Raw genomic sequence first — 71535 nt, 5'->3', positions numbered from 1 at the left:
AGGAGGAGGAATGCTGATGAACCAGGAGACCATGATCGACAGTACCCGCAAGATAGTAAGTATACATTTGACTGCTTGCCAATGATGAACATGAGGATCATGCATGAATTGCACAACTTTGTTGACTGAGTATGATAACTCGGGGCGAGTGACAAGGAGGTACTGCAAAGCACTTACAACAAATCTGTACATTATAGGATCAGAGAAAACTTATGAAGAAGATTGTTGAAGACGAATAGAGGAAATCATGGGAGTTGGTTGGGGATTGGAATCTAGCATGTTGGTCTTGCGAAGAAGCTCACGAATATATTGAGTTTGAGAGAGGTGCATGTTCCCAGTTGAAGTACGAGAAACTTGAATACCCAGAAAATGATGAAGAGGACCCAGGTCTTTTAGTGCAAAAAGGATTTAAGACTAGCAATGAGACCAGTTACTGCAGTCTCTGAAGAACCCATAATAAGAATATCGTCTACATAGATTAGAACGTAAAGAGTGTCATTGGAGGCAAACTTAACAAAGAGAGAACTATCACTTATAGTTGAACGAAAACCAAGATGTTTTAAGGTATTACTTAACTTAAGAAACCACGAACGAGGAGCTTGCTTCAGGCCATAAATTGCTTTGTGAAGGTGACAGACAAGATGCGGATCCGTGGACGTAAAGCCAAGAGGTTGTTGCATGTAAACACATTCAGTGAGGTCACCATTAAGAAACACAGTATTGATATCAATTTGACGAACGAACCAACGAGAGGCAACAACATGAGCAAGAACCAAACGAATGGTAGTGTGACGAACGACAGGGCTGAAAGTCTCTGAATAGTCAAGTCCTTCTGTTTGGTTGAATCCTTTGGCCACAAGTCTTGCTTTGCATCATTGTAGAGATCCATTTGCATTAAGCTTAGTTTTATAGATCCACTTGCAACCAACTAGTGGTTCTCCTGGAGGAAGAGAGGTTAAAGTCCAAGTTTTATTTGAGAGTAAAGCATTATATTCTTCGGTCATGGCAGTAAACCAAATGGGAGAAGCAATAACAGTTTTGACAGAAATAGGAAGGGAAGGAATAGCGTTTAGAGATGTATGATAAGCTTTGGGTTTAAAAACACCAACTTTTGCACGGGTAATCATAGGATGAGTGTTAGCAGGAGGGGTAGGAGTGGGAGAGGGAGGAATGAGGGTATCACAGTGACTTTGAGTTGATGAAAGATTGGAGGGAGAGGCAGTATCTAAAACAGAGGTGGAAGAGGGTTGATTACATTGTTGCATAACAGTGATAGAAGGAACAATATCAGTGGTTACCTGGGAGGTGCAGGAGTCAATCTTATACTGATTGGGATGAGCAGAGTATGGAAACGTTGTTTCATTGAACACCACATGACATGAAATAATGGTTTTACCTTCAGGAGTAAGACAGATATAACCTACATGTTGAATACTATATCCAAGAAACAAACAACATGCATAACGAAACACAAATTTGTGTTGATTGTAAGGTCTTAAACTAGGATAACAAGCACAACCAAAGATCTTAAATTTTGTATAATCCGGTTGACGTTGAAACAATTGATGATATGGATTATTACCTTTTAAAACATATGTGGGAAGAACGTTAATAATATGAACTATGAACGGAGGTGATAAACGCTTCATCCCAGAAACGAAGCGGGAGAGGGGCAACCTCAAGCAACGTCAAACCCATATCAACAATGTGATGGTGTTTGCGTTCAACAGAGCCATTTTTTTCATGAGTATAGGGACAAGTAAGACGATGTTGTATCCCATGGTGATGCAAAAAAGGAGTGAGAGAAAGATACTCTCTGGCATTGTCTGTTTGAAGAGCACAAATTGTGTACCCCGTTTGTTTTTCAACAAGACCTTTAAAGGTTTTAAAAATATTGATGACTTGAGACTTTTTATGCATGACATAAATCCAAGTAAATTTAGTGTAGGCATCTAAAAAGAAACATAATAGGGAGCACCATTGGAAGCCATGAAAGGGGAAGGTCCCCAGATATCAGTGTAAATCAGTTCAAGAGGCTTAGTACAAGTATGCACAGAAGTTAGAAAGGTAATTGATGACTTTTTCAACGAATACAAGCAGAGCAAAATTGAATATTATCAGAAACACGTATATTACAGTGTGACATAATTTGTTTGAGAACTTTAAAATTGCAATGGCCAAAACGTTCATGCCATGTGTTTACATTGATTTTATCAGCAGTGAAAGATAGAGAATTTACAGAACACTGAGAAACAGATAGCAAAGTAGGAAATATATACAAGCCATTTTTAAGAATGTCCTGAAGCATAACTCTTTTCGTAACCTGATGAATAACATAACATGTGTTAGAATGAAATTCAAAGAAAACGTTATTATCAATACATAATTTAGAAACGCTGATAAGATTCTTAGTGATTTCAGGAACATGAAGAAGATCTTTTAAAACAAGATTGTTATTGGAAGTAGAAGAACGAATATGAGCAGAACCAATAGTAGAGATTTTCAAACCTGTGTCATTACCCATCTTTACTGTGTCAGTGCCGTCATAAGAATTCTTGCTAGTGTAAGTAGAGGAGTTGTTCGTGATATGGTGTGTGGCTCCACTGTCTGGGTACCACAGAGGGTCGTCAACAGAAGAAAGAATACCTAACAGAGAAGGAGCACTGGAATCGGTGTCTTGCAGTTGAGTGAAATTTGCGTGAGCCTTAGTGGAAGAGTGTTGATCATACCTTTGCCAGCAAAAAACTCAATAGTATGCCCGATTTTCTTGCATATTTGACAAGTGGGTTGGGGTTTAAGAATAATGCCATGAGTCATGTTGGTGAGGTCGGTAGTTGGAAGACCCTTGAAGAGAACCTGAACGAGACCATTGAAGAGAACCTGAACGATAAGAGTCATGGTTTCCACGAAAACTATTGAACTTGTTCTTAACCTTATCAGTTCTTGAAGATACTGGATTCCATGAGACAAGAATAGCTACAGGAGAAGCAAGAGGATCAAGAAGATGGTGTTTGTCAAGACATTCTACTTGCGCCAATAAAAGAGCTTCTATTTCATTGAAAATGTCTCAGACATGATGGAAGCCACAAAAGAAAAATTTTGTGCTCTTGATACATGTTGCAGTGAAGAGAGGGCCATGCAAAGAGAAAAAGAAAGAATACTTCTTTATTAGAGAAAAAGAAAGAATACTTCTTTATTAGGTAACTCAAAAGTAACCGTTGCTGTGGTGAGAGAGTAAAATATATACGGATAAAAGAGTCCTTACATAAAAGTAATCTTGCTTAACGGTAACATAAGTAAAATAACAGTAATGCACTAACCCTACAGTTATATATAATTTTTGATTTAATAGTTTTTTAAAAAAATATATAACAAAAGATAAATTTATAATAAAATGATATAAAAATTATTAAAATAATATTATTATTATTGATTGTTAAGTGCGTTTTAAAAAATGGTTGGAAAGTATCAGGACCCTTATATAAATACTTATAAATTTATAAGACCCTTTTAGGAGCCCACCACTATAACTCTCATCCAAAATTGGTTTAAATTGCGTGTACGTTGGTTTTGTTTGTTCAATTCTTTATGGAAAATAAACTGTAAGAAAAAGATACAATCGAGTTTTTATATTAACTCATTTTAATTTATGTGTTTTATTTTTAGAAAATAAATATTTCTTCATAAAAGTTTATAATTTTGAGAAACTCAGTTTTATGTTATAAAGGAAAGTTATACAGATAAGCCATAATAAAGTCCTTCGTTTTGAACATTGATGTGCAGTTTTCAAGTGTGAATTATTTGGTATTTTATATTTTATTTCTGAAACTTCCTTCAAGAAAAATTATATTCTAAAATAACATAATTAACCCTACCTCAATTTAAAGGCAAAATACTCAAATGCATCAATCTGTATAAGTATTAAAAGGATTCGTTCCTGTATTTTTTTTTTATTTTTTTTTAAATTGATTTTCATCTTCATCCAAACTTTAGACCTTATGAATACTTATAGTAAGGAAATTATTAAATTGAGTTATTGTAAATTTTTTTATGTGGCAAATAAAATTTCAATGTGGACCAGGATATTTTCATGCTGAAAAATCATTTGTTACTTAAAAAAAAAAGACTTATTCCAATAATTTCCTTACTACAAACGTTCATGAAGAATAAAGTTTGGACTTGAGATAAAAACCAATTTCGTGATTTTGTTGTTATTTGTTGTTGTTCTCTTTCAATCCAAAGCAATTATCTAAAACAAACATTTTCTCTTATTTGTCGACCTTCTTTTTCATGTCATTTTTAACTATCTACCACCAACATTTTGGAAATGAAGGGCACTCACCAATTCATGGCACCCTCAGCGTGGCGCTACGCATCATACTGATGGGAAATTCAATACAATAAAAATAATATCTCAACAAGAGCAATAAGCAACGCATAATAATTTCCCCAACTTGCAAGAATATGTGAGGAGCAATAACAAATAATGACAGCAACACAAAATACACTTCAAGAAGACACGAAAATTTTAAGGTGGAAAACCTTCTCAATGTGAGAAGTAAAAACCACGGGCACAAGTCAGTCAATCAAGCTCCACTATGATCAAATTTATGGTTACAAGAGAGTCTCAAATCACAATACAAATTGTGCTTAATAACCAACCAAATAGCAATACAATAGAGAATAAGAAACCTGAAAAATTCACAAAACTGGAGTTACCATACGCGGCCTATATATCCCTGTTCCAATGACTTTTGAACAATCCTAACGGTCTAATTGAAGCACCACGAAGTATGAACCTTCTGAAAAAATTTCAGCTCAATCCAACGGTGGACGAAACAATCTGAAAAGTTTCGTCCTCAATAGAAACGCTGAGAATGCTGCTGCAGTGTGAGATGAATTTCTCTCTGCTCAAACAACTTCTGCAAGATCCGAACGGTCTGATTGAATTCACACAAAGTATGAACCTGATGACAAAATTTCAGCCCGATTCAATGGTGAACAAAGCGTTGGTGGTGGCCGGAAGTTGCTGAGTGAAATTTTCTATCTTTTCTCTTTTCTCTTTCTTTTTCTATCTGTCTATTCTGTTGACTGCTGTCTCTCTGTTCGAAAAAACGTTAAAGATTAATATTTGACTGGACCTCCACATAGGAAGTGAGTCTAACCCAACACATACATGCAACCTAAACTTTACGTGTCCTAACACACATCGACTTAGGTTTAAAAGAAAATGTTTTACTTGAACTAGACCCATGTGCACTAAGCGCACCCCTAGGTCCATAACTACCCCTGGTTTGCCGCCTAGGCCTTATGTACGAAGGGTTACACTAAACATACAAAAATGACTAATACATACATTCGAGGCCCAATCACATGGTCCACCAACATGGCCCAAAAGCCGAGCTGATCTGTATGGCAGGTGCTGAAGGCTGACCTTAAAGTGCTGAGCTCTGAGTGCTCTGGTCTAGTACACTAATGTTTTAATATGATCAGTCTTCCTCTATCTCAAGATTTACATGATGACACGTATATATATTATTTTCTTTTATTTATGATTAAATATTATCAGTTTTTATTAAACAAAAATAAAATTACACAATATACTGATCCCAGTAGTTTTTGTTTTAAATAATTGAAGTCGGTCTTATATAATTTAAATTATTTTTTCTTAAAAAGAAATTTCACGGCTTTTAAAAATTTAAAAGAAATTATGCATGCATTATTGCCAATTTCAGTGGATTAATCTGTTGATGAATGAAGTAGAAAATACGATAGGGGGATAAAATTGACCTAACTGTGTACAATTCAAGAGCTTTTAATAAAACTCTTTTTCATACAGCAATCAATGAAACACCACCAAAATCTCACTCATTGCTTGCCCCCATGCCCATTATATGGGTCAAACAAAGGGAAAAATAAAAAATTATTTTGAAGTTATATGAATATTATGATCTTATTATTACCATAGCTACTCCAGGAGCCACATTTAAAGTGAGTTGCTCACTTTATTTCTTTCAATAAATTTGGACAATTTGTTCACGCAACCTCTTTAATTTGAGGCATATTATGTTGCAAATATTATATGTGTACCGGTCGATATCGGAAGAAACAGTGTCGATAAGATGATCGATCGAGTCAAATACCACAAAGGTACATAATAAATAAACATGTAATAATAATTATGATGACGTTGAATGTGTCAACTTACACTCCAAAATATATGAAAAATATCTCCAACATAATAGATAAACTAATTAAATTGAAAGATATACATTCCTAGCATTAAGGAATCATTACGCATGTCAGTTGACAACCGATATTCGACCCATAAGTGTCAAGACCCATAAATCAAATCACTATAAATAGAGTCCTCTGTGAAGGTGATGTGAGTTGATTTTAGGATTGTTCATTTTATGGTGTGACACTTTACTTAAATTGAGTTTTTTAAACAAGAATATGGTGAGAACTCTAAGAAGATCCCCACTGGACACGAACTTAACCAAGTGGTTAAGTAAGTGTGAAGGTCCACTTCACAAAAGGAAAAGGAAAAGACAATTATAAGATGAGAATGATGCTAGAATGTTCGGAATTAAAGAACAAGGAAAGGAAACCAAATAGAATTTTCGAATGGAAACAAGGGAAACCAAACAAGAACATGATACAAAGAGTAATAATGGAATGACAATGGAAGAATAAACGAAGGAATGAGAAAGCTTATGTGATGGATTTGAGAAATGGAGCACGCCACTTGGAGTGTGATTGGCCTCCAAGATAAGTGATGATAGCTACCACTTGAGAGCTCTCAATACTCACAAGATAAGACCTAAATTCTAAGAGGAATTCAAACCTCACTAACACCTTACACAATTGTGCAAAGTAACTCTTCTTCTATTAATTTCAACTTGTAAAATATACCAGGTAGGCCTCCTATTTATAGGTCAAGGAGCCTTAGAGAACAAGCTAAATGGGTAGGATAGGAAAAGGGAAAAAATGGGCAACCTTAGGGTTTGACTAAGTCAAATCCGCATCCTAGGCTTGTCCTTCTAGAAACTAGGTCAAAATGCCTTCCAAAAGGGCTAGAAACAAGCTAAAATGCTACCCACACCCCCTATTATGCTAAAGGCACATTCTTCTAGCCTATCTTTGCTATTTGGACTCCTAAAGTGAACCCAAATTATTTACAACATGTTTTATTCTTAAGTAGACCAGCAGGAAGAACTTGAGATGCTCTAGTCTTTGTCCATTTCTCCCTCTGGTAAGGTCTTCACTTGAATGTTGAGATGACCTTTCATAGTGTGCATCCTTGATCATCTTCTTGTTGTCTTGGTTTGTATCAGAAGGAGTAAGGTACGTTTTTACATTATGCTAGAATACACCTAAACTAGAACACTGACTTGAGCGTCAGAGTGCAATTTGTAGGTACCCCGCTCGACCGAGCATCAACATTGAAGGAAGGAGGCTTGAAGGAATTTTGAGATCATCGATACGTCAACAATTGAATATCCAGTCACAAGTACTATCTGGGTCCCTCAGCCTACACATGTACAATATGAAAATGAGAAAGAAATTAGGCCAGTCCTGTATTTACAATTGTGACTTCCATAGTATAATGTACCATTTTTTACCACACACTTCTCATTATCTCATGACGGTTGACACAACTACCTCCATGACATTACTAACACAGTGCTAGAAGCACACCATTTTAACACATTGTTCTTAATTGGTTAAAATTTATCAAAAAATTATAAAATCATAAGAGATGGTCATTAAATAAGTTGTGAAATCCACTAAATTTACTGATTTTAAAAATTTATCTAATATCCCTAAAAATCTCACATATAAAATTATTACCTATAAACCTCACTCTGAATCCACACAATTATGCGCATAATAATCTCAATATCATATCAACTAGTATGACATGGTTAATTCATATGACTTGAAAGACCAAATTATTTTTCAAATCGCAGAAAAAACCATATGAACCTCTTTCGACTCTCAACACCAGATAATCCTCATCTATGTGATTCCAATATATCAGGAGAATTAGAATACATCCTTATAAACAAATCCCTAATCAATGCACATCTTAAACAATCTCAATATGGTATTTTATTTCCTGAAAATACTACCTCTTGATTATGATTCATAATTCACATCTCACAATATTTAAATTCACACCATTAAATCATGTCAAAGCTTAGAAATTCAAAACACACCAAAAATTTATCCAACAAATCACATAAACATCCTATTAAAGAAAATTTTCAATTAGAAATATATATATATATATATATAAAATAAAATTTCATTCAAATAACATTAAAAACAACAGAACATGAATAACCCAACCTTTTAAAAATAAAAAAAAAATAAGTTTTTTTACTCTAACTTAAGCAAAAAAAATCTCAGTTGAGTGAGAATGCATCTCGCTCGAGCGAGAATGCGCCTCGCTCAAACGAAAATACTCTTTCTTGAACAAGATTAAACTCGAGTGCACCCCAATATTCACCCTATTTTGCTCAAGCGAAAATGGGTCTCGACTGAGCGAAATTCCTTCTCGCTTGAGCGAAAATGAACCCAAGAGCACCCCATTTTTTACTGTATTCTCGTTTGAGTGAGAATTATCTTGCCTGAGTGAGAATTATCTCGTCTGAGCAAGAATTATCTCGCCTGAGCGAGATATGTAGAAAACAGTTTCTAATATTTGCTATATTTTTTATTTTCACCAAAAAATTTACATTCAAATGTTATGTTATCAAACATACCAAACCAAAGTAATAATCTCTGCTATAGTTGGATAATTACTCTAATATAGCTACTCTTTAAATCTATAATACCATATATATCCAACATTTCTAAATTAAAATCATTCACCATAATCAACCAACTAATAATTAGAATCTCTTACACATCAATTATATCATAATACAATTCACTCATTCATATTAACAATTCAACACTTTTCATCCCAAAGACAACATATTCAACACTTATTCTCATAAAAACAACATATACTATACATAATTCACAAAATCATCTACTTTACTCAAAACAAACAATCCTGCAAGAAAATTGTAACTAGTGACTACGTTACCCCCACATCTAGATCTTCAAGCCTAGGGTTATATGAAAAACTTAAACTAGTCTCCCTTACCTAAGCTGGAGCAGATGCTCATTAAGAGTTCCAACTTCAATAAGACCCAAGGACAACATAACCTGCACCACATAGTTTTGATAAAAAAAATTCTAACTATATCACTAGGACTCTGAGCGAACAGGAACTAATCTTGAAGATGAAAGCACCACATGCAAGGACCTAAACAGAGACCAACCTAACAAATTCAAATTGTGTCTCAAAGAGAAGAGCAAAAATGAACTTACTATATTATATATTCTGATCAGACAATCTTGTCGTCTTTGCTTCCAGGAGTCCAATGATGGACTATGATTGTCAATCTGATAAATGAGGAGAACAAAGAAAAAGAGAAGTTTTAGAGAAATGATAGTTCTTTTAAGATGAAATCTGAATAACGAAATCTTCTATTTTTATTTTTTTTTCATTTTAATAATAAAATATTTATGTACCATTTAAAATCTATCACTTCTACTCTAAGGTTATTTTCTAAATCCTTACAATTTCCAATTAAAAAAATATTTTAAAACAAAAATTGTGATAGACTATAAGTTGGCAACAGTGACAATGGGCTAAAAGAAGGAAGATCCAAAGTAATATTTTAGTTTTCTACCCTTATATTTCAAAAGATACCAAAATCACTCTTTTTTATGGACATATTTTGTTTAGTTTTGAACTATAGAATTTGAAGACTTTATAGATTCCAGAATCCGAAAATTAACATTTATGATTTTGTGCATTTTGAATTATATAAATTAAAATACAAAATTTTATTTTTGTATTTGGGATTGTATAATGTATAATATAATATAAATTTATATTATGAATTGTAAAATTATATTTGAGATTATTTTAGTTTAAAGAAAGCATCATATCTTGCTTATAAAGTAAGTATTTACTTTTTTTTATCGACAAGAAAAAATAAATTAATATGAACCACTTTAGGGGTGGCTCAACCCTTATACATAATCATAGCACAACAGTTCCTCAAAACCCCTTCTAACCTACCTAATCCTTATAACCTTAAAACAAAAGAACACCCCAGTCAAAGGAATAAACCTTGCATAAGCTCACTTAATTGAAAACATACAAGCCATAGGATCAATGCACCACTCATAATAAGTAAAACAAGCATAAACAGATTTAGATGTTACCCAAGACCAAACCTTTAATTGAGCCAAGGTAAACATTTCTGAATGATCTATCACTCCACCTTGGAAAATATGCTTATTCCTGTGCTTCCAGATTTCATTTACTACTGCAATCCAGATGCTACTCCAAACAACTTTAACCTGGGCAGATGCATTTAACACATTAAACTGCAATAAGTGGGAAACTGGATCAACATGATCAACGGACGTAGTCCCCAACCATGTAAAACACTGTTTCCAAACAAGTCCAGCAATCCTGCAATAAAAAAACAAATGATTTGTCGACTTCACTTCCATCCTGCAAAAGCTACAGAGGTTGCTATCAACCGAAACCCCACGCCTTTCCAAATTAACTTTTGTAGCAACCGAATTAGACAACACCCTCCAAGCAGAAAACTGGGTTGTAGGCAAAGCATAAGACTTCCAAAGGGATACAAACAGACTCTCTCCCTCAAAGGGGCCTCTTAATTTAGCATAGGCAGACTTTACCGAAAACCCACTATCCTTACCTACCTTCCAAACCCGGCTATCTTCAATACTCAAGACCGAGGCCTTTCCATGCACCTCTTGTAACAACTGGGCTTCCTAACTATTTTCCCACTAAAAAAGACCTCTTCTCCAGACTAACTTCCACTCCCAACTATCGTTAACTCACTCCCCACAAGACTCTAGATTACCTTCTTTATTACCACATAAGGAATACAGTCTTGGGAATTTACTTTTCAAATCTTCGTTGCCCGCCCAAACATCTTTCCAAAACAAGATATACTTCCCGTTTCCCACTTTCCACTCACAAAAATTCTCAAAGGTTCTATCCCATTCCTCCATCCCCCAAACCCCCTTCAAATCCCTCCACCAGATGGAGTCCTTAGCATTACTCCTTTGATCTTGCAAGATTCTCCAACCTCCTTATTTAGAGTCAAGAATTTCCTTCCACAAACCACCATTCTCAGTCTCCAGACGCCAAGTCCACTTTCCCAATAGAGCCACATTGAAAAGCCTTAAGTTCAAAATACCAAGACTGCCAACTTCTCTAGGCTCACAAGCCTTTTTCCACGAAACCCACGCTATTTTCCTTCCATCTGAACCTCAACCCCACAAAAACTTTCTTTGAATTTTTTCAATCTCCTTTAGCACAGCAGAAGGAAACATATACATAGATAAATAAAAAAACGGGATAACAGAGAGAACCGACTTAATGAGACAAACTCTCCCGGCCAACAAAAGAAATCTACCTCTCCATTTTCCCAACCTACTCTTAACTTTTTCCAACACTACGTCCCAAAACGAAACTCGCTTGTGGCTCCCCCCCACAAGAAACCCCAAGTACTTAAAAGGGGTTTTCATGACTTCGCAATTAACGATAGCAGCAAACTACTGAGTCACAATGTGGTCAACCCCCACCCCTCCAATTCTACTCTTCAAAAAATTGACCTTCAAAGCAGAGGCTAATTCAAAACAGTGTAGAATGACTTTCAAATTGCAAAAAAATTTAAAGTTAGCTTCACAAAGAAACAAAGTATCATCCGCATATTGAAGCATATTTACCTTAACCTTTTGTACCCCAACCTCCAGACTCTCCACCAAATTCTTCTCTACAGCTTTCCTTACAACACCTACCAAACCTTCTGCCACAATAAGAAACAAAAAAGGCGCGAGAGGGTCGCCTTAATGTAACCCCCTCTTAGGGTAAAACTCCGAAGTAGGGCTCCCATTTACAAGCACTGACACAGAGGAAGATTCCAAACATGATTTAATCTATCTGATCCATTTTTAGTAGAAACCTAACCTTCCAAGCATATAATATAAAAAATCCCAACTTACAAAGTCATACGCCTTTTCGTAGTCTACTTTAAAGTAAACACAACTCTTCTTCCTCCACTTCACCTCCTTTAAAACCTCATTAGCTACGAGGACACTATCCAATAGGCCCCTTCCTTCCAGGAAAACAGATTGCCTAATATCAATCAGCTTAGTCATCACCTTCTTCAGTCTAAGAGACAAAACCTTTGAGATGATTTTATATAAACAACCTACCAGAGAGATAGGTTTGAAGTCACTTAGCTGTTGCGGGTTGTCAACCTTGGGCACCAAACAGATGAAAGACGCATTTGACCCTCTGGGCCAACTGCCTCTATCTGCAAACTCGTTCACAGCCTTCAGAACATCCTCTTTTAAAATCTCCCAACAGAACTTTAAAAAGCCGAAGTTAAATCCGTCAGAACTAGGGCTCTTCGAACTTTCACAACTCCATACAACAAATTTAACTTCTTCTTCAGATATATTTTCAACCAACATTTTATTCTCCTCCCCAGAAAAAGTAAGTATTTACTTATATATTATAAAATGATGTTTTCATTTCTAGTCATTGTGAGATCTTCAACATATATTGAATTTTCAAATTTTAATGAAAGACATATTAGAAAAAAATTTAATTAAATTTTTTGAAACTAATGTTAATCTATTTTTAATATTAATGTGAAATTATTTTTTTTTTAGTCTAGATGAACTGCATCTAATATGTAATATCTTTTCAAACGTATTCATAATAAAAGTTAATCAATTCTAGATTATATTAATTAAAAAGTCTACACAGTTATATTAAAAAGTCAACAAAAATAATATATTAAAAAATTTAATAAATGAAAATATTTACATTTATATATATAATACGGTAAAATTCAATTAACAAGTCAATTATAAAAAATAAAATTTACTATTTAGAAAATAAATATAACTTGATGGAAGAGGGCCAAGCACAACCTCATATAAAAAGACAAGAGCCAAGACGTGAGCATCCAAAGCCAAACCAAGAGCGTCTAGGCCAAAGGAAGGAGCGTCTAGGCCAAAGTGAAGAGCGTCTAGCATAAGGTGGAGAGCGTCTAGGACCTCTTACTAGGTCCATGACCAAGCTACGAATGGGAGCCTTGGGTAAAGCCTCGGATGGGAGAGAAAGCAACATGTATATGCTACATGAAGGCCCATTAAGGGCATCTTAGTATTAAGTGTAGTGTAAATAGCATAAACTTGTTTCCATGTGATTTACCCTAGATTTGCTCACGTTCTAGAATGTTTCTTCACATGGCCGGCCATGTGCTCCATGTGATGTAATTTGCATTTCATTTTGATTAGCATTAGGGTTGCATTATGGTCCTCCTTAGCCTATAAAAGGAGGAGCCTACACCTTGTATTTTTAAGATTGAATAGAGTATTGTTATGCTGCCAATTTAGTGTCATACATTACTCCTTGCCTAGCTTCTAGGTTTTAATCTTCATTTCACCACCTTCAAAGGGGCTGGCCGAACCTCCCCATTTTCACACTCTTCATGCACCTTCAAGGTCACCACACCTCTTAGGAGGACCTTGTTCATCTCTTCCATTAAGCTTCCGCACCATCTTCCACAAACATCCAAGAAGAGCTCATAGGAAATCCATCATAACTTGAAGGTAATAAATATAAATAAATAAATATAATATACTATTGAGTTTCGTTAGAGTTAATTTTCGACTTTAAATTGTGAACTGAATTAAGTTGTGTAATTTAAAGAAAAAGGATTAAATACAATCTCACGAAAGTTGATTTCTCGTGATTTTTAGATTCAATTTTTAAATTTGGTAGATTCAAATTTTAGCGCACCTAATCTAAAGGAATATGTCACACAACACAACACTATTTTAATTTTTGGGTGTTTCTTCCTGTACCCATCTTCTTATTCCTGCACCCCCATAAATTTTCAAAATTTCAAAATTATCCTTTTATTTCACAATACAGTTTCCATGGTAATGTGTGGGTTGTAGGTGAGATCGTGGACATTACTGCAGCAAAGGTTGTTGATGGAGGTTCAATGGAGTTGTTGCTGTGTTGAGAAAGTTTCATTGGTGGTTTGCGGTAAAAGAATGAGGAGTGTTGTACTGTTTTGGATTGGATATGGTGACGTGGGTGTTTTCAGAAATTGGGTTCTGGGGATGAGTTTCGAAATTGGTATTTCAGAATGGGAGAATGAATTTCAGAATTGGAAATCTCTAACACATTCTGAAATGAGATGCTATGAAATGGAAAGTTTTTTTTTTCAGAATGAGATTTCTGGAAGCAAAAAAAATTTATGAAATGGGGTTTCTAAAAGTGAAAAAGTTAATTCCAAAATGGTACTCCATACTGCAAAATTGTTTTTCAGAATAGGGATTCCATAAGAGAGAAAAAAATATTCCATAATACCTTTTTCGAAACACGTATTTTGACTTCCAAAAAGGCCAAATCTGGAAGGCAAAATATGTATTCCATAAAAGGTATTCCATAATGGTTTTTTCTCTTCCAAAATGCATATTCTAGGAAACAACTTTTTAATATTTTGTTGGAATTTTCTGTTAGGTAACATGTTATTTTGTAGGAGTATGGAGAATATCGTAGGGTTTTACCCAGGGTTATATGATGAACTTGATGTGTGGGAGGGACTAGATGATGTTGATATTGAGCCATCAATATCTTGTAAAGCATTATTAGACAATGAATGCAAGCCACATGAATATAGTGATTTGCTTACCACATATGTGGTAAAGGTGAAGGTTGAAAAATATGTTTAGATTGTGTATTATTTAGTAAATTAAATATCAAGTTGTGACAACTTTTTGTAGATGAGCTTTTGAGGTGGGCCAGAAAAGTTGTGTATGATTTTGGCTTTGTTATTGTTATATCGAGGTAAAATATTTCAAATAGACAACGCGGAAAGAAGACGTACATATTATTGGATTATGATAGAGGAGGTAAATACAGGCGATATAATAATGACTTACAAGTGACTGGGAGTGAAAGTAAAAAATGTGATTGTCCTTTTAGATTACGAGGGAAACTTGTAAAAGGTGGTGAAAGATGGATGTTGAAATGGTATGAGAGGCTTAACAACTTTCTGCTGTCTCATGGCTATGAAATAGGAATGATTGACAAGACTCTCTTCATCAAAAAGTCAAATTCTGAAATTATCCTTGTGCAAATCTATGTTGATGACATCATCTTTGGTGCTACACAAGATAGTTTGTGTGAAGAATTTGTGGTTGCTATGAAAGGTGAGTTTGAAATGTCTATGATGGGAGAATTGTCTTTCTTTCTTGGATTGCAGGTTAAGCAAACAAAGGATGATATCTTTCTATGCCAATCAAAGTATTGTAAAGAGATTCTCAAGAAATTTGAAATGGAGAGTTGCAAAGAAGCAAGCACTCCTATGCCATCAAGCTGCTACATGGATGTAGATGCTGCTGGAAAAGGGGTAGATCAAACCAAATACAGAGGTTTGATTAGCTCTTTGTTATATCTAACAGCAAGTAGACCGGACATTATGTTTGCGGTGTGTCTTTGTGCAAGATATCAAGCAAATCCTAAGGAGTCACACTTCAAAGCTGCAAAAAGAATTCTGAAATATCTCAAAGGAACATCAACTGTTGGGTTATGGTATCCTTCTCACTCTCCCATTCATTTAATTGGTTATTCAGATTCTGACTTTGCAGGTTGCAAGTTAGATAGGAAGAGCACAAGTGGCACTTGCCACCTTCTTGGTTCAAGCCTTATCTTATGGCATAGCAAGAAACAAGCATGTGTAGCTCTCTCTACTGTTGAGGTTGAGTACATAGCTGCTGGAAGCTGTTGTGCACAGATTTTGTGGCTCAAACAACAACTTGCAGACTTTGGATTGCAAATCAGCAAGGTTCCTTTGTGTGTGATAACACAAGTGCCATCAATCTTACCAAAAATCAGATTCAGCACTCAAGGACTAAGCATATTGAGATACGTCATCATTTCATCAGAGATCATGTAAGCAATGAGGACTGTGAAGTGAAGTTTGTTTAGACTAAACTGCAGTTAGCTGATATCTTCACAAAACCATTACCAAAAGACAGGTTCTTCTTTCTAAGAAATGAGTTAGGTATCCTTGACCTTCATAATCTTTCCTAAATCTGTTTTAATACATGTTAAAGTCTATTTGTGAAGACAAATAGGGGGAGAATTGATTGGTTCTTGTGAATCTTTCTCTGAAACTGTTTAAATATGCTGAAATCTCTGATATCAAACTTGTTTCTGCTTCTGCTGATAGAAACAACCGATTGTTTCGAGTAAACAACTGATTGTTAGTCTAGAAATTGCTTTCAAAGTGTGAAAATCTAACTTGCTACTGTAAGAAGCATTGGATTGCATATATGCTGTTTATGCAGGTACTGCTTCAGATTCAATCATATCCAACACAAGTAATCAAGGATTTGTCTTCATCAAATAGGGGGAGATTGTTGAAACAAGTGTGTTCAAGCTTTGAAGAATCCAAACCCTTTGAAGGTTGATGAAAGGCAGGATGTGCTTGATGTTGTTGAGCTGTCTTTAGATAGGATCTGGGGTAGATTAATTGTATATATCCACTCTTGATTGAATCCAAAATATAAGCATTCTCAAACCTTTTAATTGAAAAGTGTTTTTAAAACCAAGTGAAAAACAACCTGTTGTTTTGTCGAAACAACCGATTGTTTAATACTTAGGTGTTTTTAGAAAGATTGTAAACTGTTTTTGATGGTTGACTTGCTGTCAAACCAAAACAACCGATTGAATCGTGGAAACAACTGATTGTTTGTTTTGGGACCATAACAGAAAAATGTTTTGTGCTTTGACTGAGCATTAAATGTTTTTACAACTGTTTACGCTCCAATTTTTAATGTTTTGACCAATCTTTAAATGCAATTAATAGTTTGTTAAGATTTTGCAACAAACAACTTTGTTTTAATACAGAAAAACAGATTTGAGTTTTTCAATAGTTTTAAGCTTTTGAAAGATTGAGATTGCTTAGAGATTGTATTGATAAAAAAAAGTGTGAGATAGGATTTTCATCTTCTATTGATTTCATATTTGTTCTGTAACAAGTGTAATCCTTTGTACTTTCAAAGAAACTCTGTGTGTATAGTTGAGAAGTGTTGTGTGTTCTTGAGGGGATCAAGATCAACATTCTTAGTGGTGTTGTGTTGAACCAAAGGAAGTGTGTGTCTTGAGGGGATCAAGGTCACTTCTTTGGTTGTGTTGTAAGTGATATAGGGTTGATTGCTTAGTGGATTCCCCAATGTTTTCTGGGAAGACTGGATGTAGCTCTGGATTAAGAGTGAACCAGTATAAACCTCTGTGTGCATTCTCTCTATCCTTTAACTCTTTAATTTCAATTTTATATTTGTAATCTGGTATAAACAACCGATTGTTTCTGCAAAACAACTGATTGTTTTTCTGGTGCTGTGCTTTTTGCTTTGTGTTTTGGCAAACTGATTTCTTAATCAAGTTTAAATGTTTGCGAAAACCCTCTTTAATCCATTCACCTCCCCCCCCCCCCCTCTAGTTTAAAGCCATACATTCTAACAGCAACAAGATAACAAGACAAACAAACTGGTTTTCTGCATATACAACATTAGTAGAAAAACCAGAAAAAGTGAAGTGTTCTAGTGCTTTCAAGTTCAGAATAGCAACAACATAATGCACAGTTTTAAATCTATCTATACAACAAAATCAAGCATAGACTTCTCCTCCTATTTGTTCTCACAAATAGACAATGAGAAAGGTTGTAGAAATCAGAAATCAGAATGATAATACAGTAGTCCAGCAGTACAAACAATGTTGACATTTCAAGAATAGAACATGACATAGAGTTTTCAAGAAAACAAGTGGATATAATCTTTTATTATCAGATTCTGAGGCACATTCAATGTATATTTATCCAAAAGCAAGATTTCAAAAAGAGGATTGGTTTAATCATGCATAAGGAAACTTGGCAACATTATACAAAGGTGCCAGAGGAAAAACAATCGGTTGTTTCGAAAAAACAATCGGTTGTTTTACTGTGACAACGAAAAGAACATTTTTCATAACCAAAAATTACCTTTTAAATTAATGAAAATGCAGTATGCAATTTGTTCATGCCTTTGCACAGAGAACCCCAAAAGATTCACCCAAAAAGAAGACTTTGAGATGTTCATATGGTCACAAGGCACACTTACATGAATTGAGAAATGAAAACACACATACTCTCTTTGAAGTTTCTCTTTTGATCAACACTATGCATGTGCCAAGGATGTCTTTTGACATTCAAAGAACCCTGCAGGACATATACAATTGAAAAGTGTAGGTACAAAGATTGTCTTTGCTCTTGATATTCTTCCCTTTAGCAGTCATTCTTCAAGCTCAAAGGTGATTCTTGGCTGCCAAAGATCCATCATCTTCTTCCTTGGCCATCAAACACAGATTGACTTCTTTTTTATTTTGCTTTTTTTCCCTTCTAGCTTGACTTCTTCTCCTTGCTCTCTTTATTTCATTGGTTCCCTCATGAGTTACTTCAAGTGTATCCCACATCTCCTTAGCAGATCCACATTTTGAGACCCTGAAAACTCATTAGAATTTAAGGCAGAGGTGATAATATTTTTTGCAATACAATCATATTGTGCTCTTTTACTTTCACTCTCAGTCCATTGGGACCAAGGTTTTTCAAATAAAACATCATCTTTTTCAAACATAGGAATAAAAGGACCATTTTCTATTGCATCCCAAATTTCTCTATCTAGTGATTCAACAAAGATTTCCATTCTAACCTTCCAAAACTGATAGTAAAAACCACAAAATAAAGGTGGCCTGTTTATTGAGGGACCCTCCCCAAAAGGTAATTTTTCAGCCATAAGAAAAAGGTTTTTAGGATCAAACTTGAATATCTTTCAAGAACCAAGCTCTTGATGCCAATTGTTAGAATATATGACCTTAAACAAGAGGGGGTGAATTGTTTATAAAATATTTTCGAAAATTTTGAAGATATAATGAAATTCAATGTTGAATTACAGAGAAAGGAATCAAGGAAACAAAGAACCAAAACTGTTTTAAGATGATATCAGAAAAACAACTGGTTGTTTCTTTGATTCAATCGGTTGTTTTTATCAACAAAATTAAAAACAACTTAAAAACAGAAATTAAAGAGTTAAGGGTAAGAGAAAAGCACACAAGCAATTTATACCGGTTCACTCTTACACCAAGAGCTACATCCAGTCCCCAGAAACCACTGGGTAAACCACTATGCAATCAAAACCATATTACAAACACCACACACCAACGTAGTGACCTTGAACCCCTCAAGAAACACACTACATTTGGCAAACCACACCAAGAGTGTTGATCTTGAACACCTCAAGAACACACAACACTCTTTGGCAACGCCAATACAGAAATACAGTAATCAAGGAAGAAGAGAATATAATACACTTGGGTATTACAAAGCTTAAAGTTCAGAATTACAACCTTATCCTATTCCACACACTTAAGATTGATCCAAAGCTCTTTCAAAATATTGGAAAAACTGTTTTTGATAAACTCTTTTTCTTACTCAAAGATTAGGAGCATAAAATCACCTTTATATAGACCAACCAAGTGGTCAAAAACATTTAATAAAGGAGCCAAGGTAGTTATGATCATTTAAAGCATATTAAAACCACTTAACATAATTCTGTTAAGGTTTTCAGAAAAATAATCGGTTGTTTTGTCAAAACAATCGGTTGAATTGACTTGACAGCAAAGTCAAGCTTTTCAAAAACTACTAAGGTAAAATAACCTGTTGTTTTGAAATTTCAACCTGTTGAAATTTCAAAAAAAAAATTATAAAACCCATCTTTTCAAAAGGTTAAAGATTCAAATGAACTTAGATCATCTTAAGGAGTGAATTAACAAGTTTCAAACAACTAGACACACACATAACAACAACAAGGTCTTCAAGCTTTCCACTTGGATTTGGAGACATCAAAACATCTTGTTCAACACTATTTATGTGTTAAATCATTGTAGTGATAAATACTAGTGTTGTAATATAATATTCACATATTTTATTTTAATAAATATTATTAATTTATTTTATAAATAAAATATTAGTGACTGAAAATAATTATTTAAAAATCTAAATGATGAAAATCAAAGCAAAATACTTAAACAGAAATTAAAACCAATTGGTAAGTTTCCTAATTTCTCCTAATCAGTATGGGTTTATGCATGGGAGACAAATTTAGGATTGTATTGGTATTGCTTCAGAGGCTATTAACATGTTATCTAAAAAGGTTCGAGGAGGTAATGTGGCGTACAAAGTTGGTATTCATAAAGCCTTTGATACTCTGAGTTGGAAGATTTTATTATTAGTTTTGACACACTTTGGTTTTCACCCCTTGTTTGTCGGTTGGATTAGTACTATTCTGCAATTTGCTATGCTTTCTATCAAAATAAATGGCAGTCTAGTGGGTTTTTTTTTCCCTGTAGTAGAGGTGTCAAACAAGGTGATAATTTGTCTCCTCTACTTTTCTGTCTTGCAGAGGAAGTTCTCAATAGAGGCTTATCTAAGCTTGTGAATGATAAGAAGATTCTACTATGGCTGGTCCGCAAGGTTTTCTCACTCCCTCTCAGGTTTTGTATGCTGATGATATTTTTGTTTTCTGTAGGGCGGATAATAAGTCTCTTAGAAATTTGAGTACCTTTCTTAAAATATATGGTGATTTCTCGGATCAATATGTTAACAATTTTAAGAGTAATTTTTTCACCATGGATAATTCTGCAAGATTTGTCACCAAAATTCAGCGTATTCTTTCTTGTAATCATGGTTGTTTTCCTTTCAATTATTTAGGAGTGCCTATATTTGTTGGTGCTCCAAAGATTCATTTTCTACAACCTTTGGCGGATAAAATCAAATTGAAGCTCGCATCTTGGAAAAGGAAAATCTCTTAGCATGATGGGTCAGATTCAATTGGTCAATACGCGGGAATTCTAGCCCATAGTTTTAACTTGTATAAATGACATGTTTCTCTTCTTAAGCAAGTTGAGCAGTGATGTCGAAACTATATATGGACTGGCGATATTCTGAAGAAAGGCATAATTACTGTTAATTGGGCTACGATTTGTTCTCCCCTTGAGAATGGAGGTTTGAAGATTATTAACCTTCACCATGAAAATAAAGCATATCTTCTTAAACTTGCTTGGAACTTTGCCTATAGCAATAGGTCTTGGTCTTTGCTCTTAAAAGCCAGGGTTCTTAAATCAAAATACGATTTTAAAAAGGTTTACAGATCCTCATCTCTTTGGCCTGGAATTAAGCAGTTTTATTCTACTATACTTGATAATACTTCTTGAACTGCTGGTACATGTTCTTTTATTAATTTATGGAATGATAAATGGTATTCTACAACTTCTTTAGCACATATTGTAGGGTTATCTAATGGTGTCAACATTCCAGATACAGACTCTCAGTTTTGGACAAGTTGTGATTGGAATATTCCTTTGTCTTTACCGCATATGCCTCATCTTTTTAGTCATATCATGGTTAGGGCGGAACAGGATATTCCTAATTGGACTCTAGAGGAGTCTGGTCAGTTCACTCTTAAATCGGCTAGAAATTTTTTCTTGGAACTAGGAGTTCCCTGTGGTTGGGGTAAGTTTATTTGGTTTTCATATATCCTGCCTTCAAAAACTCTTGTCCTTTGGAAAGTTTTTCATGGGCGGCTTCCTACAGATCGGCATATTCAAAGTAAAGGTTTGCATATTTGTTCTATGTGTACGCTTTGTGAAAAGAATGAGAAATTTATTCAACATTTATTTTTTGAATTCCCTAATGCTTTGTATATTTGGAGTTGGGTTCGGCAGATTTTTCCTACTTCTCATTTCTCTAATAAGGATGATCTTCTTTCTTTTATTAAGAGTGATGGTAGTTCTTTTTTTAAATTGATTAAGCTTGTTGTGATAACCTTTTCTATTTGGATGTTATGGCATATGAGGAATTATGCTCGTTTTCAGGTTAAGATTGAGGTTTCTAGGGCTATTTCAGTTATTAAAGATTTAACTTGTCTAGTGGGAAATTCATTTAAAGCTTCAATGAAGAATGATATGATGGGTTTCAGCGTGATTAAACTTTTTGGTATTAATACTCGTACTGGTAAAGTTCTTCGTCCTCTTCCTGTTAGATGAGAGTTTCCTTCACCAGACTGGGTTAAAATTAACATTGATGGGGCCGCTAGGGGATATGCAGGTCTTGCCACTTGTGGAGGTATTTTTCGAGGACGTATGGGGGAGTTTATTGGAGTCTTCTCTGCGTTTCTTGACATTAAGACTGCTTTGGTTGCTGAGTTTTATGGAGTTATATATTCTTTGGAGGAAGCTCAAAAGATGGGACTTACTAATGTCTGGTTGGAGTGTGATTTTGCCTTGGGTTGTGCTGCGTTTATTGCTAGAACAATTGTTCCTTGGATGTTTCGTAATCGATGGAATACTTGTCTTAATTACTGTGGAAAAATCAAGTTTACGGTTTCTCATATTTTCTGTGAATGGAATGTGTGTGCTGATAAGTTGGTTAATTTAGGATTTACTCATAGAGAATCATTTCATTGGTATAATAGACTTTCATCTAATATGTTCTTAGAATTCTTTATGAATAGGTATAGTTTACCTACGTATTGTTTTTGTTAACATATGGGTTTTGAGCTAATCCTCCCATATTTTGTATTTTCTTTATTTTTTCTTCTTTTAATAATATTTTTTTCGTGTGATGACAAATGATTGTTGTTACTTGAGGTGTCAGCCTAGCTGAAATGTCAAATTACATAATAATGCCTAACATGAAAGTTTTTATAAAAAAAATTACATTTTTTTCTCTGTCTTTCTCATTTTACAAAAATGCTCCTATCACATAAGCAATCCAAACACCTAAACAAATTGTATTTTGACACAAGAAAAAATGGGTGTCGAAAAATCATTTTTGAATGAGTAAATGTATGAACGCCTATAAGATGTGACGATTGAGTGAGCCTTATTCCAGAAGCTTTTATTTCGCTAGATAAGTCTCTTTACCTACTCGATTCAAGATTGGGAGTTGTGTGCCATCCAAAATTCTATGATCAACCCGTGGATGATTATACCATCCTGCGTGTCACTTGGACAATACCATTAGATGATGGGTCGACCCCTAAAAAATTGTCACATGGTGTTAATTAAGATTGCCTCGTAAGCGTCCATCTTGCTAAAGATATCCCTCGATTATATATATATATATATATATATATATATATATATATATATATATATATATATATTTATTTATTTATTTGTGGTATAATAATCTCTCAAAAACTTCACTATTCACCCTCAAAACATAACAATTGAGATTCCTCTACAAGGGATCAATTATTTATAAAAGAAATGGTACTATTAGAATGAAAAGGGGACTAAATTTTTGGAAAGACTGAGAAATTAAATATTTAAAAACTTTCTCATGTTACTTCCTTACCCAACTCTTTACCTAGAACAACAAATAATTTATTTAAATATGCAGAAAGTATTAATAAAATTTATTTTTATTTATTTTACAAATTTAATTTTTCAATTGAAAATAGTTATAAATATTAACAACAAGAATACCACAAAAATATACTTTAGAATCTGAAAGTAAATATTTTAAAATTACGGAAAACATAAATATAATGAAATAATTTAAAGAGTTAAAAGAGAACTTAAAATTTATTGTTTTAGGGAAATGGAAAATATATATTATCTTAACAATACTTTTTTATCAGCCTTAACAAATACTAATATAAATTTACACATAAAAAAAACTTTATTATTAGTGTTGATGTATGATGGATATTCAAGTTTTTTAATTTAGTTTATTCTCTTTTGTAATTTCTCGTTTTTTCTGTTTTTAATAAACATTTTAAAAAAATGTTAAAGCATTACGTGGCGCGCTCGGAGGCAAGCATAGAAAAAGTCACACCTCTTCCTGTCCCGTGTTCCATTCATATTGGTGTTCTTCTGTGCTTGTCCCGTCTTTCTCACTCAAATCTCAGTCACATGCTCATCTTCTCCAAAAATCTCTTCCAAATTCTACACTTTCCCATTCCAAAACCCACTATTCATGGCCTCCCTCAACCTTCTTCCCCACCCTTCACCCTTCTCTTTTTTCTCTTCTTCCCTTCACAGGTCCCGATGCAACACCCTTCTTCTCGCACCAAAACCTTCTCAAGCCAGACCTTCTTTTCTTGTCAAATCTACTGCGGGTGTGGCTGACCCTGCTTCATATTCTTCTGGCTACGCTGGGGACACCTCAGATTCCATCTCCTCTCTGAAGCTCAATCTGCTGGTGAGTGGTGCCCTTTTACGGCATCGTATGATTGTGATTTTCGTTATGGTTATGTTTCTTATGCTTGAGTTGAGCATGGAATAAGTGCAGAGTGCTGTTTCTGGGCTGAATAGAGGTCTTGCCGCTAGTGAAGATGATCTGCGAAAGGCTGATGGGGCGGCTAAGGAACTTGAGGCTGCTGGAGGACTTGTGGATATTTCCGTTGGTCTTGATAAATTGCAGGGAAGATGGAAACTCATATATAGCAGTGCATTCTCATCTCGAACTCTAGGTGGTAGTCGCCCTGGACCTCCCATTGGAAGACTCCTTCCCATAACTCTTGAACAGGTTTTTGTTCAGTTATCAACCACATATGCTACTATTATGGCTTCATTGCTTGTCATACACAATAGGAAATTTCAAGTTTAAAATTATGCACAGTGGTAGAGCAAGTTACGGATTCTAATAAAACTGTGTCCCTCATATTCCTATTGTCAATTGTCAGTGTCAGATATACTTTTTTTCCTGGAAAAAATGTATCAATTTTGACTGGCATGTAGCTGAGATCTCTTAGAAATTCGTTAGGAGGTTTAACTCAACCCAAATTCTAGTTTCTAGTTTAAGAGGTGGGGGCTCTCCAATTTGTATCCATTATTTTTCCTTATCTTTATCTCTATGTCAATGTGAGATCTAACTCTGTACAACACCCTCCTCTTACCTGAGGATATCTGGAAAAGACTTATAGTTTGAATACCAATCACTAGGATAGACATTTCTGAATTTACATTATGGCTCAATTCAACCCCAAAATTTATGGCAGAAAGATTAGGGTTACCCTCATTCAAGGTTATCAAACTCTAGGGTTAACTCGTAAACCCTTACGAGTTTAAGAGTCAAGTGACTTAGTTTATGTAATGTATAATTCGAAGTTGAGAAACAAACAAATTAGAAGATCTATTGCTCTTCCATTTGAAGACATTCAGTCCGATAATGAATGGATAACTGAAGAAGGAGATAATGTTGTTGAGGTTGAGCAAACTCTACTTGAAAATGATGGTGTGAATGTTGACTTAGGTGGAGGAACAAGTTTAAATGATTCAATTCTAGATGCAGCTGATTTTGATAATATAGTTTTTGATGATGATGAAGATGATGATGATGATGAACATGGTGATGATGAAGATGGAGATGATCATGAAGATCTTGGAGATGATTTCCTTAGAGGATTAGATGAATGAGACTTTTAAAACTATAACATTTGTGTTGTTTTAGTTATTTTATTGGTGTATGAACTTGTTTATTTCAATATTATGGATTTGATATCATGAATTATTTTTTTTTTGTTAAATTTTTTATGTGAAGTAGACTCTTCTACGAGTTGGGTTTACGAGTCGAGTTTACTGGACTCCCACGAGTAGATTCTCGAGTCTGATAACCTTGCCCTCATTTATATACACTGATTTTGGCTATATCTCTAGTGGGGATTTCTAACAAAGACTGAGCAAGATGTTAGATTATTACAAATTATGATATCTTTTTTCTCATGTTAGAGTATTACAAATCATAATATTTTTTTCTTATTCGTTTCCTTTTTTGCGCTATGCATCCGATTTTGTTTCCACCGCAAGTTTTTTCCAATTACTAGTCACGCATAATATTTATAGCATTCATGCATTTTGTGTTAATAGGTTTTTCAGCGAATTGACATCCTAAGCAAAGATTTTGATAACATAGTGGAGCTTCAGTTGGGTGCTCCATGGCCACTACCACCCCTTGAAGTAACAGCCACATTAGCTCACAAATTTGAACTTATAGGTTGGTTTTATGTTTTCATGTCTTTGTTTATTATCTCTGCATATTTGTTGTAAGTTTTGCATGATTTCTTGCTACAAATTGCCATGTATGATAATTGTTGTGTTGTACTATTGTAGAGTCTTGAGAGTGGCTTTTTATGTTCTGTGAGTTTGTAAATGTCTCAGGATCTTCAAAGGTGAAGATAGTATTTGAGAAAACCACTGTGAAGACGGGTGGGAATTTGGCACAGTTGCCACCGTTAGAGGTGCCTCAAATTCCGGATGCATTGAGGCCTTCTTCCAATAGAGGAAGTGGTGAATTTGAAATTACATATCTTGACTCAGATACCCGCATCACAAGAGGAGATAGAGGCGAGCTAAGGGTCTTTGTGATTTCTTGAGTTCCTGCTTAATGTAACTACGCATTTCCTCTGTTGGACTTCAAAAATATTCCAACACCTCACTCTTTCATCTTCTTCCCTTTTTTTTTCTTTATTCTTTATAGTATTTGTTTCTAGTTCCTCAACATTGTAAACAAGAATACAGTGTAAACATATATTTAGGGATGGAACTAAACCCTTCTGTGTAGTTCAAAGGAAACAGGCTCCTTTTTGTTTAAGTGTAATATTTCTTTCTCAAGGAATAATTGTTTACAGTCCCTAAATATGGACACTCGAGAGAATTTCCTTTCAGTTTTAGACTCTATTCACCTTCATATAATGTTTTACCATAATTAAAATCTCCTTTATGCCATTCACATCTGAAACCATTTTTCTGCTGCTTAAAGTTTTAAAGAAAAATATTTTTAGAGAAAAGACAAATCAAAAACTGGTTTGCATTGTTATCACTCATGCTTCTTTTCCTCCGTGTAGTATTCTTTAAATCATGACCTATTTGGCTCTTTTGATCTGTCTCTTATTTTGGGGTAAGGAAGTTACATTTTAAATTCCAATATCCATCTTAGATGTTCTTTTTTTAATTTATCATGTAGTTTGCATTTAATTATATTAATCTTGGTTGCTTATGTGATTTCTTGAATCTATTAAAATTTGCATGTTTTATTTTTTTTAAATATCTTTTTCGTTTTTTTATTATTATATAAAATCGATTTTTTCGCTTTTTTATTACTATATAAAATTGATTTTTGGTTTTAGTTCAAACTCTAGACTTATTTAAACTATTGAAATAAATAGTAAAAAACGTTAATAATTTTTTAACGTAGCAAACTGATTTAGACTTAGATTTTGGTGTAAAGGTTATTAAAATATGTAAGGAATCATTATCCACATGAGAATACTACAAACAATTTTTACTAATTCTTTTATGTAAAATAATTTTTTATAAAACTATGTGTAAAAGTGGTTGATACATATAAAATAAAAAAAATTAATATGTTAAACTAATATTTTTATATTAAATTTATTTTAAATTAATTGATAAACATTATATTTTAAATTATTTGCCTTTTAAATTTTAATTAATTGTGAACTCTTGTAATTCTTTTAAGTTAATTATTCTGCTTATATTATTTAGTTTTTATATTTTCGTATTGTATATTATATACTAATAATCTTATATATTTTCTTAAAATATTTTTAAATAAATTTAAAATAAAATATCATACTTAATAAACGAGATAATTTTGTTATATTGATTTGCGTATGTTAAATGATAATAAATTTATTTTACTTTAAAGGATAAAATACGAATTTACGTATTATAAAGAGAAATATATATTAAATATAAAAAATTTAGAAATTAACATTTGGAAACAGCGTACTTAAAAGAGTGTTTAAATTTTATAAACTGTTAAAATATTATTTATGAAATACTGAATATAAGATAAAAATTAATTTCACCTAATAAAAGAAATAAAAACTAACTACAATGTTTCACCACATATAAATCTTATTTATGCACAAGTTTAAAAAAAATAGAAAAAAAATATAATATTTATTATAATATATTTTTGTAATATAAATAAAAAATATTTATTATTTTATATTTTTAAATAGTTTAAACATTAGTCAATTTGTCACATGAATGACAAAATTGTTAATGTCATCTACTTATGATGATGTATTTCAATAATTTTTATATTACAAAGATCTAAGTAGTATAGAGTATTGACTAGAGACTAAACCCAATTTTACATAAAAGTACATAGGAGAAAATTACATTTAATTCTTTTCTTTTTGTTAAAGAAACATCTTTGTCTTACACTTACAAATTCATTTTCTTGATAGAAATCACATGGATTACTTGTCTTAGGATAACTGTGAAAATGAATTTAAATAAGTATGTTTGAAGAGGAATTTGAGAAACTATTTGAAAAAGAATCTTGGAAGATCGTTGATAGAAGTATTAGTGGGGTTCAGTCTCAAAATAAAATTATGTTCCCCATAATGTAGTGTAGGGTCGGTTGGACATCTCAAGGATCTAACTTTGTTGTTTGATGAAGTCAAACTGAAGATTTGTTACCTTAAGTGTCAAGGTAGTTTAGTTTTTATTTTGTGTGTCTTGATTTATCTTTTGTCTTAAGAAATGATAATGAATCAAAGAACAAATATTTTTTAACTAGTTAAAACTTTTTTCAACTGGTTTTAAATTGTTTTATGAAAAGTTACATTTTTTTTTCAATTGATTAAAATATTTAAAAGTTTTTAGATTTTTCATGTTTTATATATTGAAAACCATGTTTTAACATGTAACATAAGAAATATTTTCAATTTAAGTACTTTCTATTTGAGAAAAATCAGTTTTCATGCATATTACATTTTTAAAGTGAAATCAACATATTGTTTTGATTTTTTAACAAGTTGATTTTACTTAACTACACACTTTTAATAAAAATAATTTATGTTAAATCTCTATAAAAGGGCCTGCATTATTTTAGAGAAAGGTTACTCATACAATTTACAATTATACATCTGTGAGAGCCTTTGTAATTCAAGTTTTTGAAAGAAATAGTCTTTCAAAGATCTTTGAGGTTTCTTGGAGCAAAACTTTCATCATCTAGGTTGAGGTCAAATATATTTAACTATTGTTGTTGTGAATTTGAGGGATCTTGTTGTATCTTGATCCACTTTTCAAGTTAATTCATTCCCTTTTATACTACACTAAATTTGTGTGTTAGATTGTAGCCAAGATAGGGTTTCTTGGTGTCTTTCACTGTTGTGACAAGGTGTTGCAGTGAGTGGTTTACCTTCTTGTAGTGTTTAAGAACCGTTTTGTATTTCTTTTAAAGAAATTGTGTTGCTTTTAGTGAAATCCACCTTGGTGTGAGGTGAGACTGGATGTAGCTCTATTGTGGTGAACTAATATAAAATTTTGGTGTCTTTTATGTGTTCTTTATCTCTATTTTACAAAATGTCTGCATAATAATTTGTATTGGTATAATCAATTGGTTGTTTTAAAACATTAATCTATTAATTTTGTTCTTTGCAGACTTGTTTGATTCTTTGCAATAATTGAAACTATTGCGATAATTGATATTGATATTTACAGTGAATATTGATATATTTTTGTGTCAATTTGTATTAGTTACTGATTAGCAATATAAATTAAAACAATTTACAAACAATTTACAGTTTAAGAAGTTTTCATTAATTCTGGTATAATCAAAGGTTTTCATAAAGCATTGATTAATACTTGTGATTTATGTACCTATCATATAATTTGCAAAAATCTCTTTTTAATATTGCTTGATCATTAAAAGAATATGTTAATTCCAAAAATAATTTGTTGAAATTAATTCAAATATTTGCTTCTTTTAAAACACATTTAGATATTTAAGTAAACTTCTCATCATAGTATAATTCACTTAAGTTCTTTAACAGTGTAAGATCCCTGGGTGTCTTCCATTCCTTAGGCAATCCTGCATTCACAGTAGATTCTTTGACAGAATTTGGATTAGTTGCATCAAGCTCACTAGATTGATTCTTTTGCAAAATGGTTCTTAAATCATCCATACCAGGTTCATCCAGAACAGGTTTAGGCACAGAAAAATTTGTTTCATCAAATACAACATGTATAGATTCTTCTACTGCAAGCAATTTTTTGTTATACACTCTATAAGCATGACCATTTATAGCATATCCAATATGTATTCCCTCATCTGATTTAGGATCAAATTTCCCCAGATTGTCTTTACCATTATTTACAACAAAACATTTGCAGCCAAAAACCCTAAGATGACTAATGCTAGGCTTCCTACCTTTATACAATTCATAGGGAGTTTTCTTAAGAATTGGTCTAATCAAAGTTCTGTTAAGCACATAAGAAGCAGTGTATACTGCTTCTGCCCAAAAATATTTAGGTAAACCAGATTCATTTAACATGGTCCTAGCTAACTCCTCTAATGACCTATTCTTCCTTTCAACTACACCATTTTGTTGGGGTGTCCTAGGAGCAGAATAACTATGTGTGATCCCATGTTTTTCACAATATCTATCAAATTTTGCATTTTGAAATTCTCCCCCATGATCACTACGAATCTGTTTTATTCTATTTTCATTTTCATTATGCAGAACCTTAGCTAGTTTCTTAAAGGCTTTATATGCATCATTTTTAGAAGCAAGAAACAAAGTCCATGTATATCTTGAAAAGTCATCAACAATCACCAAAGCATAGTAATTTCCAGCTAAGCTAGCAGTCCTAGATGGTCCAAACAAGTCCATATGTAAAACATCCAAGGCTTTGTTTGTAGAAACCACATCTTTAGATTTAAATGAAGTTCTTATCTGTTTTCCCTTTACACAAGCATCACACAATCTGTTATTTTGAAATTTTATGTTTGGTAAACCAGAAACAAGTTCCTTAGACTTCAACTTATTCAAGTGATTTGTATGGATATGAGCTAGCCTCCTATGCCACAGCCAGGACTCATCACTTTTAGACAACAAACACTCATTTTCAGAATAGCTATTCATAATATCTAAGAGATAGATGTTGTTTACCCTTTTTCCTGTGAAAAGCACCTTACCAAAAATTTCATTTGAGATTGTACAAGTGTTGGCTTCGAAATTAACCTTGTATCCCTTGTAACACAACTGGCTAATGCTTAGAAGACTATGCTTTAGCCCTTCAACATACAGTACATTCTCAATAGTGGTTGAGTCTTTAGTTCCAACATCTCCTCTTCCAAGAATTCTTCCTCTATTGTTGTCTCCATATGTGACGTGTCCTTCAGCTTTGAGTTTTAGGCTTATGAATTGAGTCAAGTCACTTGTCATGTACTTTGAGCACCCACTGTCCAGGTACCACTGATTTTTCCTACTATTCTTCTACAAAACAAATTCAGCACATATGGTACCTCTTTTAGTCTAGGGTCCAGTATGATTAATACATTTCCTTAGGAAGCCATTTGGCCAACCCTTTTGGAACAAGGTACCTTCTAGCTTTACATGTTCTAGATATATGTCCAGACTTCATACAATAAAAACAAGTTGCAGAATACATTGTATTTGAACAGCTAAAAGAGGAAAAACCTGTTTTGGAAGGAACAAAAAAACTGGACAGCTTTTTCACATTGCTTTTCATTCCAGGATTATATCCTAGACCATTTTTATTAAAAACAACATTCTGTGAACCTAATAAAGTTTCAAGATTTTATCTTCCTTTGGTGAAATTTGAAAGTGTTTTTAACAAATATTCAACCTGTTTTTCCAGCTTCTTACAATTATCATAGATTTTTATTGATGCATGCAAACATGTTAATTCAAGGCTAACCAATTCAGTTTTAGCTTTGTGCAGTTCTTCTTCAAGAGCTTTGACCTTAGGTTCAAGTACCCTATTTACTCTATTCAATTTGTTGCAAATGACAGCTAAATTGTTTGCTTCATCATGTGTTTCCTTAAAGGCAATTAACAGCTGATCATAATTTTCAGAATCAGTAGAAAAATCACTTACTGAATCAGAGTTAGATTCTTCATCATTCACCATAAAGCACAGATTTGCTTCTTCACTTTCGGTTGAGGAATCACTAGATGAGGATACATCATTTTCTTCCCATGAGATGTATGCTCTTTTGCCTTTGCTTCTTTCACTCTTCTTGCTTGCTGATTTTTCTTTGTTTTGATTGTTTGGACAATCAACCTTTATATGACCTGGTTTACCACATCCAAAACAAGTGTAATTTGAAGAATTTGAATCATTGGATTTAGAATACCTCTTCCTTTGTTGAGTTCTGTCACAGTTTTTCTTTCTAAGAAATCTGCTGAATTTTCCGGTGAGCAGACTCAATGTCTCATCATGTTCAGGATTCTCTTCTTCCTCACTTGTATCATGTTCCATGGTAGTTTTCAAGGAAATTCCTTTGGCTCTCTTCTCCACAGTTTCTTGTTCTTTCAATCTTTTCAGCTCTAGTTCATGCTCCATCAGCTTTCCAAAGAGTGCAGCAGTGGACATCTTGGATAAATCTCTGGATTCTAAGATTGCTGTTACCTTAGGCTGCCAGCTCTTATCAAGGCATTTCAGCACCTTTATGTTGAGCTCTTCCTTTTCAAAAACTTTACCAAGGCCAGTGAGGTGATTTACAATATGTGTAAATCGTTTCTGCACATCTGCAATACTCTCTTCTGATTGCATTCTGAACAGTTCGTATTCCTGAATGAGTGAGTGCTTCCTTGCTTGTTTCACATCATCCGTCCCTTCATGAGTTATCTCTAGTACCTCCCACATCTCCTTAGCTGAGTTACATTGAGAAACTCTAAAGAACTCATCCATATTCAGTGCAGAGGTGATGATGTTCTTGGCTAAGGAATCATATTTAGCCTTCTTCCTCTCGGTTTCACTCCATTCAGACCAAGGCTTCTTTATTGTTTCTTCTTTGACAACCTGCATAGGTATAAAAGGTCCACTGACCACTGCATCCCAGATACCCATATCAATAGACTCCATAAAGACTTTCATCCTAATTTTCCAGAAAGCATAGTTAACACCACCAAACATAGGAGGTCTATTAATAGACGCACCTTCAGCAAAATGCATTTTAAACTCATACATCATGCATACACTTGAGCAAAATACAAGCCCTAGCTCTTGATACCAATTGTTAGAGTTAAACAGTGTCTAAGTTCAAGAGGGGAGGGTGAATTGAGCTTATCAAATTTTCGCAGAAGAGGCTAATTTACAGTGTAACAGAGGTGAAAATAACAGATTGATTTTATTTGAAACAGATTGTTTTTACAAATGAATTTAGCACAAACAAAACTTGATCAACACAGTTTAGATCAGCCAGTTGAAATAACAGAAACAAATCTATTAACTTTCACAGCTTATAATGTTCCAATTTGTAGCACAGGATTAATCAATTTTACCTAATACAAATTATCTAGATTAATGAACACATGTCACAGTTCAGTCAAGGAAAAACAGTTCAGTCAAGGAAAAACAGTTCACCCTTTTGCCATATTACAGATTTATACAACAGCTTGATTTATATTTAGAATATTGATTAACAAGCAAGAACAGCAGATTTAACCAGGTCCAAAATTAACAGATTTAGTTTTAATAGAACAGATTCCTTTCTTGACAGATTATGTAAAATCACAGAATTAAGTGCAGGGATGAGAAGAGAAACACCAGAGAATTTTTATACTGGTTCACTCATCAAGAGCTACGTCCAGTTCACCTTACTCCAAGGTGGAATCCACTAAAAACATATACAATCAATTACACACACACAGCAGTTCTTGAACCCTTCAAGAACTTCAACAACCAAGGCTGAAAAACACTATTCCAGCATACCTTGCACTCCAAGAAACCCTATCTGGAGTGACTAACCCTTAAACCTATTACAAGAATGAATAAGGAAAAGATTACACCTGAAACTGTGTTGCAAGAACATAAACCAGTTGTTCTATTTGCTCCAAGACAGTACCATCACCTTCAACCAACACAAGGTTCTTCAAGAACAAGCCGACATATATTTTCCTTTTGAAAAACCTTTGCAAAAACCGTTCAAATTCACTTTTTCACACAAAATGTTGTATCTCTGTCAAAACTGTGATTGTTCAGCATCCCTTCACGTGAGAAGGGCATTTTATTTTATAGAGAACAGTTTCTAACCACTTTTAAAAAAATAGTTACAAAGCAGTTTACAAAACAACAGATTGATTCTAAAAGCAACAGGTTAAAAGATGATAAAGTTGTCAGCTCAGCTTAACTGAAATAACAGACTGAGTTGTACCTTTGGTGCCCTAACAGAATTTCGAAAAGCCTTTAACAGAGACGAAATAAACCGATTTCCTCTCAATAAAATAGATTTATTTTTGTACTGAATTAAACCATTTAAGAAAACTTTAAAAAGCTTTTCCAAAACCATTTAACCACATCATGAGCTTGATCTTACTACCTTGATTTGGCATCTAGGATGGGTCATGCAGCAAAAAGGCAACCTCAACAACACACAAGCCTAAACAACAGAATCATCTAAGACATATAGCAACCTACAAAGCAAACTAGCTAACATCTACATCAAACACACTAAGGATAGGTAGAGATGAGCTTCATCCATCTTCAACACAAGCAAGTCAGGAAATAACTATTCAGTCATTCAAGAGACATTTAAAATGCAAATCCACTTATTCGCTACCACGTGGAACAACGATTGTAGAGTCATAATGGTTGAGTGAAGGGGTGTGGCGTGATGTGACGGTTGAGTGATTCCTGTTCCAGAAAGTTCTATAATCCTTGTTGGATAAGCTTCTTCGCCTACTCAACTTGAAGATTGGGGGTTGTGTATCGTCCAGGATTCTAGTGATTGGTCATTAGAAGCAATATGAGTCACGATTGTCGCTCCATAAACGTTATATTCGATATACGAGTGAATTAATTGAATTTGCCCCTGGACGACGTGATGGTTGGAAAGAATCAACCTCTAAGAGACCTCATCTACCCCTAAGCAACCTGATGATTGTTTAAAATTGACTTTTGGAAAAGTTTCTCCAATCTCAACTATATTCATGGAAGACATAATTACCTTTTGAGTCCTTACATTAAAGATTAAAGATCAGTAGTTAATTTGGTCAGTAAATTTAAAAAATATTAATTGCATCACAAAATTTAAAAAAATATGTAATCTAATTTCTTCTATTAAATTGACATAAATAAATAACGTTAACTTGTAATGTGATACAATGTATCTCCATCACCATGTAAAGCCTCTCCTCTCCCTCAACAATATTGTTTGTTCTGCCTTTCGCTTGTCAGGAAGCTCCTAATTTGTGAGTTACTGGTTCTATCTAGGGATGACAAAGCGGGGCGGGTTCACCTTTTCAACCCGCTAACTCGCATTAGCCCGTCCCGCATAACTCGCGACCCACACGGGCCAGCAACAGAGCGGGCTGGCCCGCAAAAAAAAAATTGACTTTGACAGCAATGCAGTAAATGTTTTGTTTTTCTTTCTTTTTCATTTTGGGGTAGAAAATTACAAGGGTCATTGGAGTTATAATTTCCTTAAGACTCCTTTTTTGTCTAGTTTTGGGGATGAAAATAGAGATATGATATTTCTCATGTAATTTGGAATAAATAATAGTGGATATGTTAGGTAGTGGATAAGTCAAGAATATTGAAAGGTTGATACTTGGATTATGTAACATTCAATTAATGTTTATTGTTGTATTAATCCTAATACCTTTGTTTTTTATGACAATTTTTTAAGAGAAAAAGTAAAAGAAAAATCATTGAATTTCTTTAAAAAAAATTGAATGGAGGCTGGCCTGCAAACCCACTATCAACCCTTATCTGGGACGGGACGGAAAGTCTAACTCGCACTCACTTTACAGGATGGGTCACGGCCCATATTTTGCGGACCAAGTATGGAGTGGGCATATTTAGGATAGAGTGACCCACTTTGTCATCCCTAGTTCTATGGCCATCGCTGTCGTAACGTCGTGGAGATTTCCTTATTTTCTCTTTCCATTCAATTCAATTCCCAAATTGCGATTTCGTTAGCCTTTTCATTTTAGTATAGACACATGTAAACCAATGAATCGTTTGGTGGATGCGGCTGAAGAAGAAGTCTGTACCGAGCGGAGAATGCAGATTGGATTGCGTTTGGGGCTGCAACGATATTCATGCATTTGAGATTAAATAAAGCTGACAATGTGTTTTAGGTTTGGGTGGAAAAAGGCTGCAAATATTAATTGCACCCAATTCATTGCATTGCACTAAAAAGATGGCTCGCCACCTCTTGCATTCTTAACATTATTTAATTTATTTAGTTATTTGAAAATTATTATAATTTTTATTAATTTTTTATCATTTAATTCTTTCGTTACCTATCTTAATTATGGTCTTATTCCATCTTGTTTAAGTAACTCTGGACGTTAAGAAATATAAAATTTTATTATTAATATAAATTAATATGATAATTAGTTTAAAATTATAATTGATTTTTCTTATTTATTTATATTGATTCTAATATTATTTCATGGAGCTTCCTCTTTTTCTTTCTTTAATATATTTTCATAATTGTTACATTCTCTATCAAGATTCTTTCATCTATCTACTCTATCCAATTTCCTTTTTATTTTATTCTTCTTCTTTTTCAACTCAATTCTCACAATCACTCTGTTGTGATAGGGCGATCGATGGTAAAGATGGTGAGGATCTCAACAGTGATGAAGATAGAACCGGCGACTAAAACGAACTTGGAGTTGTCTGGGAAATAAGAGGCAAAACAGAAGAGGTTGGACGGGTAGATGTTGGTGGAAGACACACGTGGAATCCATGTGTTTGTCACCTTATATCATATCATTACCTCTTAATATCCATGTCAATTTAATATAAAGAATTATATTACATACTTCTAAAAAAAATTAGACGAAATTAATTTTTTTAAATCAAATTAACTATTAATCCTTCCGGTACAAACCGAAAAGATAATTATGTTTTTATAAAATAACGAAGATTCTAACAAAATCTACAACATATCTTCAAATATTATCTGTACCGGTATGGCCGAGAGGCTGAGACCTTAGAAGACTTGACCGAGAGGCCGAGACCTGAGAAGACTTGGCCGAGAGGCCGAGACCTTAGAAGACTTGGCCGAGAGGCCGAGGGGCCGAGACCTTAGAAGGCTTGGCCGAGAGGCCGAGACCTTGGAAGGCTTGGCCGAGACGGCCGAGGGGCCGATACCTTAGAAGACTTGCCCGAGGGGCCGAGACCTTAGAAGACTTGGCCGAGAGGCCGAGACGACCGAGTGGCCGAGACCTTAGAAGACTTGGCCGAGACGACCGAGACCACTGGAACATGGTCGATGGCCGACCCATGCCATGATGATTTGGCCGATGGCCGACCCCTATTACAGTTAACGCTCAAACCAAGATCAGTGAAGTTAATCTATCATTAAGAATTAGGTAATGCAAACCTAAGAGGTGTCCACCTCGATAAATGGGCCCAACAAGGTAGGCCCACTAAAATAATATAAATAGTACGCATCCCAAGGAGTAAGGTATGTCATTTATCACTCTGAGAGCTGACCACCCGCTTTACTGACTTGAGCGTCGGAGTGCCTTCGCAGGTACCCCCACCATCCGGTGTTCAGCCGAGGCCGAGGGCCGAAGGAGAAGCAGGAGGACGAAGAGAACCTCAGTTCACTACCCAGTCACCTGACCGACCGAAGGAAGGAGAAGAAGACTTCAACAGTTCTCTAGGTCCCATCTCCCTAGCAGGAACATTATCTATTTATTTTTATTGTTACGCGAAACTTTCTAATTATTCCAAAAATTACACCAATCATTTATAAAAACAATAACATAGACTAATATTTTTAAAGACTAGAAACTTTACTAACATTTAAACACTCCCATTGATAGAGGAAGAAACAATTTCTCACATAAAGGTTTCCATCCAAAACAAAAGAAAATTTATTTAATTATTTATTTTATTAAAGTAATGAATAAATTATTTTTTATTTACTAAAGGCTAAAGTTGTTCAATTAAAAGAAGTTATTTATTTTATTTATATATCTTAATAAAAAGAAGTTATTTATTTTATTAAATAAATAAATTATTTTTTAATCTGTGAATAAAGTTATCTCATGAAAAAATCACACTAACAAAAGTTAACAAATGATATATCCTAATTAAAAGAAGTTATTCAATTATCTATTTTATTATATTAAAATATAATGTTATATTTGTTTATAAGTTATGTAATGGTTAGAGTGTTCGTCATCTTGGTCCAAGCATATGAAGAGGTCAATTCAGCGATTGGGTCAAGAGGGCAAATCAGGAGCTCAGTCCAGATGTTGGTTGACCTAGGGAAGGAAATTAAGATAAAAAAATAAAGAGATATTTTATCTTCTTGTTATAATACATATGTTAATTAAAAGTTGTTGAGAATAAAAGAGTGAGCATCCGAGAATAATGGTGCACATATAAACAAAATATTTTTCTATTGTTAGCACCTAGAGATAAGAGGTGCGCATGAACAGGTGGTCTTTTGTTATGATTAAATGCTTTTAATTGAGATTATATTCTCGTGAGTAAGAGTTGGTAAAGAGATAAGCTATAAAAGGGGTTGAAGACCCTGAGTAAAGGTACGCTATTTCTGAGTAGTAGAGACTGAAACTATTTTACATAAAGAAAGCTCTCACTGACTTCATCGTCGGAGTCCTGTCAACAGGTACAACCCCCTTTGTCCCCATGGAGTCGCGTTCCAGAGCAGCAAGAGGAGATAGAGCAGATGCGGAGCTCTCCATCAAGGCCAACCAAGGTCTACCAGCGAGAACATTTGGCGCCCACCGTGGGGCCCGATAAAATTTGATCCCATCCGCCTTCGTGTTTGATCCTTCTGATGTGATGAGGAACACGAGGCAAGCACCGCAGGGATATGAAGGAAGCGATGCCCCCGACTCACAGCAACTCATGGAGACCATGAGAGCCCTCTAAGAAGCAAACAAAGAAGCCAAGGTTGAGCAGGAGAGGCTACGAGCAGAAGCCCGAGCTGAGCAAGAGCTTCTGCAACAACGCTTGATGGCAGTGGAGGAACATGCGCAGATCAACGAGGAGTTGCATAAAACTAATGAGAAGTTGCGAAAGAGTTTGTAGCAACATGATCAACGCTCCAACAGGGAGCGACATCTTACCTTACTAGTAAGGGATACTCCCAAGTTATTCTCATAGGAGATCATGAAGGAGGTCGTACCACTTCACTATATCACACCCAATATCGCCTTTTTCATGGCGTTCAATGCTCAGATAATCATCTCTAAAGCAACGGATGTCGTTCGGTGTAAGATGTTTGTGGGCACCCTTACTGGTATGACCCTCCAATGGTTCAATGGGATTCCCGATGGTCACGTTACTTCTTTCTCTCAGTTCTCCAGGTTGTTTAGAGAACAGTTCTCCAAGTTGTTTAGAGAACAGTTCTCCACCAACAAAGTCAAACCACCGAGATTGTATGACCTCTTCGACGTGAGACAAAGGGAGGGAGAGTTGTTGAAGGATTATTTGAACAAGTTGAATGCGCTTATAGTAAGATTGCAAACGCACGATGAACAGATGATGATCGTCGCTTTTGAGCAGGGGATGGTAGCTAGATCGTTCAGTGATTCGTTGATCAGGAGTCCAGCAGAGATGTTTTTCGAGGTGCATGAACGAGTTGTCGCCCATATTAAGGCGAAAGAATGGAAGCTCGCATTCAAGACAACCTAGGCCTAAGGAGAACAACCGAGCTCGACCCTTGCAGGTCAACGAAACCTCTGTCGACAAGAGAGCGGGGTCGAGGTACATTGCTTATGTGGCCAAGAGAGATGAGCTCAAGATGAAGGCCAGGGAAGAGTCAACAACTCGACCCAGGTTCTGTGTATCCTATAAAGAGCTCCTGAGCATTTTGGGAGTTGCGAACAAGCTGAACTTTCCCCAGAAGATGGATCGAAACGTAGGATCGCAGAGGGATGCCTGGTGCGAGTTCCACAAAGCATTCAGGCATAACGTAGAGCGATGCATAGCCTTGGGTCACCAACTGGCTGACCTATTCAAGGATGGGTTCTTGAAGGAGTATCTCGAGGACAACTAGGAAGGACCGTAGAGAGAGGTCGCCCTCAGGGACTCGACACATGAGACATCGGTCCACTGAGAGTTAAATACCATCTCAGGAGAATTTTCTGGAGGAGGAAGCTCGGCTACCAAACATAAATGGTATGTCCGGGCAGTGATGTCTTTGGAGGCGAGGAGACCTGACCATACTCCGGAGTCCGATCTATGCTTCACGAGTTCCGACCTAGAAGATGTGTTTCCCCACAACAATGATCTGCTGGTGGTATCAGTCGTCATTGTGGGACGAAACAGAGTTTTGATTGATCAGGGGAGTTCGACTGATGTGATGTTTAGGGAGACGTTCGTTAATTTACATTTATCCCCTAGCTAGTTGAGGTTATACGATGGGTATTTGGTTGGCTTTGCAGGAGATTAGGTAAATGTGTGAGGGTACATTGAGCTGAGGACGACCTTCGCTGATGAAAACACGGCCATAACCATTACCATCAGGTATATTGTTGTTAACGTGTCTTATGCTTACAACTTGCTTTGAGGTCGCCCCTCCCTAAACAGGTTGGGAGCGGTAGCCTCAATAGCTCATATGAGGATGAGGTTGCCTTCTACTGATAAAATATAATGTTATATCTCTTTATAAGTTATGTACTGGCCAGAGTGTTCATCACCTTGGTCCAAGCATTTGTAGAGGTCAGCTCAACGATTGGGCCAAGAAGGCGACTCAGGAGCTTAATCTAAATGTTGGTTGGCCCGAGGAAGGTAATTAAGATAAAAGATAAAGAGATATTTTATCTTCTTGTTATAATACGTATGTTAATTAAAAGTTGTTGAGAATAAAAGAGTGAACACCCGAGAATAATGGTGCACATATAAACAAAATATTTTCCTGTTGTTAGCACCTAAAGATAAGAGGTGAGCGTGAACAAATGGTTTTTCTGTTATGATTAAATGCTTTCAGTTGATATTATATTCTCGTGAGTAAGAGATGTTAAAGAGATAAGCTATAAAAGAGATTGAAGACCCTGAGTAAAGGTACGTTGTTTCTTAGTACTAGAGACTAAAACTGTTTTACATAGAGAAAGTTCTCACTGACTATATCGTCGGAATCTTGTCAACAGGTAGAGTCCTCTGTCCCAACGGAACTGCGTTCCAGCGCAGCAAAATGAGACAGATCAGAAATGGAGTTCTCCATTAAGGTCAACCGAGTTCTACCGACGAGAACAAGTTATATAATGATATAAATAATTTTATACTTTTTTGAGTAATTTATTAAAAGGTAGATTTACATTAAAAGATTTCTTTCCCCAAACTACTACACAAAGACCAAAAACATTAATATTCTTCATTGATGAGACAGAGAAAAGCAAAAAAAAAAAAAAATGAAAGAAACATTCCATGTGTGTAGTGTGTGCACTATATCATCAATCATTAACACGGTTGGTGAAAACTTAACGGACCAAATTGAACTTTTTAAAAAAAATTTGGGACCAAATTGAGTTTTTTTAAAACCACTATATTGAATTGAATATTGACCTAAAAGTAGGAACACAAAGATAATTAAATCTAAAAAGTAATACAATTATATATATATATATAATTTTATAAAAATAGTATTACAAATTTATGTAACTATTACTTTTAAAAATATATATTTTTAATTATTTTTAAATAAATAACTTTTTATTTGTTAAAGGAAAAAGTTATTTTGATCCAATTTAAAGATGACACTGACTAATATTAAAATATGACACTAACTAATAGTATAAAAAAAATCTGGGATAAAAAAGTAAATGCAAAATAAGGGTTTTGTTAAAATTTAATTTCTGACGAAGATCCATGCGCTAAACGTCCTAAATTTTATTTGGACTGTGTGAGTTACTGTCCATTTAGGAAATTATTTTAGGTCATTTTCATTTTGTCTCGTGAAAAAGATAAATCGAAACACATAGAGACGTTGGACACTGTAACGGCTACATTTTGTTTGAAATTTCAAAACCCTCAAACCCTCCGTCGTTTCTTCTTCATCCACCAAATATTTTCATTTTCTTCATTTCTATTTTCTACCTCTTCTTGCGGTATTCTTTCTTGTTTGTGTTGCAAAATTGGATCGCAGATTCAACCCGAGAGTTTCAATAAAATCTTTCTTCTCAATTCTTTCTGGGTTTTAATTTCTCATATTCAAATTTTCCGCCATGGCTCCAACCCCTTCTTCCAAACAAAACCACCCCACCCAGATGAAGACACCACAGTCCAAGCACCGTCTCAACTTCTATGGCCCCAAATCAACACTACAAATACACCCTTCTCCCAACCCCAATTCTGCTGCAAACAAGGAACCCCCTCCTGAACACCCAATTGAAGTAGTTGCCAGAATCCGTGACTACCCAGATCGAAAGGATAAGCCTTTGTCTGTTCTTCAAACCAGTTCCAACTCGAGTTCTATCCGGGTTCGAGCTGATTTTGGGTACCGGGACTTCACCCTTGATGGGGTTTCTGTTTCTGAGGAAGAGGACCTGGATGTGTTTTATAAGAAATTTGTGCAATCAAGGATCAATGGGGTTAAGCTTGGGGACAAGTGCACCATCATGATGTATGGACCAACTGGTTCTGGGAAGAGTCATACCATGTTTGGGTGCTCAAAGCAGGCAGGGATTGTGTATAGGTCTCTTAGGGACATTCTTGGAGATGGGGATAATGCAGATGGAGATTCTTCGGGTGATTCAAGAGAAGAGCATCTCGGGTTGGGGACTTTTGTTCAAGTCACAGTTTTGGAGATTTACAACGAGGAGATTTATGATCTGTTGTCCACCAATGGAGGAGGTGGGGGAGGAGGATTTGGATTTGGCTGGCCTAAGGGGGGTAGTGCTTCAAAGGTAATATAGTCTATGTTATTTCATCACTTTTATGGCTCTTGTGTCTGCAGGTTTTTGTGCTCCAGATATTATCTGAGAAATGTGACTTATCTTTAGGATTTCTACTTGGGGTTGCTTTCATTGTATACTCATGAAATTTTCATGTTGTTACTTACTTTCATAGCTTTTACGAAATTGGCTGGCTGATTTTTTTTTTTGGCACATTTTGTTCTCAATTTTTGCTGGGCTGTGTCTATGTGTGTTACTCTTTAAGAAGAGCTTGTGAGACATTTCTTACTTTAGAGAAAAATTTCGCTTGTTGGTGTTGTTTCTCCGCAAAAAAAGATCAATCTTGACATGGAAAAACATGTTATCCAAAATTTTGTAACATTTTTTGTATGTTCCCTTTCAATGGAATTTAATGGCTGATTGGAACTCGTTAAACCAGTGATTTTTTTCTCGTAGATATCGTGGTCATTATCAGCAAAATGAAACATCTATCGATTTTGTTTTCCAAAATAAAATTATCTGTCATTGACAGATGTTAGTTTTGGAAGTATTAGCTGAACAGTTGCTCTTTGATTTGATTGTCTGTCATTGACATATGGACGGGGTCCTTTCTTTCTTTTGCTTTTGTACTTGTAGGTGAAACTTGAAGTGATGGGGAAAAAAGCTAAGAATGCTACCTATATATCTGGAAATGAAGCAGGGAAGATCTCAAAAGAAATTCATAAGGTGGAGAAACGGAGGATTGTTAAAAGCACACTTTGTAATGATAGAAGTTCCAGAAGTCACTGCATGGTATGATTGCTTTGATCGAAGGCTTTGATTAAATTTTTTAAGCCCCTCTTTTGTGGAAATTGATTATACATCTTCTATTCTGATCAGGTAATCCTTGATGTACCAACTGTGGGAGGGAGGCTAATGCTCGTAGACATGGCGGGATCAGAAAATATTGAACAAGCTGGTCAAACTGGATTTGAGGCCAAAATGCAGGTAACCTTTTTGCATTTTGATTTTCTTTTCTGAATCATGTAGTTCTTTGCTGATTATTCTACTGTCAATGAAATTTTAGACTGCAAAAATCAATCAAGGAAATATAGCGCTGAAGAGAGTGGTGGAGTCCATCGCAAATGGCGATTCACATGTGCCATTTAGGGACAGCAAACTTACCATGCTTCTGCAGGTAAATATTATTGTCTTTCTAATTCTGTGAAATATTGATGCATGTTCTGTTACTTGAAGTTTTATTGATGCAATGCGAGTATTTGTTCTTCTTTTCCTTTTTAAGGATTCCTTTGAAGATGATAAGTCAAAAATTCTAATGATACTGTGTGCAAGTCCTGATCCTAAGGAGATACACAAGACAATCTCTACACTTGAATATGGGGCAAAAGCAAAATGCATAGTCCGTGGTCCTCATACTCCAGTCAAGGATGACGAATCCTCTTCTGCTGTCATTTTGGGATCAAGAATTGCTGCAATGGATGAATTTATCTTGAAGCTACAAATGGAAAACAAGCAAAGAGAGAAAGAGCGTAACGAAGCGCACAAAAAGCTTTTGAAGAAAGAAGAAGAAATTGCTGCATTAAGAAGTAAATTGAACCTTGCAGAAGGAAAAGGAACTAAGCCAAGTGAGGAGGAAATTAACCTGAAGGTAAATGAACGAACTCGGCTTCTAAGACAAGAGTTGGAAAAGAAGTTGGCTGAGTGCCAAAGAATGACAAACGAGTTTGTTGAATTGGAGAGGAAGAGAATGGAGGAGAGGATACTACAGCAGCAGGAGGAAGTTGAAACTCTGAGAAGGAGATTGGAAGAAATTGAGTTGCAGCTATCTTGTTCAAGGCAAGGGGGGAATAGTGAGGAAAATGAGTCAAAAGACATGGAATCAAGTGGGTTTATGAGAAGGCTATTGCGCGTTTACAAAAGTGAGGAGGATCCTGGAATGGTGAAGTCCATGGATTTGGACATGGACGACCAAGAACCCCTTGGCCGTGAAGTGAACATCGTTGGAGGAGTTATGTGTAGGACTGATTACAATGTTAAGCAAGACTTTTCAAACCAACCTTGTCCAAATACTTTGAATGGTGGAAAAGATGATTTTGCACCCAACTTTGGGCAAAGGGTATGCCTTAGTACAGTATATGAGGAAGAGGGAGAAGGAGACGAAGACAAAGGGGGTGATGAGGAAGTGGAGAAAGAAGTGATAGAGGAAACCAGGGTATGTAGTGTTGAAAAGCCAAGTGCTGCAGGCTCCTTGGCAACATTAAATCTGTCTAACACGAGTCCACAGAAAGAGGATTGTTGTATCAATGTGGATGACAAGGATCTTGGGCCTTCTAGACTACTGAGAATTCAAAACATATTTACTCTTTGTGGCAACCAAAGAGAGTTGTCCCAGAACATTGGAGCTCCAGTTCCAACAAAAAAGAGATCTGATGAAACTTTAGAGTTTTCTCCTGCCAAGACAACTGACAAGGATTCCGTTTTCAAAATCTCTAACAAGGAGAACTTCGAGCCACATAATGTTTTGGGGAATTAGCTCTAATTGTGTTTGTGCTGAAAAACGAAAAAATTGTACTGCATATGACGTTTCCTCCTGGAAACATGACACCTTGGTATTAATTCTGTCTTTTTGCGGTTTTCATCCGTTTGTAGTTTGTAGTTTGTAGTTATGTACAACTTTGTTCTACGAGTAGTATATATCTATGACCAATTCTTTGTGTTATTTGGTCAGGGTTTGCATATGAATGTTTATAAAATAGATTGAGTAAAGTCAGTTTATAACCAATTTATCCTTATGATGGGTTTTGAGGTTGAAAATCAATTATACCTCAGAAAAGTTCATATTTGATAATCAAACAAATTTGAGCGAATTAAAAAATGAATACCATCCAATCCATGCACACTGAAGGTGATTCTGCGCAAATTACTTTGGTCGATAAGGGTGCACTTTATAGCAATGTAAAAAATTGTTACATGTTTTGGTAACAATTGAATCCAGAGGATCCAAAATAGCCAGTGACACTATTACAAAAAAGGAGGAACTGAAAAAAAAGAAATATAAAAGGTTGACATTGAATTGAAGGGATTGAAGTCGTCAGTCAGAACACCAGGCAGGATTGGTTATATACTTAGTATGTATTCGTATACGTATGTGGTAATTGATAATGGAAGATAATTAATTTCTGGCCCCTGAAATCTCTCTCTAAACTGAATCTGCTGCTGGTCCACACTATTACGGAAGATGTCACTGTCTCATTTCTCTTTCACTGTCACGGTTTCTCTATTGAGGCCCAGAATCTGCGAAGGGGAATTCAGTTAAGGATTCCCCCTTCGACTGTCTTCGTCCTCGTCCTGCCCTCCTCGACGAACCTTCTTTCTCCTCCGACGCCCTCCGGACGGACCCTCCCTCCTTGTCCTCCGACGACGACGTCTTCGACTTCCTGCGGCTCGAATGTTTCGATCCCGAAGCTGTCGGGGGTTTCTCTTCTTCCGATGAGTGACGGTTCATCTTTCTAGAAGATTCCGAGGACTGGTGTCGGCGGCTCGGCTTGGATCCCTCCGTCGAGCTCTCTCGGCTCGGAGAACTCGTGGAGGACTGGTTTTCAGTAGAGCGAGGCCTTGACTTTCGGCTTCGCTTCCCCTCGCCTTTGTTGCTATTAGCATCACTATTATTATCTGCATCATCACCATTGTCATCGTACCATGAATTACTCATCAATCTCTCGCATAACTACTTAGCACTATAAAATATGAAATTATTAACGATCCAACCTTCAGATGTGGCCTTCACGGGGTTTACCACTGTTCCAGATGAACCTTCTGGTGCTTCTTTGAATTCAGTTAGCTGCACAATTTCATTTTAATTAATCGAATTTTACGTTGGAGATTATTCTTTTTTTGGAATTGAAGCAGAGAAAGGAGAATGTACCCAGCTTGGTTGACTTGCTTTCGCGTTTTCAGCTCCAATGTGTGCCAAATGCTTTACGTCTGTTGGAAACCCAATCTCTATCTGCTTATCATCCTCTTCATCTGCAATCCAATTTTATTTTTGGTGTGTATGACAATGATAATGAAAATCGAATCTAAGTATACATATTTCCTGAGAGATGATGATGATAGAAAGAAGAGAAGAATATGATTACCAAATATTTGGGATATATATCTGAGTCCTTTGAGGAGGCCTTTCACCTGGCCTTTCACCTGGCCTTTCACCGCACCTGACGTCATTATTGGAGCTTTTTTATCTATCTTTGAACCTCAAAACTTTCACCTCAAAATCTGTTATAACTTCCAATCTTCGATGGAACCAGCTACAAATTTCTGAAACCGAAAACGGATCATACCATTTTACCGTCTAATTGTTTCATTCATTTGGCATTAACAACCAATCACTGAGACATTTGATAGATGAAAGATAAGAGTTGGTACCTGATCACCTCCAGGAAAAATGTTTGTTTGAATCAATCCTACGTATGATTTCCTCTCAGTTTGGCAGTGAAGAACAAATGGAATGTTCAAGACATGGGAAAAAAGTTTTGGAAGTTTTTGGTTGTTCTTGATTGGATGTTATGAATCGAGCATCCAACCCAAGAAGAGAGAGACTTCAGGTTGGAAAAACTCAAAAGTGTAAAATGAAAGCACCTGATTTTGATCTACCGCCCCTAATGGTGGCCAGGCAAATCAAAACCAGTAACTCAACATGTTTTTTGATGGAAGGCCAGACATGTTACGTTGTAATTTTCATCTCCATGCCCTAAATTTGGCATTAATCTTATTATACCTGTTAGTTCAACTGCGACAATAACGGGTTCAAAACCATCATAATCGTATGCCATTTGTCACTTTTCTGAACCTCAACAAAAATAAATACAAAACCATTCGGGGTTGTTTTTCATTACTCTTCTCTTTCACTTTCTTTTCTTTCCCCCTCCTACAAAAACACAAACAAAGCAGAATTTTGGGACTTCCCAACATCCATTTTTTTTCTATAATAGTAGTAATATGATTTCTTTTGGTTTCATTTATCATTAATTTTTGTTTTACTTCAGATCTCTCAACTTTTTCTACAACGTGGTGGAGTGAATGAGTGCATTTGATTAGATAACTAAATTAACTATCCATTTAATCAAATTTTATTTCATGCTGTAAATGTGATTATGAAATTTAATTATATGAATGAATTTAAATAGTTTGCTTTAAAATAAGCTACTAGGATAGCCTGTTTAGTTTGAGATTCTTTTCATTTAAAAATTAAAAGAGAAAGTTAGAGTAAGTATATTTTTAAAGAAAAAAAAAGTTCAAAAAACATTTTTTTTAATGAAGCAATCTTGAAAAGATTAAATATTTATTTCATGAGCTTTACTCTTATTTAATAAGTAAATATAGTTTTGAAATATTAACACACTCAAAAGTAAGGATTTTTAAGTGAATTTGAAAATACCTAATGATCTTATGCAAATCAAGTTTCAAATATACTTAATTTAGAAAAGAAAATATAGTGGGATAGGATAATAACATTATATAATAATGATGTATAATCATATTCAATATTTAATGCATGCAAGATGAAAAGCTAAATAATATTCGAATATAATATAAATTATGTTTAAATGATAATTTTTCATTAAAATTACAAAAAGTTTTCTAAAAGTTCACTATTAATTGATTTTTGTTTATAAAGTGTGAAATTTATTATAAATAAATAAATTTTAAATAATTATACAAATTTCTATTTTATTTTTATAACTGTTTTTATATTATAAAAATTATACGTAATATCTTTAAAATATTTATATTATTATTATTATATTTAATATTTTAATAAACAATATAATTTAATTTTGTGTTACTGTGATTATAAAAAATTGATATATATTATCATACAAACTAATATTAATTTGAAATAATTTTATTTACATAGTTACTTTTAAAATTATAAATAAATTAGATTAGTTTTGTAAAACTAATATTATGATGTAATTTTTTTCTTTAAAAATATATTTAAATGATAAAAGAAATTATTGTTTATATTTTAATAATTATCATTATAATTTTATATTATGTGTAAATATTATTATAAAGAGAAGAGAGAATTTATATTTTATCATGTTAAACCTATTCAAATTCCTCTTTAAGATAAAAAAAAATACACTAAAATATGATAATTATCGTATTTGAGTCACTAGGTTTATGACTCTCCTTCTAAGGTAAAATGGTGTCTTGTCTATTAATGGGTTTTGCATTTTGCACCCTCATGAATTTAAATTTGCACTCTCATGTAATTTTAAATGATTAATTTGTCCTTCTGAAAATAAATGTTTAAATATGGGTGGTAATATGTTGTTTTGGAGCATTTTTCAGGTTTAGAGCGTTGGTGGTGGCTCACAGTGGTTGGTGGTTGGAGGCAGATGTTAAAGGTAGTGATTGGTGTGCTTGGTGGCTGGCGATGATGCCGGTTTAGTTGAAGGGTGGTTGTTGTAGTGATTTTGATGAGTCTTAATTTTTCATTTTTCAATTTGAGTTTAAGAATGTACAATCCGGTGACATTTTGGATTGTACATTCTGGAATGTTAAAAAATTGTTTTTTATATTTTGAAACATAGAATCCATAATACAAAATATGTATTCTGAAACGTTTAATTCATAATGCATACATTTGTTCTAGATTTTGCGTTCCATAATACATATTTGTATTATAGAACTTCGAATCCAAAATAGAAAATATGTATTCAAAATTCTACATGCTGGAATACATATTTTGTATTTTTTAGTCTAGATTCTAAAATATAGTTATAATGAATTTTAATATTTATTTTAAATTTTTGTATTTCTTTTTTAATTGAAAATATGACGTGATGTATTTAGGTGGTTATTGAATATAAAGATGCAATCGCAACGGCAGAGCAAAATATATGACGAAGTGGATTAATTATTTGACATGGATGAATCCAACATAATGAAGTTAATGGCATCTGAAGATGAATTGGTTGGAGGAGACTACATTCAACCATTTAGAACAAATAAGATAAGTGTAATTTCATTTATTACATTTGAAGACCTATGACACCTGATTGTGAAAATGTGTTGTATTTATGTAGGTATTTGGTATGTGAGATGACTTACTTCAATGGGTGTGTAAGGTGGTTTTTGGAATAGGTTTTGTAGTTTTCATATTGAGGTTTGACAAAGAAAATGAACAACAGGAAATGAAGACCTATGTGTTGTTAGGTTGTGAAAGGGGTGGTGAGCATGTGAAATATAGAAACGATTTGGAAGTGATTGTAACTAGTACAAGAAAGTATGATTGTCCTTTTAAATTGCAGGAAAACTAGTTGCCCATGGAGAAGGTTGGGTGTTAAGGGTAATATTGATAGTGATCGTTGTGGTTGTGTACTCATACGTACTCACGATATACCTTGTGGATATGAATTAGTGAAATATGACCTTAGTAGCATAACCTTAAATGTAGTTCATGTTATGTGAACTAGATTGAGCTTTTTTACATGTCATCATGCGATTCATCCTCTGAATTGCCTATTCAGAAAGAATTTGATCTTATTTTGAATTGTTTCAAAGAAAGAAGTTGGCATTGTAGGAAAAGTGACAATTAAGACCAAGTTGCGTGAAATAGCATGCCCAAACATGACATCAATGTGCGCACCAGTGAATAAAGTAAAAAATAAGGGATCCAAAAAAGGCAAGCAAATAGATTGGTGAGATCTACAAAGTGTGACCCCTTATATGTTAAGCATGTCAATATCATTCATTCAATAAATGATAGTTCTTCTATGTGGAACTCAACCAAGGAGAGGGGAAAAATGACAGTCCCATTGACAGTTAAATTAATACCAATGTTGGACTAGTTTCGTCCTAGTACTCACCCTTACAAACATGATGTCATTGATGTCAAGGCTAATGGTCATTGTGGTTATCGATCTATAGTTGCACTAGTGGGAATGAGGAAATATTCGTGGCCATTTGTCATAATGGATTTGTTTAAAGAAATTGGACCGTGGTGAGATGAATATGCTACATTGTTGGGTGGTTATGAATAGGTAGAGAAACTAAAAAGACCATTACTTATGGATGGGATGTTAACAATAAGTTATGACACACATAACACATTTTTCCATATTATACGCAAAAATGATGACTCTCTAACTAACATTTTTGTCTTTGCAAGCTAGTGCAAACACACAAATTATGTTCGATATGAGATATGTGATTGCTAGCAAATACAATGTTGTTTTAGTGTGTTTATCATTGAAGAAAAATATCATCATATTCCCATTACGAAGTAAGTATCCCACGAATGTCAGTATGCATAGACTCATATGTATAAAACATGTGCACAATTCACCTTTTGTTCAAGTATTTTCTAATGTCTGATTTAGTGTGTTTACATTTGTATTCTCAATTACTTGTCGATTACATTATATGATGGAAGTTGATGTGTATGAAATTGTAGGATGGTTGTCTCATACCAACTGTAAACATATTGTGGTCTACATACTGTTATGCAGAGGCTAAGTTATGGTCTTCATATTATGTTAATAGGATGCAAATGTTTACACAAATGTTAGGAGTTACATGCACCTATGTTAGTCTTACAGACGATTGACTCTATTCATGCACATTATTCATTTTATTGTTGTATATGACTTTGGGAATGAACACTCTTGGATTTTAGTATATGAATATATACTTAGTTTCTTTATTCACAAGTGTCTTTATATATATATATATATATATATATATATATATATATATTCTGCAATGTGCAATCCAAAATGTATTTACATTATGGATTGCATAATCTGGAATGTATTATTACATACTGGAATGTATACTCAAGATCTAGAAATGTATTCTAAAATGTGCAATTCAAAATGTATTTTTCAGTGACAACTTTGTCATTTCACCCACTCATGGGGTGCATGTTTAAATTCATGGGGGTGCAGAATGCAAAATCCCCCATTGATGCATAGAAGAAGCCTCTAAGGTCCTTTATTTGAAGGTAGTTTCTTCCTGCACCATATCATTTTAAACATGTACCCAACATAAATTTTAAAACCCAACATTGTCCTTAACTTTTTTGAAATGCTACAAAGGAGTGTTTATGTTACTGTGCGTTTTGAAACCTTTATCTTTTTTGAAATGCTATAGAGGAGTGTTGTGTTAATGTGGTGTGGGTTTTGAATGGAAGTGGTGGTGGTGTAGGGAGTTGCAACAGTGACAATGATGTAGTGATTTTTTTTTTGTAACAATGGGAATGGTGCTCACTTCTCCTCCAGTGACAGGTCCTTCTCTCTAGGCAGCCATCTTCTTCTCCGCTACTGCTACCTTGCAACAAGCTTAGTGATTCATAGTGTTCAGTGCTAATGGGTTGGGTGCAAATACAGTGTTGTTGGGTGTAGGGTTTTATGGTTCATACAGTGTTCAGTGTTAATGGGTAGAGTGCAAATACAGTGTTGTAGGTTGTACGGTTTTATATCATTAAGGACAAATAAGTCTTTTCAAATAATATTATTGGGTGCAGTCTTAATTGATATGGTGCAGGAAGAATCTGCCTTATTTGAAATGGTAGATATTCATGGATTGGCTATATTATAGTTTTTCGGTTGGCTATTGGCCCAAATTTCTGTTTGTGCTCAGAGGATGAGTATATAAGGGAGGGTTGGACCTCTCCTAAAGTGATTCCTGGTTTTTTTTTTGTTGATAAAAAAAAATTGGAAAAAAAGTGAAAGGGATAAACAACCATCAAAACTTCTCCTTATTTGATTATTTGATAGCATAATGAAAATAAATAGGAGAGAAGAACCAAAACTAGATCAACCTTCAAAGTTTTTTTTTTCCTGTAGAACAAGAGAGGATAAAAATAAACACATACTTTTGCGTATTTCCCGTTAGCTTTTTGTTTCCTGCACTCCCATAATTACTAACTACACTCTCATAACTTTTAAAATGTTCACTCTACCCTTTTTATTTGAAACTTGGTTCCTCTTTCAATGAGAGTTTTTTACGATGTTGTTTTTCTTCATTGTGGTTCGAACTGCAACTGTTACGAGGAGCTTTGTTGCTGCTGCTGGTGGTGATTTGAAGTTTGATGCGGTGGAAAATGTATAAATGAGTGTGATTGTAGTTTTCATTTGTTATGATGGTTGTTGTAGCTTCTTCCAGATCACGGATACCATAATAGATGTTTTTGGAACACTCATTCTAGAAAGTACTTATTGAAATCAATTTTCCTTTTGAATTGAAGTATCAATAAGTGTTTTTTTTTCCTTTAGAAAGCACATTCCAAAAGAAAGTGATATTAATATTCTAAAATGACTATTCTAGAAAATTTCTAGAACAACCTTTCAGGAATACAGGTTTCGTAAAAAATTCTGAAAAATGTTTCAGAATAAATTTTGTAGATCCTAACATACATAATTTAGATCGTTAAAAAATTGTAAACTTACCTATTCTTTCGTCACAACAAAAAGGGTAACAATACAATGAAAAAAATCCAATTAAAACACAGTGGAAAAGAAGAATTAAGTTTCAACTAAAATTATAAATTAAGGATATTTTAGTCTTTTTCATCAATTTTATTATTATTATTATTATTATTATTATATCTCATAACTATTAACCATGCTTATTTAATTTGTAGGAATTTTAGTTTATCTTTAAAAAAGAAACAATTTTTTTTTTCATCACTTTTTGTCCAACTAAAAAAATGGAAAGAAAACTCAATGTTTTTTTTTTTTTTCTGCCCTACCAAACAATAAAAAATCCATCATTTTTCGCCATTTTCCTTTTCTTTGGACTATATATGTGAATTAGAAAGAAATTGAAATACAAAAAAATTAAAAGTTCAAAAGTCAGAAATTTAATTAAATTTCATTAAAAATAGAAGGAATTATTGGATCAGATTAAGAATTAAAAGACAAAAGAAATGAAATATTTATTTTATTTTAGATGTTTTATTTACGATAAATTTTAATAAAAAAAATTCCAAAAAAAGCATGAAAATCAACGAATAAAAAATCAATTCAAATAAAAAATGATGCAAAAATATTTTAGCTTTCTTTCTTAGTATAACTGAGAAGATTTACGAAGGTATATTTTAAATGATACATGAATATTTTATTATTAAAATGAAAAAGGATATATAAATAGAAAAATCAGTTATTCAGGTTTCATTTTGTACGGGTTAGTTTTAGATTTTGTACGGGTTAGTTTTAGATTTTGTACGGGTTACTCTAGTTAGATTTTGATTAGGACTCTGTGGTGCAGGTTAATTACCTAGGCTTTTGGTAGATTTGGAGCTCAGGTAAGGGAAGCTATATTTTTTAAATTGCCAATCGAACCCTAGGCTAGAAGATCTGAATGTGGGGGTGACGTGGTCACCAGTTTCAAAATTTTCTTGCAGGATCTCTTGTTTGGTATAGATTGGAAACTGTTTGAGATTGAAATGTAAAATTTAGATATAGTAGATGATGTAGAATGTATATAAGTTTGAAATTGAATGAATTAATGAATGTATTTGAATAAGGTTTGTGATGATTTTTTTTTTCTTGACAATTTCAGAGCATATATTTTGAATATTTCCTGATGATTCAGTTTATGAACTAAAATTGTTGGTGACAATTTTTAAAGTAAATTATGAGTTGATTATTTTGAGAGCTATGTTGATTGTAATCTGAATTCTGATGTTTTTGAGATAAGTTAGTTGTTGGGTTTAACAATTGGTGATCAAACTTTAATTTTCATGTGGTGGCTTCCTCATCCTTTTATTAAATACGGTTGGATATAGTTGTAGTTGAAAGATAATTTTATTTCATTCTCCTTTTATTGTCTCTCTTCTTGGATAGTAAAACTTGATGTTATTTAGATACACTTTGGAATCCTTTTGATTCAAGACATTTATATGATTAGTGAATGAATTGTTGTGTGTTTTGGAAATTCTAAATTGTGGAATGATTTGATTGTTTGATGTTGGAGATTTTAATGTTTAGAATATATATTTTTTAATCAAAACATAGTATTTTCAAGAAAGAAAATACCGTGTTAAGATTGTTTAGGATGTGCATTGACTAGGGATTCGTTTAGAAGGAGATATCCTGACTCTCCTGAGATAATGAAATCATATAGATGAAGTTATTCAGGTGGTGAGAGTCGAAGGAGGTTCATATGAATGGGTAAGTTGTTTGAAAGATAACTAACTTGACATGAGTTAACCCTGTCAAGGAGTGATATGATATTGAGATTCTTTATGCGCATAACTGTGTGGATTTCACAGTGAGATAGTATGACAGGTGCAGATCTCTGAGTCTAAGTCAACGCACGAGTCTTCCGGAAATAGAGTCAAAAGTCTATGTGTTATGAGTTAGTAGAAGTCCGACATATGAAATATGAACTTTATGAATGTAATAGACACTTGAGGGTTTGAGAAATCGCATGAGAATTGATGAATTATGCTTATTAATTTAAAATTTGAATTATATCAAAACTTTTTATATAGATAGTTTACCCTGTTATTTGTTTGTGTTTATTTCTGTATCTGTGATGATTGTGTTTTACACGGGAGCAGATGAGATTGCAGGTAATAGAGCTCCTTAGTGAGCAGCTGGAGGATGAAATAGTTTTATTTGAATGATTTGTTGTTAAAACTATTAAATCCCTATGAAGAGGAATATATATTTCTTTTGAGATACACATATGAGAAAGTAGTATATATTATTTGTAATTAGATATTGCTTGTTTTACTTGTATTTCATTATATATGGGTAAAATTTAGGATGTTACACAATTCATTAATATTTATATTTATATTATAATAAAATAAATATAATTAGTTATATAATATAATATAAATAATCATTATTATTATTATTAAAACAATAAAAAATATTAATAAACATATATATATATATATATGATAATTAAAATAAATAATAAATTTATGAAATAACAAATATAATAAATAATTAAAAGAATTATAAATAATAAATAAAATTAAATAATACTGATAATAATAAAAATAAAATTCATTTATAATAATATAAATAAATAAATTATATATATTTATTTTTATTTTTATAATTTTTAAAATTAATTATATCTATCGATACTTACAAATTTTCATAAATTTTTCTTTCACTTTCACTCATTTTACCTTAATCCAAACAACTTTACACATCTCTTAAAACTCATTATTTCAAATCCATTTTCTAATCCAAGCAAAATTTCACCTATTTTAACCAATTTAATATATGAACTTTTTGAATAATGGAAAAAGAAATTTAAACATTTCAAATAATTTTTTTTAAGAAATTTGATTAATTTTAAACGGAGAAAATATAATCTTTTTTTTTTAAAACTAAAACAACGCAAACCTCACAATCCAAACTAAAATAAAAAATGAAGTACAAACAAATTTATAATGTATTTTTATAATAAAAAATTAATGAGATGCGAAACTATAGTTCAACAAGTTATTTCTAACCAAGCGAAATTGTGCTTATTCAAAGATTCAACACTGGCAAACAAAAACAATTAAATTGCAGTGCAAGATTAAAGTCATGTTATTGGAGTGGATGGCAACGAAGAAACATAAATTTTAGAAGGCAAGGGTCATTCATCAAGAGACTTCTGATCACGAATCCATGACTTCATGAAGCCTTCATATCATCCAAACCACAACGACTCTGCATCAAAAAGAGTAAAAGCTTTAGTTCCTACATACTTTTAAATGGTGTGGAGAACAATTGCCCACTAAGATTTTTTATTTATTTTTGTACCTAAAATATATAATATTATTTCTTCTTAAAATGAATTAATTACCTCGAACACAATAAGTTTATTGATTTAAACAACATTTTATATATTTTTACTTTAAAAATTAATTTTGATATTGACAATAAAAATTTGTACAATATTTTAGAAGTATGAAAATATGTAAAAGACAGTCATAATTTGCACTTCACATTTTTATCATGAAATTATATAATTTAAAAAAAAATTATAATATTTTTTTAAATAAATATCATAAACTATTTTTAGCCCTACTAAAGAAACTTTTTGGATTCATCAGAGGCTTAATCCAGAACAGTATATTCAAGCATGCTAGTAACAATGATGATCGATCAAATAGCTAAAAAATCCAAGACATTTACCAGGAACTTGTGATTCTCTTCTAGGAGAGGAGAGAAGTCAGTACAAAATTTCTGTATATCACTACTGACATCACCACCAGGACCTTGTATCACCTCCATGAATTTCTTTCTATCAGGAGCCAGCTTCATTGCTACCTGCAAATGGAATATTTACTGTGTATTAAAAGCATGTTGAAGACAATATATTAGTTCCGCACTGTAAGAACGTAAGTCACTTCTTCTTCCTTATTGCTTTCTCTCCATCTCTCCCAACTTCTATTCTCTTCCTTCTATCTTAATTTTCTCTCCCAATTTTCATCTATTTTAGAATCTGATTGGACTACGTTGTAGTTGAGGAGTTAATGAACATTTCTAACCGATTAGATTTTCAAACAGAGTAAGTTCATTTTCGCTATAAAGATCCTTTGTTCTTTGTTTTTTCTTAGGATTTAGTCATCTTTCTTGGTGGGGTCAATTGAGAAGAGTAATCCTCTCAACTTATTCTACTACATACTGAATTTTTGTTTAATTTGGATAACTTGTATTAGACCCTTAAATCTTGAAGTTTATCCAGAGTAGAGGAATAAAATTCTAGAGGTTGCTTGGAAAGCAAGCAATTAAGGTAAGGGAGCTAAATTTAATTTTTAATAGCATCCTGGGCTAGAAGATCTGAATGTGGAGGGGATGTGGTCCCAATATTCAATTTCTCTTGCAGGGATGTTGTGTGTTTATATATTACATTGTTTGTTTATATATTATTTAAACTTGTAGAAATATTAGATTTTGATGGTTTAGTATTTAAGTGTTGTTTTTTTATGTTAAATAGGATTTTGAATATTGTGGATTGCGTTTTGAATGATATTGTATGATGAAAATGGTATGAAATTGAATTCATACACTTGGGATAATGTATGGACTGATGTTTGTTGTGTATTAAGTATTGATGCCTATGTGGTAACAGAGATCTCCGAGCTTCACTGATGTAAGTCACATAGACTAAGATATCAAGTGGTGAGAAGCTGATGGGGGAGTTCATGCACACCATGACATATGAGATGCACGGCTTGGGTTGTATTGAACTTACCCTGATCCTTTCTATTGGATTCGCGGGTAATCTTTGGATCAGGTATTAGTCTCTGGTAGGACTTACTTAATACGAGTCTTCCAGAAGACGTCAGATGTTATTCTGTTTGTTGAATATCCTGGATGTGTAGATCCATGAGATTTATGTGATTGTTTTATGTTAGAATTTGAAGAAGATTGAATAATTGAGAAATTGATCATGTAATTTGGTTTTCTCTTTTGATTTAATTGTATATATTGTAAAATTTTATTTTCACTAGCTTACCTTTGTTTTTCTTGCTGTGTTGTGAACTGCGATGACTGTACTATGTACACGAGCAGAGAATCATACAGGTGTAAGAGGTCCCAGAAAGCTCTAGGATGTTTTAATATTGTAAATGTTTGTATTTCAAGTTTGTATAGAAACCAGTAGAACTTGTATTGTAATAGTTAGATGTTATTTTCTGGGGTGTTACACCCACTGAAAATAGAAAACCAAAAAAAGGACTAAAGACATTAGAATGTTAGTTGAACTAAGTATTTTATGCATTGTAAGGGTATTTTTAAATTCAACTTAATCTAAAAATAAAACATTAAAGAGTAAAACAACTTAAATTATAAAGGAGATATGTAACCAGTTTAGTCAAACCTTTCCCTTCCTCTGAATATCTATTTCTCTATATATATACACACATGTATGTATGCAAACAAAGATTTAAATCAATACAACAAGAGATTATCTTACTTTCAAAAACGTGGAATTAACACTCTAATTTATTACAAATATAAAGGTGGATACACATGACTGAATAGACTTTAAAATTGCTTAGGTTAGCTAAAATAAAACTTAGTATGCAGTACTAGAATATGAGGATTTTAGTATATTTCATCCAATCTGTACTTGATGTGATAATTTCTAAATTACTGAAATCTGATAATTAAAATCACTAACTTGAATGGATGAATGGATTTCCCACTGCATTAAAGTATCAAATATTCATGGGATCGGGAGGAAATATTGTATCAAATGGATTAAACGAGGGCCCAAGTAGTAAACTTAATGCACTTCCTATGACAACTATTTTATGATCTAGAATGACATTTTACAAACTTAGGTCAATATGAGGCAAGATTTTTCAATAAATTGGTTTTGTTTCAGTTAAGGAAATTCAAGATTATAAGGGAGAGAAAAAAAGCAGCAAAAGAACATTACAGTGAAGCTCGAACTAGCAAGCCAGCCATGCCACTTCTTTAGAGTCTTGTTATATGAATCTGTGCAGGCTTGTGCCATTGACCAATCTGTATGGCCGACTAAGTTTTGGAACAATGCCACCAAGAAATCCATTGCTCTGAAAATTTTGTAGGTCAGAGAAATAAATGAATAAAGGTTAAAACATGACAATTCAATGTAACTAATAACCATTTCTTGTGGTCTGTGGTTACAAAATAAAAATTAGTAAACTAATATAAGTGTTGGGAAAAATCCTCCTATTAGTAAGGTTTACATTAGAACAGCTAACGGGAAGGGCATTGGATGAAAGATTCATGATGGCAAAATGAGCAGGGGAGGGAATTAAGCAGAAGGGACACCTATGTAATGATAAGAACATTGAGGTCAGGCAAGAACTAAGTGGTAAGGTGTTGAAGGAAAGAAATCCCACAAAGAACCTTTGCGCTTTCTTTCTTAATAAGCTTAGCAAATAAAATAAAATAAAAAAGGCTCTACAATTGATGCCAGTGAAAAGAACCGTCATTGAGCCAAAAGATAATAAAAGCAATATGAATCTTCCATATCCCATAACACCTTGAGAAAGTGACTCAACCAAAACAGGTAAGAAAGAAATTCAGACTTTTTATTTTAGAAGAATAGGCCAAGATCAAATTTTGTTGATCCACGATTAGAGTCATTGGAGAATATCATGACAAATTTGTGGTGATAAACATCCCAGTACAATAGTCATCCATTCACAAATGGACACATTGCTGCTCTTCATAATGTCTCTATTAATAGTTTATGTTGCATTTTGATCTCAAAATTTGAGTAGTACATGTTCTAACACCGACTCTTTTTTAAGAGATGTGTTCCCAAAATCATGATTTCTGAATTAAAAATTCCATCCATATCTCAATACCTTTTTAATCCTAATAACTTTTTGTATTGGTTAGTTGTTTACTCATAGACAAAAGGCTTCGTGCTTGAAAGTTGAAACATTACAAATTAAAGAAATAGTTCTGTAAAATAAAAGATTTGAGAACTCCATACCAGTATGAATTACAAGTTAAATAGTAGGTGACTGGTGTTCTTTACCTTGTGAGCCACAGAAGTCCATTGGTACAACTGGATGATGACTTGGCCGTTTTAGTTTCAATCTCAACTTGCACCAAAGTGTACAGGCAATTGAATCGGGTTGGATTGGAGGCATACTTAGATTCCAATCTCTGCTTTGAAAGGAACGAGAGTGAGAACATATCGCATTTATGGTTTTGAACAATATTAAAGGTTTCGGTAGTTAATACATAACAAAAGCCAAAAAAAGTTGTATAAAAGTAAAGCATAAGCATGTTTATGCAAGCCAGTTGCACATGAAGTAGAAAAATGAATCAACACCCACCTTACACTTATGGCAAAACCATGTAATCATAGCATGTCATCATAACACAACTAAACATTATTACATATAAATCTACAATCATGCATGCAATCCATGTATACCAAAAAAGGAATATATAAGATAGAAACGGGTGACAGAAACCAACCGCTATGTTACCACCAATGTCAGACTTAACAAGGGCCATAGCAGCTCCAAACTTATCTGCCATAAGAAAAAACATTAGTACATATAATCCCGATACAAGTTAACAATTTGAGGCTCTACGAAGCAGCAAACGACAACAAAATGTTAACAATATATTTTGTTATAAAATTTATGTTTTTAGAGTTAGATTGTAACACCCTAGTTGTACATATTAACAAATGTATATAAGTTTTTAATCCTTAAGGGTTCATGATTCTCTTGCTTTTTACTCTTTTTTCCTTTTAATGAAAAGGTTTATAAATAAAACGGATACGTAATTACTGACACTTGAATAACCAAGAAATGATGTCAAAAGCATACAATGATACTTAGTTTGATGTAATATAGGTACTAAATTTGATAGGTAAACCGAGATCAACTCTTTTTTGTCCCAATTTTGAAATAACATATAAGAGAACTTAATCCATTATGGAAAAATCGCTTATGTGCATCTTGACTTGTTCAAAAGGAAAAAAAATACATCAATATCTGTCAAATGTAATGTCGTTGTTCTCTTCACATGGTTTAACATACTGTAGAATATTCGATAGAAGTAAAGGACCACCGTGTTCCTCTCTTACAACAAAACACAGTAAACAAAAGGAAGAATACTCAGAAAAATGTCCACTTAGCATATTTGTCTTCTTTATCTTTGTATTGCGACGATAACATTTCAAGGGAAATAAGAGCACGTACCGATAACAGGAAGTATATGCTTGCAGGCATCCAAGAAAGGTTGAGTCAGAATTTCTCCTTGCTCCGATTTTACAAGCTTAATTCCTTCCAATGCAGGAGTGAAAACAGATCCCTCCATTCCGTTGTTTACTACACATAGCATAGCCAAAAGCCAATAAATAGATAAGCAAAATTTAACAGAGATCAAATAGGCATTTTAGGCAATCCTTGTAAAGTACATAAATATGTTCCCTTTCTTTTTTTACTGTCTGGAAAAGTTATGAAGTTTAGAATGTGAAATGAAGGCAAGAAAAACATAGAACTTTCATCAGTAGCAGGCATGCAAGCTATAGAAAAGTCTGGATTCAATTAAGGAGAATAATGTCAAAAGTATCAAAATCACAATTCACACTGATGAAGGGATGCAAAATCTAAGCCAATTTAATGGAAACTGCACTTACAACGCATTAAAAACTCATAATTTAAGAAAATAACTTGAGGAAATAGTCCCCGTCTTTGATAATGTTTACAGCTAAGCAGTCTAACTTGTATATGATTATCAGATTTGTTTTCTTTAACACGGTTGAACTCGATTTTTGCTAATCACCAAACGCATGTTGAAACCCCTTGCGATATGTTGGATAGATGTGGAAAGTTCTGAGACCAGATCAAATAATTAAACTTTTACAGAACCAATGTATGATGGAATAAGAACGCCACATCTCCAATCAACACAAAATTTAAAAGCAGCAACAACACATCAATTGAATTGAGTACATAAGCATCCCAAAATCTAATTTTTTCGAAAATCTTAAGTTTTCGATGTCAAATTTCTCAGGAAACAAGAACAAATACAATCGAATAGACATACATTGAACGAGGAAGACCTTGGTGATCGCAGACTGAGAACAACCACTGCAAGCGTATCACGGAAACTTGTAGTTAACTTTTTATTATTATTTTTATTTGGTTTTGATGGCGATTTGGGAAGAGAGCAACTGTAAGAAAAAAACGCTTGGATTTCAGAGGTGAGGTGGTTTTTTATATTTAATTTAAATAAGAAAATTAATAAAAGAATATTTTTAATGTTTAATTGATCACAACATTTTAATATAAAATCAATAAAATTATAAACTTAAATAAAACATCTAACTCAAGGAAAGTTTAAATAATAACTCTTCAAAATAAATAAATAATTGAAACAATTTTTTTAGTTTTTGTTTTTTCCTTATGTTTAAGGGTGTTAGCGCGTTTCTTAGTGAAAAAAGTGCCTAAATAGTTTACATCCAATTTATCTTACACTACAAAAAATACATGCGCTTTCAGATGTGTAAGTATATTTTTATTACATTAAAACATATATTTAATTTTATTATTTTATAAGTAATTAATTAAAAATATAAAAAATAATACAATATAATATATAATACATATAATGGTTGAAATAAAAATATATTATTAAGTCATGAATTTTTTAATTAAATTTTAATTATAAAAAAAATCTTTTAATTTATTATAAATAATCTTTTTATTGGGTAGATAGTTTTTTTTTCTATTATGGGTAGTTTTATTATAGATGAATATTTGTATAATGTTTTTTATAAGAAAAAACAAATAAAAAGATTTTTTTTAAATAAAATTAGTTAAAAATAAAAAAAAATTATATAAGAAAGTATCTATATTTTAACTTATACGTATATATTTTTAGTTATGGAGAAGTTTAAAAAAGTTATGTAGTTGTCCGTATGTATATAAATTTGATTGACGAATCTTCCTATGTTTGCTCATCTGACGACACTATTCTAAGGACGAAACAAAACTAATGAAAAGTCTATTTCCTTAATGTACTTGTAAAAAAATTAATTAGGTGTTTGGATTAATTAAATCCATTAATAGGAAGAATGAATCATATAATTGAACTTTAATATAATTTTTATATAACATATTATATCAATAACGGACTTTTAGAAAATATTTTGGGGATGTAATTTTTTTTTTATAAGTGTAGAAAATTTGTATATGCGTAAAAGAATTTGTGAGAGTTAAGATCCCCTCCCATACCATTAACTGTCATCACTATATTCATATCATAAATTACATTTAAGAAAACAATTTATTGCCACAAAGTGATTTTCATTCATGGGTAACACATAACATGTTTATAAGTTCTCAAAGACATCAATCCATGCAAGAAGTCATACTAATTATTTTCTCTATCATTAAAAAATATTATGTATGGAATGAGCTTGTGAATCATTTTCAATCCATAAACAAATATTATAAATTATATTATTTGATGTTATGATAATCTACTCACAATATTTTTTTCTCTTGTATTCTTGGCAAATTCACTTGCTTTTTTTAACATATCATATTTCAAGTTTGTTGTCATTGAAATTCTTATAACTTAGTGATGAAGACATTAGAGATAGAGCATCCCCTAAACTAGCCTAACTTTCCATAAGGATGACCCGGAACATGACACATGATCCAGGGCTAGGCCAGGACCATCCACTAGCCAGTGCCTCAAAACCTATCATTCCTCAGAGGATCACCAAGAGCAGAGCCCATGTGATGGCAACTGAGTACCAGGATGTTTCTTTGTTTTTAATTTTAGTAGATTAGGTTCAAATAGCATAAATGGGAGTGTACTTAGCAAATTGGGCTTGTGTCAATCCCATTTTTTAAAGACAAGTGCACTTAGGTTTAGGGTTTCTTTGACCTACCTTCTACAAGGTTTCTCACAAATTACGCCCCTACCCCTCTTACTTTTACTCCACAAGTCACTCTTTCCTATATAAAGAGTGTTTTGCTTCATGTATTGAGACATTGAATTTTGAATAGAAAATAAACTCTATCAGAGTGTTGAGTGAGTCTTGAGTGCTCTCTTTTTGTGGGTCTTATCTTGGGTGTTTGTGCACTCCAAATGACGACTGTTCACCACTCATTTTGGAGTCTCCCACCACTCCAAGTGGTGTGACCACCATCATCATTCATAAGCTTCCTTTATCTCTTCATTTCTTCCTTCCTTGCGCCATTTTCATTCCTCTTATATTCTTATGTTCTTCTTTTTCCTTTTTTGGTTTTTCCATCTTGTTGCTTTCCATTATATGCTTTAATTTCGCACCTCATCATCATCATCACCTTATATTGTGTTTTTTTTTTACAAGAATTAATGGCTTAAACAAGAGGGGTGAATTGTTTTTCAAAGATTTTCGCAAAGATTGATTAGAAATGAAGCTTTAACACAATTCACAGATAAAACAATCAAGGAAAGCAATCAAACATTGATTAAGAAACTATTTGCAGAATTTCAATCGGTTGAAACTTCGTTTTAACCAGTTGTTTATAACAGCAACAAAAATAGAATTAAAACAAACAGTTATAAGGAGTGAGAGAGAGGGAGAGATTTACACAGGCAATTGTATATTGGTTCACTCAACCTTGAGCTACATCTAGTTCCCAGAACAACCACTGGGTTCCACTAGTAATCACTCACAAATTACAACAACACAACCACAAAGAGGTGCTCTTGAAACCACAAGAATCACTCACCCTCTTAGCAAACACACACCTCTAGTCAGAACACCCTCTGACTTTACAGGATTTCACACACACTTACAAGTTTATGAAAGATCAAATACAAGAATCATGAAAGGAACAAAATACACCTGAGTTTACAGGAATAAAAAAGCTCTTATGATCAGACCTTGAACCAATGCACAGCTAAACAACAATCTTGCAAAACTTTAGAAAAAATTCTTTCAAATCAATCTCAATCTCACTATGTTTGATTTCAAACTTGTATATATTGTTTTGAAAGAAAGGCTATATTTATAGCACACAAAACTAGTCATTCTAGGCAATATTTATTGACAAAAACAGTTTTGATTCACATCCAAAACAGCTTAACAGGTTTTCAAAAAGCTGTTATGAAATGTCACAATCAACCAGTTGAAAATTCGTTTTGACCGGTTGAATTGGTTAGGCAGTTACTTAACCAAGTCAAAAACAGTTTTAAAACCTTCAAACCAGTCAAGTGACAAACAACTGATTATTTTGATAATTCAACCGGTTGTTTTTCTCTTTGCTTAGAAAATCAAACTTCTTATAAAAACAGATTGAGCAAGCTTTGTGCAAAGGATTAGGAAAGATCTTACAAAGATTATAAACACCCTAGACTAATCCCAAACCAAAAAGCAACACAACTTCAAGCTTCATCATGGATTTGAAACATCAAAGCTCCCATGTTCTACAATCTCCCCCTATTTGATGGAGACAAATCCTTGGGATGCTTTTTGGAATGTTCTTGTTTAGAATCTGTATAACCTGCATTCATGAGCAAACATAGACATACAGGATAATATATTCCAATCAAACAAGCACCACAAACCAATTCCCACTAGGTGATTTCCAAAGAGGAACATCAACCAAATCAATGTGAGAAACCAGTCAAACATACAAAGGTGCAACACAGATAAACAATCGATTATTTCGCAGGAATAATCGGTTGAAATTTTGTATCAGAGTTTTATCAGTTTAAATTTCAAACATAAACCAGTTATAGCAATGTTCAAAAGCAGAAATAGTGTAGATAATAAGAACATCACATATCCCAAACACTTCTCCACCTATTTGTCTCCACAAATAGACAAAAGGAAGGATAAAAAACTTAAGAAAACACATGCATATCAATTATGCCCAACTCATTCCTTAGAGAATAAAACTTGTCCTTGGATAAGGGTTTTGTGAAAATGTCTGCAAGCTAACTTTCTGTGGCAACAAACTGAATCACACAATCTCCATTGCTGACATGGTCACGAATGAAGTGATGCCTAATCTCAATATGCTTGGTCTTGGAATGTTGAACCTGATTTTTTGTGAGATTTATTGCACTTGTGTTGTCACAATAAAAGGGACCTTGCTTATCTTCAATCCAAAGTCTTAAAGTTGTTATTTGATCCACATGATTTGCGCACAACAGCTCCCTGCAGCTTTATTTTCAGCTTCAGCTGTTGATACTGCTACACACGCTTGCCTTTTGCTTTTCCATGATATGAGGCTTGATCCAAGCAAGTGGCATGTCCCACTTGTGCTCTTCCTATCTAGTTTACATTCTGCAAAATCAGAGTTAAAGTATCCTACTAGATGTATACGAGAGTGAGAAGGATACCATAAGCCCACGGATGTTTGGCCTTTAATATACTTTGAGATTCTTTTGACAGCTTTAAGATGGGATTCCTTAGGACTGGATTGGAACCTGGCACAAAGGCAAACAACAAACATAATATCAGGTCTACTCGTAGTAAAGTATAGTAAAGAACCTATTAACCCCCTGTATTTAGTTTGATCAACTTTTGGTCTAGCTTCATCAGCACTGAAGTAACAATTTGTTGACATAGGTGTTGGTGCAGCTTTACAACTCTCCATTTCAAACTTTTTGAGTATGTCATTGCAATACTTGGATTGACATACAAAGATGCCTTCTTTGGATTACTTGATTTTCAGTCCAAGAAAGAAAGAAAGCTTCCCCATCATTGACATTTCGAACTCTCCTTGCATAACTTTTACAAAATCTTCACACAATTTTTAATTAGAAGATCCAAATATAATGTCATCCACATATATTTGAACTAAGATTACAACATAATCAGATTTTTTAATGAAAAGGGTTTTATCATCTTCCCTCTTTCATATTGATGAGATAGAAGAAAACAACTTAACCTTTCATACCATTGCCTTGGTGCTTGCTTAAGGCCATACAAGGCTTTCTTCAACTTGTATACATGATAGGGATATCGGTGATCTTCAAATCCAGGTGGTTGTGATACAAAGATCTCTTCATTCACAATCCCATTTAGGAAAGCACTCTTCACATCCATCTGAAGTAATTTGAACCCATTCATGCAAGCAAAAACTAATAAAAGTCGTACAACTTCTAACCTTGCTATCGGTGTGAATGTCTCATCATAATGAATTCTTTCTTCTTGGTTGTAACCCTTAGCAACAAGCTTTGCCTTGTTTCTTGTGATGACACCTGAATCATCCGACTTGTTCCCGAAAACCTATTTTGTACCTATAACATTCATTTGAGCTATTTTAGGGACAAGGGACCACACATCATTTCTCACAAACTGGTTGAGCTCCTCATGCATAGTTGTTGTTCAATGCTCATCTTTGAGTGCATCATTGATTGACTTTGGTTCAATCTTGGAGACAAAAGTTGTATGGTTGCAGAAGTTTGCCACTCTCCTTCTTGTGGACACCCCCTTGTTGATCTGTCCAATGATGTTGTCAACAGAGAGATCTCTGGGAATCCTCCATTCTTTTGGAAGATCACTCTGCTGCAGACTTTCAATCGGTTGTTTCGCATAATCAACCGGTTGAATTTTTATGTTGTTTTCCAGATTCTTCAGGAAGATGTTCTATTCATCTTCTTCTGTGCTGATCTTTGCTAAACCTTGCTCAAATTTGTTAGTTTCATAAAAAATAACATGCATAGATTCTTCAACAACCATAAGCTTCTTATTGTAAACCCTATATGCATGGCTAGATAGAGAATATCCAAGAAAAATACCTTTGTCAGCTTTAGCATTAAACTTACCCATATTTTCTTTGCCATTGTTTAGGATGTAGCATTTGCATCGAAACACCTTTAGGTGGCCTATGTGAGGCTTTCTTCCATTTAGCAACTCATAAGGGGTCTTCTTCAAGATTGGCCTGATAAGCACACGATTCATCTCATAACATGTTGTACTTACCGCATCAACCCAAAAGCGTTTAGGAAGGGATGATTCATTCAGAATTGTCCTTGCTATCTCTTCAAGTGATTTATTCTTTCTCTCCATCACTCCATTTTGTTGGGGTGTTCTTGGTGCTGAGAAGTTGTGGAAGATACTTAGCTTGTTGCAAAAGTTGCTGAATTTCTCATTTTGAAATTCTCCACCATGGTCACTTCTAATTGCTCCAATGTTGCTGCAACATGCGTTCTGCAACCTTTTTGCTAGCTTTTTGAATTCAGGATAGGCCTTCTTTTTTTAGTGTAGGAAAATGGTCCAAGTAAACCTGGAAAAATCATCTACAACCACAAGAGCATACAAATTTCCTCAAAGACTCATAGTCCTAGAAGGGCCAAAAAGATCCATGTGTAATAGTTCAAAAAGTTTTGAAGTTGAAACAAAGTTTTTCGTTTAAAAGATTTTCTTGTTTGTTTTCCCTTTTGGCAAGCTTCACACACATGTTCCTTCTCGAACTTAAGTTTGGGTAAGCCAAGTACAAGTTCATTTGAAATCAGTTTATTCAAATGATGCATATATATGTGTGTAATTCTTTTATGCCAAAGCCATGATTCCTCATGTTTTGTTACAAGACAACTGATTGATGTGGAGTTAGAGATATCAAGCAAATAGACGTTATTTGGTCTCTTACCAACAAGCAGAACTTCTTTTGAGTTTGGCAGCCGAATCTCACAAGAATTTGTTTTGAAGGTGACTTGGTAGCCTCTGTCACAGAGCTGACTGATACTGAGCAGACTGTGCTTAAGTCCTTCTACATAGAGCACATCATATATTAGAAAGTTGTTTTCATTGCCTATGGTACCTTTACCAAGGATTTTTCCCCTGTTGTTGTCTCCATAGGTCACATGCCCTTCCTGTTTGAGAGTGATGCTGACAAATTTGGATGCATCTCCAGTCATATGCTTGGAGCAGCCACTGTCTAAGTACCACAAATGATGTTTTCTCACCAAGCAATCCTGCAAAATTCAAAATCAGGTGGTTAGATCTGGTCCTCTTACAGATTTGGGTCCATGGATGTTAATATGATTCCAAGGAACCTTATGATTCTTAGGAACCCACATTAGGATACCTTTGGGAACAAAAAACTTTCTAATTTTACAGAATCTAACAGAGTGGCCCTTTCTCATACAGTAGAAACAATAAACAACCGTCTGTTTCAACCTTTTAACCGATTGATTTTTTGTGATGGTTGAAAAAGGTTTTGTGCAGCCACTGGTTTTACTTTGTGGGTTAAAACCCAAACCAGATTTCCCAAAAACACACTTTTGAGATGCTAAAACATTCTCAAAATTTGATTTGCCTTTTGAAATTGTGTCAACAGTTTTCACAAGATACAAAACTTTCTTTTGAAAAGATTCACAATTTTTGCAAATACTAGAATCACACTTACAAGAGAAGTTTTGATAAATCATTTCAAGATTTTCAAAATCAGCATTTGAATTGTTCAAATCTTTTTCTAGAACTTTGAATTTCTCTTTCAACCAGTTTTTTTCACTTTTCAACCGATAATTTGAAAGGGTTAATCTTTTAGCTTCTAAATGAGTTTCTTGGAAAACATTAAGAAGTTGGAAATATTTTTCACAATTATTGGAAGAATATGTACTTAGTTGGTTTGATCCAGATTCTTTTGTTGCCATAAGACAAACTTCCATCTTGAATTCTGGAGAAGATGATTCAGCAGAGGGCTCATTCTTGTCCATACAAGCACTCCTTGAGTTCTTGTGAATTCTCTCAAGAGTATCCCACATTTCTTTGGCTGAGATACAATCAGAAACTTTGAGAAGTTCATCAGAATCAAGGGCTGAGACAATTATGTTCTTAGCTATACAATCAAGGTGAGTTTTAGATGATGCAAACTTGCTAGCCATTAAAATAGTTTTCAAAAATAAAATAAAAACTTGAATATTTTTCAAGAACCTAGCTCTTGATGTCAATTGTAAGAATTAATGGCTTAAAAAAGTAGGGGGGTGAATTGTTTATCAAAGATTTTCGCAAAGATTGATTAGGAATGAAGCTTTAACACAATTCACATATAAAGCAATCAAGGAAAACAATCAAACAATGATTAAGAAACTGTTTGCAGAATTTCAATCCAAGGTTTTGCAGGAAAGAGAAGAAGAGGATATACTTGTGAACCGTAAATATCCTTTTCCCTCAAAATGAAGAAATGTAGAGAGAAATTCACATCAGCATGTGTTATTTCTGAATTTAACTTCATTCATCTACAAAGGTTTTTAATAGTATTTTTTATTTATTTACATAAGATGTGATTTATTTTCTAATTTTATAGTATATATTTAATATTTTAAAAAATTATTTTATTATGTTTTTTTATGAAATTATTTTCTATTGTTAATTACGTTATATTTTTTTAGTATTTTTTTATTTTTCATTACTATAGGATTTTTAATAATAAAAAATATTATCTTTTATTTATATAATCTGATTTATTTTTTAATTTTATAATGCATGTTTAATATTTTAAGAAATTATTTGAATTTTTGTTTTTATTTAATTTGTTGAATAATTTTTTTTTCTAATTATAATTTTTAAATTATATCTATTTATATTTAATATATATTTATTTTCTAATTTTAATTTTTAAATCTACGAAATATGTGAAAGTTGTTTATTTTTAAACAAAAATAACTCATTTCATTATTAAAAAAATTTAATAGGCAAGGATAAATTTGTAAAGTAACATTTAACAATTTAAAAAAAATTAAAATTTTCTCACACTCATCATATGACTGACAAACTCCCATAAACTTTCCTCACACATCCACCCTAACATACTCCAATCCAATCAACCTCACTTTCTTCACACTTTCTTCTCACATTCTCACACATCTACTCCCTCAAATCTTCACACACTCGCTCCCCAATCGAAACACACCCTTAAAAGAAATAAATAATTGAAACCAATTTTTCAGTTTTTTTATTCTTCCTTATCTTTCAGGGTGTTAGCCTTTATATGCGTTTCTT

General features: G+C 33.6%; 6 protein-coding genes across 7 annotated transcripts; 2 read left to right on the top strand and 4 right to left on the bottom strand.

Moving 5' to 3' along the window:
- Positions 1-1854: 1854 nt before the first annotated feature.
- LOC137819197 (uncharacterized) lies at positions 1855-3115 on the bottom strand. The gene is made up of 3 exons (XM_068622970.1): positions 2730-3115; positions 2509-2646; positions 1855-2323 (listed from the first exon to the last, which is right to left on the bottom strand). The coding sequence occupies exons 1-3, from the start codon at positions 2896-2898 to the stop codon at positions 2289-2291; spliced, it is 342 nt and encodes a 113-aa protein (XP_068479071.1). The 5' UTR covers positions 2899-3115; the 3' UTR covers positions 1855-2288.
- A 20952-nt stretch (positions 3116-24067) lies between these two features.
- Positions 24068-26879, top strand: LOC137818198 (plastid-lipid-associated protein 6, chloroplastic). The gene is made up of 4 exons (XM_068621473.1): positions 24068-24443; positions 24534-24770; positions 26111-26237; positions 26402-26879. Exons 1-4 carry the CDS (start codon positions 24219-24221, stop codon positions 26614-26616), a joined length of 804 nt encoding a protein of 267 aa, XP_068477574.1. The 5' UTR covers positions 24068-24218; the 3' UTR covers positions 26617-26879.
- A 15228-nt stretch (positions 26880-42107) lies between these two features.
- On the top strand, positions 42108-45799 carry LOC137818996 (kinesin-like protein KIN-10A). The gene is made up of 5 exons (XM_068622685.1): positions 42108-43092; positions 43717-43872; positions 43960-44067; positions 44147-44257; positions 44363-45799. The coding sequence occupies exons 1-5, from the start codon at positions 42412-42414 to the stop codon at positions 45611-45613; spliced, it is 2307 nt and encodes a 768-aa protein (XP_068478786.1). The 5' UTR covers positions 42108-42411; the 3' UTR covers positions 45614-45799.
- A 203-nt stretch (positions 45800-46002) lies between these two features.
- On the bottom strand, positions 46003-47825 carry LOC137818997 (CRIB domain-containing protein RIC3-like). Its single transcript, XM_068622686.1, has 5 exons — positions 47506-47825; positions 47220-47397; positions 47006-47106; positions 46849-46921; positions 46003-46752 (listed from the first exon to the last, which is right to left on the bottom strand). Exons 2-5 carry the CDS (start codon positions 47302-47304, stop codon positions 46358-46360), a joined length of 654 nt encoding a protein of 217 aa, XP_068478787.1. The 5' UTR covers positions 47305-47397; positions 47506-47825; the 3' UTR covers positions 46003-46357.
- An 8668-nt stretch (positions 47826-56493) lies between these two features.
- Positions 56494-62781, bottom strand: LOC137818423 (glycolipid transfer protein 1-like). 2 transcript variants are annotated; one of them, XM_068621852.1, is made up of 7 exons: positions 62625-62781; positions 61775-61903; positions 61041-61096; positions 60592-60722; positions 59497-59632; positions 57243-57377; positions 56494-56774 (listed from the first exon to the last, which is right to left on the bottom strand). In XM_068621852.1, exons 2-7 carry the CDS (start codon positions 61890-61892, stop codon positions 56739-56741), a joined length of 612 nt encoding a protein of 203 aa, XP_068477953.1. In that variant the 5' UTR covers positions 61893-61903; positions 62625-62781; the 3' UTR covers positions 56494-56738. The 2 variants fall into 2 exon arrangements, with proteins under 2 accessions (XP_068477953.1, XP_068477954.1); XM_068621853.1 differs by having other exon boundaries at positions 62641-62772.
- Positions 62782-66005: 3224 nt separating this feature from the next.
- Positions 66006-70418, bottom strand: LOC137815318 (uncharacterized). The gene is made up of 6 exons (XM_068618461.1): positions 69588-70418; positions 69120-69506; positions 68248-68784; positions 67487-67635; positions 66736-67013; positions 66006-66082 (listed from the first exon to the last, which is right to left on the bottom strand). The coding sequence occupies exons 1-6, from the start codon at positions 70416-70418 to the stop codon at positions 66006-66008; spliced, it is 2259 nt and encodes a 752-aa protein (XP_068474562.1).
- Between the last annotated feature and the right edge of the window lie 1117 nt (positions 70419-71535).

This window comes from Phaseolus vulgaris, chromosome 10 (genome assembly GCF_000499845.2).
Source record: "Phaseolus vulgaris cultivar G19833 chromosome 10, P. vulgaris v2.0, whole genome shotgun sequence".
Lineage (NCBI taxonomy): Eukaryota > Viridiplantae > Streptophyta > Magnoliopsida > Fabales > Fabaceae > Phaseolus > Phaseolus vulgaris.
This window is presented reverse-complemented; position numbering and strand designations above follow the sequence as displayed.

Bases quoted from the DNA above. Each gene is read 5' to 3' on its own strand.
- LOC137815318 (XM_068618461.1), bottom strand. From the start codon at position 70,418: ATGGCTAGCAAGTTTGCATCATCTAAAACTCACCTTGATTGTATAGCT. The intron at 69,507-69,587 runs GTTCCTTGGAAT...TGAATTTTGCAG, and splicing joins GGGTTCCTAAGAATCATAAG to GATTGCTTGGTGAGAAAACA. The intron at 66,083-66,735 runs GTTGTGCGCAAA...TCATGAATGCAG, and splicing joins AAATAAAGCTGCAGGGAGCT to GTTATACAGATTCTAAACAA.
- LOC137818996 (XM_068622685.1), top strand. From the start codon at position 42,412: ATGGCTCCAACCCCTTCTTCCAAACAAAACCACCCCACCCAGATGAAG. The intron at 43,093-43,716 runs GTAATATAGTCT...TTGTACTTGTAG, and splicing joins AGGGGGGTAGTGCTTCAAAG to GTGAAACTTGAAGTGATGGG. The intron at 44,258-44,362 runs GTAAATATTATT...TTCCTTTTTAAG, and splicing joins AACTTACCATGCTTCTGCAG to GATTCCTTTGAAGATGATAA.
- LOC137818423 (XM_068621852.1), bottom strand. From the start codon at position 61,892: ATGGAGGGATCTGTTTTCACTCCTGCATTGGAAGGAATTAAGCTTGTA. The intron at 61,097-61,774 runs GTACGTGCTCTT...TTCTTATGGCAG, and splicing joins GCATATACTTCCTGTTATCG to ATAAGTTTGGAGCTGCTATG. The intron at 60,723-61,040 runs GTTGGTTTCTGT...CTTTCAAAGCAG, and splicing joins ACATTGGTGGTAACATAGCG to AGATTGGAATCTAAGTATGC.
- LOC137819197 (XM_068622970.1), bottom strand. From the start codon at position 2,898: ATGACTCTTATCGTTCAGGTTCTCTTCAATGGTCTCGTTCAGGTTCTC. The intron at 2,647-2,729 runs GTATGATCAACA...CTTCTCTGTTAG, and splicing joins TGAGTTTTTTGCTGGCAAAG to GTATTCTTTCTTCTGTTGAC. The intron at 2,324-2,508 runs GTTTGAAAATCT...GTTATTCATCAG, and splicing joins AAAGATGGGTAATGACACAG to GTTACGAAAAGAGTTATGCT.
- LOC137818198 (XM_068621473.1), top strand. From the start codon at position 24,219: ATGGCCTCCCTCAACCTTCTTCCCCACCCTTCACCCTTCTCTTTTTTC. The intron at 24,444-24,533 runs GTGAGTGGTGCC...GAATAAGTGCAG, and splicing joins CTCTGAAGCTCAATCTGCTG to AGTGCTGTTTCTGGGCTGAA. The intron at 24,771-26,110 runs GTTTTTGTTCAG...TTGTGTTAATAG, and splicing joins TTCCCATAACTCTTGAACAG to GTTTTTCAGCGAATTGACAT.
- LOC137818997 (XM_068622686.1), bottom strand. From the start codon at position 47,304: ATGACGTCAGGTGCGGTGAAAGGCCAGGTGAAAGGCCAGGTGAAAGGC. The intron at 47,107-47,219 runs GTAATCATATTC...ATTGGATTGCAG, and splicing joins ATATATATCCCAAATATTTG to ATGAAGAGGATGATAAGCAG. The intron at 46,922-47,005 runs GTACATTCTCCT...GAAATTGTGCAG, and splicing joins AAGCAAGTCAACCAAGCTGG to CTAACTGAATTCAAAGAAGC.